Raw genomic sequence first — 72,089 nt, 5'->3', positions numbered from 1 at the left:
TTTCCTGGCACGTATCTCATCCAGGTCATGCCATGGCTGCTGAAGGTGAACCCAGAGGCTCAACAGGAGAGGTGGAGGGACTCTCCAGGCCTTTTGATGTCCTCTCCAGACTCTGGAAGTTGGATCACTGTTTGCGCACCTAGCAATAAAGAAATTTTAATGAGACCTGCTGTGTACCATTAACTGTCAGAGCACCACAGCCTTCTTTATTTGAAAGGATGGATTTACCTCAAAAAACAGCTGAGAAGAAAACAAGTTGAAGTAAAACAATCATTTCCCCCATCTGTTGGAGAGGGTTGAGCAAAATGTGGCCCTCAAAATTCAGGGTGGTGTAGCTGAGGTAGTTAGAGTGTCTGAGTGATTAAAAGAGGAAATGAATTCTGAAAATTTGCATACTGATCAAGATAAAAAAACACCCCTAAAGCTGCTGGGCAAACTATGAATCTGAAGGCAAGACTGGTCTATATAATGAGCTCCTTATTTTTTCTCTCTCTCACACACACCCCTTATTTCTTTCTCTATTTCTCATTTTATTAAAACATTTCATGATACAATTAGATAAAAGGAACTAATGTAAACAAGAAAGAAAGAAAGAAAGAAAGAAAGAAAGAAAGAAAGAAAGAAAGAAAGAAAGAAAGACCATATTCTGTCTGGCAATAGAAATGAGGAGGGTCAGCTGCAGTGATAGGCAATTGTTTCCCCTAATATAAAGATATACGTATGCAATGAACTTATGGGATTGCATATAATGTTAGAAATACTCAGAGTAGACCCACTGGATTGTGAAAGACAATGATTCTCCTGAGTCTCAACAGTAGCTTCCTTTACATCTCCTCTTAAATGAACATTTCACTTGACATGAGGAATGAGGATGAAAAGTTATGCTGGATCACTTGTGAGGGATCACCTTGGAACCTCATATCAAATTGAAGCAAACATTAAAATGGGGGCATTCACAAGGTAGAGGAAAAAGCAAAAAGAAAACAGGGAACAGAACTTAATCAGGACAGTAGACTATCAAGCATGTTCTTGGAAAGAGAGCTATAGTAACAGGAAATTGCTTCCCCCTTTCACTGGAGATCCTGCAGAATGAGGAGGGTACATTCTGCATCCAAAATATGTGTTGTATGGTTAACCCTCATCACCATCATAAGCCCAAATTAATGCCCAAACATATATAACATTTGAGAATTCCTGTGATATGTCTATCTTCATATATATCACCAAGGTTGCCAATAAGACTGATTAATCAGGAGGTTAGGCTGAATGGAACTCAATGTTCAGGAGATCAGCTTCCTCTCTTTGCAATATAACATCTTTCTGTATTTGGAGTAGAGTCAGAAATGTGTGTTCAAAATCAGTTTCCTCTTTTTGTACACATCCCCAATCGGCCTTGTCTCACTGTGCTTCTCGGGCACAGAAATAGACTGCGATGTCGGCAGTTGTTAGGGAGTTTAGCTGGAGAGAAAACTCATTCTTGGAGCCATCTGAGGAAATGGTTGCTCGGCTTTTCAGAGAAGGGGCATACCATTTGCCCCCTGAGTTGTGATTTGTTGATCCAATCCATTCTAGACCTTTTGCAGGATGCTGGCGGATCCAGTTCCAAGTGTAAGAAGCAGAAGTAGAAATAGAGAAACCTGTCACTTTACAGACTAAGCTCAGATTTTCTCCAGGTCTCACTGTTCCTGGCCCAGAAGATGCAAGCTGAATGTCCGACAAGGCCCCTTGGGAAAGAGAGAAGATTGGAATTAGCACCAGACACCATCTGAGTCAGGCAATAAGTACACAGAGAGGTCTTAATCTTCCCTAGAAGGCATGCTTACATCTTTGAACAGCTGCAAAAGAAAACAAGAACAGAGTGAACTTCATAATTTGTATGGTGTGTGTGAGTGGCCTATTGGGGAAAGAAAGACGATCTTTTGAAAGGAAGAGAAGGTCAGGGTCTTTAATGTGGTGAGTTTCCTTTTGAAGAGGAATTCTGTCCACCCCTATATTTGCCTGAGCCCCTCCTCCAATGACTCATAGAATATAAAATGGGGTCTTACAAGCAGAATGGTTCAGGCTTTTCCAGGTCTTCCTTATTTGTCATTCAGAATGCATGGACAGAGAGATAGTTTCCCCTCACCAGCACTTGCTCTTTAGTACATTGCTGCTCGAGGCATTTGTTCAGGCATGTCTGCAAAGGTTCTGTCCCACAAAATTGACTCAGCAGAAAGAGGGGTGGCTCTAAATCCCTCCTCTTTATCCTGCCTGCTGGGACCGCATAAATAGAGAAAGGGTGAAGCTCCCACCAGCCCAGCGTATATGATTGAATGACCTCCAAAATTCCTTAGATGAAAATACGGACATTCATCACTCCCCACCCCCACAACTGACCCTTCTTGGTCCCCTTTCCCCTATCCAGTGCATTTCCTGTCAGAAGAACAGTGAGTGCCACCACATAGAAGACCCATTATCCACTATCCTAAGAAAGCCCCTTAATCCCATTTTTATTTTATTGTATTCTTTGATAGATTTACAAAAAAAAACCCGCAACCAATAAATAAATTTTAGAAAGTGGCAAGATTAGATGTGGACACACAAAACATTTTTTTAAAAAAAATAATAATGAAGACTTTTTAATTTTTAAAATTAGAAAATATCAACTCTTCCCCTCCCCAGCGCAGTTCAAATTTAAACCTAGGAAAAGGTGTCAATCACCTATTCAGATTTTTGGCTTGAACTATCCAGTTCATTCCCCACATAGGACTTTAGATGAAAGTTTTTGTCTGAGCCTACATTCAATTCCTCTCACTATGTCTCTCTTGCACAGTAATACACGGCTATGTCCTCATGTTTAAAGTTGAGCATAGTATTTCCAGATTACTTTATTCCCAGTCCAAGAGGACCACAACATGGTGGTGACAGAAGCTGCTCCTGAATATCTTCTACTGTAATCAGAATTTTTGAAAGAACAGAAATATTGAGGGAAGTATGTAGCACTGTGAGAGAAAGAAATGAATGGGCAGGATGAATTTGCTTTGAACGAGCCTACTGGGTTGGAACAAGATGATTATGGGACAACTCTCAACAGGCTAGAGATTGGCCAAAGAAGAACAGGTGTTTCCTGTAGTAAAAGCTATTGTTGTTCCCTTGTTTTGTCTGCTCTGCTCTGAGAGTTTTTGGTTTGTGGTGCTTTGGTGCCCCCTCTGGAATCCCCACTAAAAAAAATGCAATGATGGGTTTTTGTCTAAGGTCTAATGGGAAGTCTCTCACTGTGTCTCTTGCACAGTAATACACGGCTGTGTCTTCTGCTGCCAGGCTGTTCATTTGCAGATAGAGCAGGCTGTTTGAATTGTCCCTAGAAATCGTGAAGCGCCCCTTCACTTTATTCAAGTAGTTAATGTCAGTTGAACTACCAGATATATATGCCACCCATTCCAAGCCTTTTCCTGGTGCTTGTCTCACCCAGTGCATATAATAGCTGCTGAAGGTGAACCCAGAGGCTCTGCAGGAGAGGCGGAGAGACTCTCCAGGCCTTTTAATGTCTCCTCCTGATTCCGTGAGCTGGATTTCGGACTGGCCACCTGAAAAGATAGACTTATGGTTAGACTGCAGGCTCATTTACAACTACAATGTAGCAGCCGTCTTTTTCTGAAAGAAGAATTACCTTCAAATACTACTAAAAGGAAAACATATTGAAGCCAAGAAGTCATTTCCCCTTATTTTTAATTGGATAGTGAGCAAGTAAAAAATAGCAACCCAGGCCGTGACACACAGAGGTTCTGTACTTGGGTTTGAGTTTGCGCAGGAATAATATATGCCAGATTTTAACAGGAAGTTGTTTAAGTATTTGCATATCTGTGAGGATAAAAAAGCAGCACGACCCTTTATCAACCCCATCTCATTAGGCATACATGTGACTATGGACTGTCAAAACTTTCTGGCAACACCCATGGTGAGGAACAGAGCAGTTGTCTCAAGATATTGAAGTTAAAATAGAACCTAATCAAGTTCGGAAGGAAATTGGTAGCAGAATATCCACTCTTGGTGCTTTGAACCAAAGAATGGATTGAACATCAATGCCCATTATGGATAATTAAAATACCAACCTTGGGCATAATGTTGCAAAATGTAGACTTAGATCAACATTCATCAACCTGGTGCCCACTGGTCATTGGTGTGGGATGTAATGCTGCAGTCAAGTACAAAATTCCTACAGTGGACATGCTAGGGGATGTTTTTTATCACTCAGGAGAAGACTTCCTATTTCCTCCTTACCTGGGACAGTCTTCCACTACATGTGACTTGAAGAGGGTGTGGTCTGTAGTACTACCATGGAGGAGCACATGCCCTCCAAATTCTTGGAGAATTCTCTTGGAGAATTTGGAGAAGTGACTGCTTAGTCGCAGTCACTTGGGACTAACTTATTTATGGAATAGTTCTAGTTGTTATGTAACCTAAGCCTGTCTTCAGGGATATGTCCGTGAACCTGAATGAATCTGTGAGTAAACTACTTTTATATTAATGTTAATCAGATTCTTGTGTTTGCGTGTTCAGACCCAGAGACCTCCCCCCTAAATAAAGACACATTTGACTCAAATTTTAGTTTTGGTTTTTGGCAGAATTTTGGCCACAACTTTATTGATAACAGCAAAGTGAGTGGTTGCACAGGCTCTGGTTCGACTAGCTCTCTACACCATTGCAGGTAGCGCTGACCCAGAGCTCTATCATAGGTCAGCCAAGGGTGAATACCTGAGGTAGGTGAAAAGCCCGAGAACAGACTCTGTTTCCTCCCCCAGATGTCCCCCTGAACTCAGACATGGACACAACCCCCTCTCAGGGATTGACCAAACCAAGTTGAGTCCCTGGATTCCTTTATCGGAATACCCTTCACATAGGGATGGCGAGACCGTTCTCCCACCCCTATCATATGAACCAGTGCCTATCCACAACTTTACAAGTTGTGATGATTTGCTACGTGGCAGACAAAACCCAAATGGCAACAGCCAATCAGGCAAGTGGGGAAAATTCCTACTGTTCCGTCCTCACTACATTGCCTTGTGGCCTATGAGGAGCTCGATGTGCAGGTAAACCTTCCTGTTCCCCATTAAGCAGACTATTTAGAAATTTTGACTTTCTTGTAGAAACAAGGATGAGGTAAAACTAGAAGGCAATAGAAATACATACAATAAGTATATCTAACAAACAATGATCCAAACAATTAACATAGCAATAACAACATACAATCTATATACGTCTTTATATGTGCTGAAGGCACAACACCTACCGTGCCCCTGTCCCAACAAGAGACGACACACGATGGCATAGCAAGGTCAATTGCAAAAATACACTAAATATAGGGAGAGGTGGGTGGGTATTCCATTTGCATGAGCAATACCATTTGCACGAGCAATACCAGGAAAGAATCTTTAAAAGTAGGACTCTGATGATTCAGCAACAAGCTGATCGCTGTGTAAGTTAAAAAGGGGAATGTTTGGAACTCTGCTAAAATATGGAACTTGCTAGCACAAGTTAGGGAGGCTATCATTAAATAATACATCCCCTCCTGCCTCCTTAATCATCCCCACAATTGGGAATGATACTGCGCATCAGCCCCAGCCTTTCAATGGTGCCAGCTAAGAAGCAGAAAGAAGAAAGTTTTATGAAGAGAAAAACTATTGCTAGCATTTTGGAGGTGTTGATGGTTCTTCAATTGTTGACTGGTCTTGCTAGTCAAGCCCAAAGTCTTCATCCCAAGGCCCATGCCCTTGGGACTCTGCCTTTGTGGAAGCCGCACTCACTAACACCAGCTTTTATTGCAGGTGAGGCAGGCAGGGAGGCTGCTGATTTGGGTGCTCAGTTGCACGTCACCACACTTCACCAGGAAGAACCTTGTCTGTACGGTGAAAGTAGCTGGGCTGTGAGGAGGTTTACCTGCCTAATTTATGTGGGTCAGGGTGGAAGGAACAATGTCCAGGCCATTGTGCTGTGATGGGGGAAGAACTGTAAATTGTTGTTGTTTTACTTATCTAGGCCAGAAGATCAGATTCTTAGAGTCTGAAGAAATGAGCATAGTACAGGGGTCCCCAGACTACGGCCCGGGGGCCGGATGCGGCCCAATTGGCCTGCCAATCCGGCCCACAACGACCCCCGCCGCCTGCTCTTACGGCGCGCAGCGCGGCAGCGCTCTTCCGGGTCAGGAAAAAAGTGCCGAAAATCCTTTGTGCGCATGCGTATGGGCCTCTCCCGACCCGGAAGAGGTCATTTCTGGTGCACTTCCGGGTCGGGGGAGGCCCATACGCATGCACACAATGGATTTTCGGCGCTTTTTCCACCCTGGAAGCGCGCCGCCGCACTCCCCCGCCCGCCGGCCCGCACAGGCGCACGCTCCCCCGTCCTCCGGCCCGCCGCGCGATCGGCGCGGTGGGAACCGGCCCAAACGCCGGTAAGTCTGGGGACCCCTGGCATAGTATTTCCTGATTACTTTATTCCCAGTCCAGGAAGACCACAACACGGTGGTGGCTAGAGATGTAAAATTTCCAAAAATTTTGAAGCTCGGAAAAAACCTGTGGTTTCCCCCCGGTTTCCCCCTGGAAAAAAACGTTTTTGGAAAAGTTGAAAAACATGCTACATTAGCACTTCTTTTTTCAGATTGAAATTCATTCTATTACATTAGAAACATAAAATATAACTATGGATAATTTTAATGGGCATAAAATTATCACAATTAGCATATCAAAAATATAGTGTATCCAAACAGGAACTGAAATTTAACTTGTCATTCATCACTGTTTGCTATGCAACATGCTTACTCCACCTTCCATGTTTTGCCCATGAGACCTTATGTATTTCTACCACTGATGTGTGTGGTCTGTTAACCACTTTAGCTACTACTATATGCTTAAATTAGTTTATTTCACCTTTTAAAGACTGTTTTACAGCATTTCATGTTTAAAATATTTTCATTTCTTTTTTTCTTTCATAATACTTCTCAGACTGCCACAACAACACATATACTTTAAGGCCCTTTTTGTTGCTCTATATTTTCTTCCAGTGCTTTGAGGCCTAGTGAAGAGGAACAAAACCAATGCATACCACATGTATGCAAAAACAAAAATGAAACCTTTTTTTTTCCTGGTGACAACAGCACCTCCTAAAGGAAGAAATGTATCTTGTTCCTGCATTGGAGAGTTCAGTTTTTAACCTAGGACTTGCTTCTCCTCACAGAAATTAAAATAATCTGATACCATACATATTTTTTAAAAAATGATTTATAAAATATTTGATCCCTTTATCTTAAAATATTTTATTCATCATGTTAAAATAAAACATTCCATAATCTATTTTTCAATTTTTTTAAAAAAAAATAAATTCAAATTTTCGGGGAAAAAACCAAAAAAGGCTTCAGGAAAACCCCAGGAAAAAAAAAAACATTTCCCCCCTATTTTTTCCCGGGGGTTTTCTGGGCCTTCACATCTCTAGGGTGGGAGAAGCTGCTCCTGAATATCTTCCACTGTAAACAGAATTCATGAAAGAACATAAATCTTGAGGGAAGTATGAAGCCCTTTGAGAGAAAGAAAGGAACGGGCAGGATGAATTTGCTTTGCCTACTGAGTTGGAACAAGATGATCACGGGACAACTCCCAACAGCCTAGAAATGTGCCAAAGAAGAACAGATGTTCCCTGTTGTAACAGCTATTGTTGTTCCCTGGTTTTGTCTGCTCTGCTTTGAGAGTTTCTGGTTTGTGGGGCATTGGTAACTTCACAAAAGGAATGCAATGAAGGGTTTTTGTCTAAGGTCTATTGGGAAGCCTCTCACTGTGTGTCTTGCACAGTAATACACGGCTGTGTCCTCAGCTTTAAGGTTGTTCATTTGCAAAGACAGCTGGCTGCTTGAATCATCCCTGGAAATGGTGAATCTTCCTTTGAAGGGATCCAGGTAGTAAATGTGAGATGAAGATGTGTGTATAAAGGCCACCCATTCCAGGCCCTTTCCCGGAGCTTGTCTCACCCAGTTCATGGGATAGCTGCTGAAAGTGAACCCGGAGGCTTGACAGGAGAGGCGAAGGGACTCTCCTGGCTTTTTTACATCCCCTCCAGACTCTACCAGTTGGATCTCCGATTGGACGCCTAGAAAGAAAGTGATATCAATTAGCTCTTCTGCATATAATTAGCAGCTAGGCTGCCCAATTCTTGTTTTTATGAAATGATAGATTTACCTCCAAAACCAGCTGAAAAGAAAACAAGCTGAAGCAAAAAGATCATTTTTGCCATCTAATGCAACAGGGTTGCATTAAACAGGGTTGAGCAAATTGTGGCCCCAGGTATTCAGGGTCCTGTGGCTGAGGAAGGGAGGGTGTCTAACAGATTTAAAGAGGAAATGATCTCTAATAATTTGCATATGTATCAAGGTAAAAGCACCACTACAGCCATTGGGCAAACTATGGCTCTGAAGGCAAGCCTTGTCTATATAACGAGCTATTATTTTCCAATGTCCAGTTTAGCATTTGTTACCACAGTAGGTTTGTATATCTCTCTCAGGATAAAAGAGCCAAAAGGGGCTGGGGGAAATAGATAGCCATCTTCCTTTCTTTCTTTTTTCAGTCTTTCTAAAAGATGGGGAAATAATGTTACATGCCTCTGGGAATAATAGAATGAATAAAAACTGACACCATTCGGCATAAAAATTGTCTCGACCAAAAATTGTTGGTTTCAAATCTTTACTAACAGAACTTTACAAACAGAATTTTGGAACAGCTTGTTCCAATTTTTTTTCCTTTTTTTTTTTTTGGAAAACAATTTTTGTTTTCCAAATTTTGTCAGATGGTGTTGATATCTGAAAACAGGGGCAAAATTACAGCAAGTGTAAAAATCTGGGATGGTGGAAATGAAATTGGATGTTTTTTTCTGGAATACATTATCATGGAAATGAGCACTAAGATTCCACAGAATTACACTAGATTTACAGAAGTAGCTTTTGTGTCATTTCAAAGAGAGATCTTCATGAGGTAAGGAAACATTGGGAGAATGAAATGAAAGGCTGTTTGAACGCAGCCTTGTAGTGGCCCTGTCATGTATTGTGCATTTCACATGGGAGATGCCTCACGGGGTCCCTGCTTGCTTTCCTTCCTGTCTTGTTGACAATGCATGCTCCTTTAGCACCTGCATTCCAGCTGCAAATGCTGCAAAGCAGGGCTTTTTGTACAAGCAGGAAAGCAGAAGTTGTCACTGTGTGTCTTGCACAGTAATACACGGCAGAGTCCTCAGGCTTCAAGCTGCTCATTTGCAAATAGGCTGAGGTTTGAGAATTGTCTCTGGAGATGGTGAAGCGTCCTTGAACCTTGGAATCATACCATTGTTCCTAAAGGATAAGTTATTTGGGCCACCCACTCTAGTCCTTGCCCGGGAGCCTGACGAAGCCAGTGGATTTCATAATCAGTAAAGGTGAATCCTGAAGCCTTGCAGGAGAGGCGGAGGGAGCCTCCAGGAGCTACAGCGCCTCCTCCAGTCTCCACCAACTGAACCTCTGAGTGACAGCCTAAAAAATGGAAGGAAGAGAGTCAGGGGAAACCTGTGTAGAAAAGTGTGCAAGTCCTCAGGGTTTCCAGTGAGAGAAATATTACCTGGGAGAGCTCTCAAGAAGAGAAGGAGGTTTAACCAAAGAATCATGTTTGTTTGGATCGCCTTCTTGACTGGCTCAGTCTAAGCTAGCTGGAGGTGGCAGGACTGAATTGGAAAGGGCAGCTTTTAAGGCAGTGAAGTGGTTCTCCTGATTTGCATGTGCTTCATATAATAACCTCCTATCCTCTGAACTCATAATTCACGATTGTTTTCCAGCTAGAGGGTCACAGAGAAGAAGAGGAGCAGTTTGCATGTAGAGGTGCTGTGTCCCCATAGCCCTGCAGGTCACTGCTGACCAAAAGACCTCTCAGGATTACATTGTATGGTTCAATTTAGGTGACAACCTTATTGAATGCAACTGTAAGAGGTTTGGCAGATGCAGTGGGTTTCAACCAATATGATCCAGCCTGACTGCTGGATGATCGACCCAGGGGCCAAACCAATGCTCAAGAGGCCCCATCACATTCATCAAATAGGTGCCACCTCACAAGGACCACCAACTCAAGTAGTGCTATTGCCCTAGACTCCCATCCCCTGATATATGCAGAAATGCATTTATCTGGGGACAGCTTGCATCATAATGGTAAAAACATACATTATTTTTAGGGGGAACACTTTCTACATAGGTTAAATTGCATACAGTACATAAATGCATATACTGGAGAAAAAATGCACTAAGATGCTGACAAATCTGATAGTGAATCTTCCGTTAATGGAATCCAAGTAGTAAACAGGAGATAAAGATGTGATTATTCTTGACACCCATTTATGGCTCTGTCCAGAAGGCTTTCAAACCCAATCCCAAGGCAGAGAGACTCCACAGGGCTTTTAATGTCCCCTCTAGATTGCTTGATCTGGATTTCTGGGAGAGAACCTGGGTGGCATCATTGCATGGTGGGGGGCATCCCAGATGTGGGTTGGGAAATGTTGGACGGTATGATATTGATGATGGTGGAGTGAACTTTGCTGTGTTCTGGCTTAGTGAGTTGGAACAGGCTGGTTCAGCATTATTAATAGTTATTGTGAAACATCTTTCCTTCGGGTGTCTGCCCTGCTCTGTAAATTTCTGCTTTGTGGTTCTGTGATGCCCCCTCTGGGAACTCTTCACTAAAGTGAATGCAACAAAGGGTTTTTGTCCAAGGTCTAATGGGTTTTGTGTGTCTTCCCAGTAATACACAGCAATGTCTTCTGCTTTCAGGCTTCTCATGTTGCAGATAGATGGAAACTGGAGCTACCATCTGAAAACAGGAATCACATTTGTATTGCAGAACAATAACAATTGACCTCAGAGCTATAATACCTAAAGGTATTATGGCTTGGAGGATAATATTAATACAGGTTCATAATAAGGAGATAGTGGAAGCACTTAGAAAGTGCTTCTCTGGCACATTGGGTCAACAAAGTACTGTATGGCAAATAGCACTTGTGGAAAATTAAATTTAAAAACCTGGCACAAGGACGGTTTTGTAACTGATTGGTTCACTTTTGTTATGCAAAAATGAAAAGAGATGACTCCCCTTACATTATAAAAGGTTTTTGTTTAACATAAACCATTTATCTCCTTCTATACAAATGGTAGTCTGAGATAAGAAATTTTGTTATTTGGAAATTATTTTCATGTACTGCCTAAGCAACCGACTTCTGGGTTACGGTACGATATTTCTCGTGTATGATGTTGCTATATGTTATATGCCCTGAACATAAAACAGAAGTACTGTTCTCTGAAAGAGTGTCCCCTTTCGCACACAGCCCCAAGACACCTTGTCTCACTTTGCGTTGATTTCACATTGTTTTGACAAACTTATTCATTTATTGTCATTTATTAGAACCATATTTCTGCATTCAGAATCAGTTTCCCCTTTTTGATACACAGCACCAATTGCTGTGTTTCACTGTGTTCCTGGCACAAAAATACACCGCAGAGTCGGCAGCTGCCAGGGTGTTCAGCTGGAGAGAAAACTCATTCTTGGAAGAATCTGAAGAAATGGTTATTCGGCTCTTCAGAGAAGGGCTATACCACTTACTCCCATCATAGGGGTGTACTGCGGCAATCCATTCTAGACCTTTTCCAGCAGCTTGACGGATCCAGTGCCAGACATAATGCTGGGTGGAGATGGAGAAACCTGTGACTTTACAGAGAAGGCTGAGGTCCTCTCCTGGTCTCACCATTCCTGGCCCAGATGATACAAGCTGAACCTCTGAGAAGACCCCTTGGAAATAGAGAAGATTTCACTGAATGTTTGAACCTCACATAAACTAATATTTTGAACTTCTCACAGAATATGCACTTACATTTTGTCATGGCCACCAAAGACAACAAGAACCACAAGAACTTCATGGTATTAAGAAAATACTGTGCTAGGGTGGTAGGAAAGAGGAGGCTTTGGGTCGGGGAGAAAAGGAACAATTTATATTGAAGGAGATAACACCTGCCCCAATAAACCCACAGTCTCCATGAGGGATTTGCATGAGCCCTTCCTCCAGCAACGAGCCATATATAAAAGAGCTGGTAAAATCTGGGTTAGTGTCAGCATGAATTCCTTCCTGCCTTCCATTAGTATCATCTCCTAATAGCCAAGCTCCTTTCAGGGGCCCCATACAATATTTGAGGGGGCTGCCCCCCAAATGGATGAATACCCTGCAAGTTAAGTGCCTCTCTGTCAAGTGTGAGATGTGTGCAAGAATGTGCTGATGTCATGCACACACATCGTATGCCATGCCCATGCTGTGCTCACATGTGGTGCACCATACTTACCTCAGTCATGCACGCTGAATGCTGTGTGCCATGCTGATGTGTTGTGCACACTCTGCATGGGCTGCAGGATTAAAGTGAGCATGCTGTACAGGATGCATGCGTGGCTGATGCATATGGGAAAAGTTGGGGGCCCTCAGCCCCTCGCTCTCCCCCTCCTAGATGAAGCAGCCAAGAGTTTCCTGCTGTTTGGCTCCACAAGGGTTAACAGCAGCAGCAGAGTGGAAGGGGAGACTGAAGAGAGAGGAAGTTCTGTTTTCTCCGCTTCCTAGCTCTGCCCCTGTTACTGGCAAACCTGCGCCACCCAAGAGCCACATTCCATTATTCTGCCACCTTTGGTGTGCCACATGCCCCTGGTGTATTGAGACACAGGCAGAAGTAATAGAGCATCAAATGTAAAATTTCCCTTTATTTGGTAGACCAGTTTCTACCCACACCTCTTTCTCTCTCTGTGTGGTCTTTCCCCAATTGTATTTCACAATACAACTTTCATAATTTGTGTTATAGAAGGAACCACTCTTTTATGTTCATAGAATCCATATAAGGTGAAGGGCTGTGAGGGAAGGACAGTTTTTGCCTGCCTTCAGATTCACTTCCTCTCACTGTGTCTCCTCTTGCACAGTAATACACCGCTGTGTCGTCTGCTGTCAGGCTGTTCATTTGCAGATAGAGCAGGCTGTTGGAATTGTCCCTGGAGGTGGTGAAGCGCCCCTTCACTTTATCCAAGTAGTAAATTTTAGATGACCTTTCAGATATAGATGCCACCCATTCCAAGCCTTTTCCTGGTGCTTGTCTCACCCAGTACATGACATAGCTGCTGAAGGTGAACCCAGAGGTTCGACAGGAGAGGCGGAGGGACTCTCCTGGCCTTTTGATGTCCCCTCCAGATTCTTCTAGTTGGACCTCTGATTGGACACCTAGAAAGGAAGATATTTTAATGTGACATTTTGCACACCATCAATTGCCAGAATATCCAATCCTTCTTCATTTGAAATGATGGATTTACCTCCAAAAATTGCTGAAACGAAAACAAGAGGAAGTAAAACTATCATTTTCCCTGTCTAGTGCTTGGAGAGGGCTGAGCAAAACGTGGCCCTAGCAATTCAGGGACCTGTAGCTGAGGAATATAGGATGTCTGACTGATTTAAAGAGCAAATGTTCACTGAAAATTTGCATACCTATCAATATAAAAGCATTACTACAACCCTTTTTGCTCTGAAACATTACTACAACCCTTTTTGCCTGGGCTTTGAAAAGAGCTCATTATTTCCTAATGTACAAGTTTAGCAGTTGCTACCACACATATTTCCATATCCCTCTCAGAATAAAAGAGCAACACGGGCCTTTGCAACTTAAATATTCTGCCTTCTGACCATAGCTGCCAAGTTTTCCCTTTTCTCACGAGGAAGCCTATTCAGCATAATGGAATTTCCCTTAAAAAAAGGGATAACTTGGCAGCTATGCTTCTGACAGAATATTGGAGTAGGTCAGAATCTCTGCTGTTTGTTGCTGCCTTTCTCGGAGATTGGGAAAACTTGTCACCTGTAATGTGTGAATTGGCGTGGAGTGAGAAATGTCCCTATTTTCATTTAAGGAATGTTGCAGAGTATGGCTCTAGCAATGGGGTTGCGCCTTTGGTACAAGGCACTGGCATATTCCTGGGGATGCACTGATACAAAGTCCCTGTTGCTGGCCTCTCTTCCAGATTCACATGTGCGAGGAATTCAGCCCCACTCAAGGATTCAAAGGAATTGGGGGGGGGGTTTAAAGTATGTAGAGGGAGTACAGATGTCTGTGATGCCCACACCCATGCCCTTGGTCTCCACCACCCGCATGCTTCGGAAAGGGGAATTTAAGCAGGTTTGGCTGAACATGTTTATAGCCATTCCTGTGATCAGGAATGCTACGATATCAGCCAAATGCAGTTGCAAACCTACTTCAGACCTTCCTACTCAACATGGAAAGATAGCAGAACAGGGGGGGGGAGGGCTGGAGCATATTCCATCCTCATTCCATGGATAGCGTTTAAGAACACCTGAAGAGAGTCACTGTGTCTCTCACACCTGATCCACTCTACTCCAAGAGCACAGTTCAAATCCAAAGATAAGCAATGGGGCCAATTTCCAATTAAGGTTTTTGCTTGAACTAACCACTTCATTCACTGCAACCAGGAACCTTTCTTTCCTAATAAGTTTGTAAAGGAAGGTTTTTGTCTGAGCGTAGATTTACTTCCTCTCATTGTGTGTCTTGCACAGTAATAAACAGCAGTGTCCTCTGGTTTCAAGTTGTTCATTTGCAAAGACAGCTGGCTGCTTGAATCATCCCGGGAAATGGTGAATCTTCCTTTGACAGAATCCGAGTAGTAAATGGGAGTTGAAGAGGTACCTATAAGGGCCACCCATTCCAGGCCCTTTCCAGGAGCTTGTCTCACCCAGTGCATTTCATAGCCTCTGAAGGTGAACCCAGAGGCTTGGCAGGAGAGGCGGAGGGAATCTCCAGGCCTTTTGACGCCCCCTCCTGATTCTTTGAGCTGGATTTCTGACCGGACACCTGAAAGAAAGACCTACAATTAAACTCTGGGTTCATTACTCACTATAATATAACAGTTCTCCTATATGAAAGAAGTACAAATACCTTCAAATATTACTAAAAGGAAAACACCTGGAAACCAAGGTGTCATTTTTCCTTCTTTTACTAGGAGAGCGGTTAAGAAGAAAGGGAGTAACCCAGGCAGGGACACACAGTGGTTGTTTGAGTGGGTTTCACAGGGGCAGGGAACGTATATGGCAGGTTTGAACAGGAAGCTGCCTATGAATTTGCATATCTGTTGGAATAAAAGAGCAGCACAGGCCTTCAGCAACCCAATTTCAATAGTCATATGTGTGATTTTGGGCTGTCAAAGAATTGCTGCTGATATGCATGGTGAGGAACAGAGTGGGGAAGTTGGCTCAAGGTATTTAAGTAAAATTGAATGGAATCCAGCTAGGAATTAAACTGCTTGCAGAATCTCTGCTCCTGGTGCTTTCAACCAAATGGTGGAGTGGACACTCATTAAAGGTAGTTTAATATCCAGCCTTGGGACATAATATTTGAAGAGACTAAGATAAACATCCCTCAACCTGGTCTCCACTGATCATTGTGGTCTATAATTCCCATCAGCCCCAGCCAACTCAACCCCCCCCCTCAAAACAGAGGGAAGTTGGGCTCATGTTACATTGAATAAGCTTCTGCTGGAGAACATCTGGGAGATGACAAGGAAGTGCCTTGGCTGAATTTTTATCAGCCCCCCCCCCCATTTTGGTGATTGAATTATCATTTCAAATTGTTTCTACAAACATATTCATTTATTGCCCTTTGAAACACCTTACATTAGAACTATTATTCAGTATTGTCAGTGCTTTTTTCTAAACATACGTAATGTTTAGGGATACTCTCATTTTCCTACTGGTATTGAAATATGGCCCTCAAGGGTGGCAGGATCCAGGCGAAGGACAAATAACATGGGGGTGACAGAAGGGCTGCTGGAAAGAAGGGAGCAGGCTGGAATGGTCGAGAGACGGAGTAGGTTGATTGTCAGAGGACATTACAATTAAGGGACGGATAAAATGGTTTAGAAATGGTCTGTTTTAAGATGCTGGTCGGGACATCCAGAAAAGTGTCGCCCAGGTGAAGGAGGGTGGTTCTAGTATCGAATCAGGTTAGAATTGTTATATAAAAATTGTTAGAATAGAGGACATTTTTAGTGAAAAATAAGAGGAATATTTTAGGGATTAAAGTGTGTAATATGATTTAAGGGATTTTATTTAAATTAGTATACGATTTAAATTGATATTTTTGAAATTATATATAGAAATATGAAAATTGCCAACATGAAAGTTGATGGGAAGATATAATGATTTGTAATCCAAAGATTATATATATATATATATATATATATATATATATATATATATATATGTGTGTGTGTGTGTGTGTGTGTGTGTGTGTGTGTGTGTGTGTGAGAGAGAGAGAGAGAGAGAGAGAGAGAGAGAGAAATATGGCCCTCAATGAGGCCAAACTTAGATTCACAAAATGTTTAGGGGTATGCATCCCCCCCCCCCCGAAAAATAACACTGAGTATTGTAAATAGTTATTGCATAATGTCTTCCTTGGTTATGTCTGCTTTGTGGGTTTCTGATTCATGATTCTCTGCTGCCCCCTCTGGGATCTCTTTACTAAAGTGAATGCAGAGAAGAGGTTTTTTTCCCCCCTGAGGTCTGCTTGGGATCTCTCATAATGTTGCCTCTTCCACACTTCCACTTGTTTCACCACTTTTCCCCAGGAAAACCTGCAGTTTACTGTTGAATAGGAGCAAATGTCAATGGGGTTTTCTTCTGTGGAATGATATTTGTGATAAAGAATGGACTTCCTTTGGGAAAACGGTGCAGCAAACCAGAAACCCCTTAGTCCAGGCATCCCCAGACTGCGGCCCTCCAGATGTTTTGGCCTACAACTCCCATGATCCCTAGCTAAGAGGGCCAGTGGTCAGGGATGATGGGAATTGTAGTCCCAAACATCTGGAGGGCCGAAGTTTGGGGATGCCTGCCTTAGTCCTATACCTAGAAAGCATGGGACCACTTAGACCCATCCTTTCCAAGTGCTGGACAAACAGAAGTGTGGACAAGCCCCGTGTCAGAGTTCTACAAGGCTGTGTCTTCTGCTCTCAGGCTGTTCATTTGCAGATGGAAGTTGGAGACACCCTTAGAGGCCCATAATCACCCTTGCATTGAAGAAGAATAAAAACTGTACCCAGAAGTGGGATCATAATACCAAATGAGCCATTCCAATCCTTTGCCAGGTTATTTCCAGCATCTGCTCTGAAGGGGCTTCTGCGGTTTTTGTACAAGCAGGAAAGCAGAAGTTGTCACTGTGCGTCTTGCACAGTAATACATGGCAGAGTCCTCAGGCTTCAAGCTGCTCATTTGCAAATAGGCTGAAGTTTGAGAATTGTCTCTGGAGATAGTGAAGCGTCCCTGAACCTTGGAATTATACCATTGTTTGCTTCCTGAAGGAGAACTTATTTCAGCCACCCACTCTAGTCCTTTCCCTGGGGACTGACGAATCCAGTGGATATTATAACTAGTAAAGTTGAATCCTGAAGCCTTGCAGGAGAGGCGGAGGGAGCCTCCAGGAGCTACAGCGCCTCCTCCAGTCTCCACCAACTGAACCTCTGAGTGACAGCCTAAAAAAAATGGTAGAAAGAGAGTCAGGGGAAACCCGTGTAGAAAAGTGTGCAAGTTTCCAGAGTTTCCAGTGAGATAAATATTACCTGGGAGAGCTCTCAAGAAGAGAAGGAGGTTTAACCAAAGAATCATGTTTGTTTGGATCACCTTCTTGACTGGCTCAGTCTTAGCTGGCTGGAGGTGGCAAGATTGAATTGGAAAGGGCAGCTTTTAAGGCAGTGAAGTGGTTCACCTGATTTGCATGTACTTCATATAATAACCTCATATCCTCTGAACTCTTAATTCACGATTGTTTCACAGCTAAAGGGCCACAGAGAAGAAGAGGAACAATTTGCATGTAGAGGTGCCGTGTCCCCATAGCCCTGCAGGTCACTGCTGACCAAAAGACCACACAGGGCTACATTGTATTGTTCAAATTAGGCGACAACCTTATAGAATGCAACTGTAAGAGGTTTGGCAAAGACACTGGGTTTCAGCCAATATGATCCGGCCTGACTGCTGGATGATCGACCCAGGGGTCAAACCAATGTTGAGGAGACCCTATCACATACATCAAATACGTGTCACCTCACAAGGACCACCAACTCAAGAAGTCCTATGGCCGTAAGCCCCCCATCCCCTGATATATCCAGAAATGCATTTATCTATGGATAGCTTGTATCATAATGGTAAAAAACATATAGAAACAAATTATTTTAAGGGGGGAAAACTTTGTATATAGGTTAGATTGCATACATAAATGTATGTATTGGAGAAAATCTGCACCAAGATGCTGAAATTTTTTCATGAGGACAGAAAAATATTGCAGACAAAGCTTTAGTGCAGCTGGGACAAACAGATTCCCTCTGTTAAAGAAGAAACGGGTGGTAGCCAGAGCTAGAGCATCTGCTCCATTAAGTGCGAGCTTACAATGGTATTTCCAGGATGCGTTGTATTGGAAGTGGATGCCTAGGTATTCAACATTTTTAACCTATTCCAACTGGTTTTCACTGATCTCACATCTATTCAGGGCGAAGACGCAATCCTGTTTTGCCCCTTTGTTGGCAATGATTTTGGGGGTGAGCCTCCCTGACTGGAAGCTTCTCACCTGGCAGGACGTGGAGGTGTGTAGTTTTTGGATGAGAAAGAGTAACCTTTCATTGATGTTCAGTATGGACAGTTTGTTCCAGAGCAGCTCCCTCAGGATTAAGTCAAAGGATCCTTTTAGGTCCAGAAACGCTGTATAAAGTTTTTGATTAGTAACACTAGAGTATTTATTCACTAGGTGTGAAAGTATGACACAATGATCCAAGGCGGTTTTGCCTGGGCAAAAGCCCACCTGCTCAGGGCCTTGTAATACAAATTGGGACATAAACAGCTTTCCCAGAAGTTGTTTAGCATATAGCTTCCCCACTATGGAGAGGAGGCTGATTGGTCTGTAGTTGGATGGTAATGTGTGCTTTCCCTTTTTGTATATTGGAACGGTGATTGCACTTGTTCATGCCTCTGGCATAAGTCCAGACGTATCTACCTTTGTGAATAGGTTGGCCAGCAAGAGAGCCCAGCAATCAGGCTCTAGTTTAAGAACATTGGCACTTATGTCATCTGGGCCAGCAGCTTTCACTTGCTTACACTGGCCTATTAACATTTTCATTTCATCTGATGAAACTGGAGGCCACTCGGGGGCATCAATTTGCATAGAATGATGACAAGGTGTCCCACTGGAAAGATTTTCATCAAGGCACGTGAAAAGCAGGGGTACCAATCACTAGGCGAAATAGGTGGAGAGGAGAGGTCATTGATGTTAAATGCTACACAAACTAAGGACCAGATTTTTCCCCCATTAAGGTTATGGCTTAGTGCAGCTGTTCCCATTGTTTGTTGGTATGTTCGGATCTCCTCTCTCTTTTTTATAAGATGACGCAGTAAGTTTTTAGACCTGAAATATTCTAGGGGTAGGGCAGTAGCCTCTTCCTTACAGTGTTGTCAGGATATATTCCGGATGTGTGCTTTGAAATCTCTTCATTCCTTATTAACCACATTGAAACAAAGAGGGCCCTGGATTGTTTTCACACTTTGAATTGTTGTTTTGTAAAGTCATTCAGAGATGTTATTAGGATTTCAAATGATGCTGCTAAGCATCTGGCACTTCTTTGCTTAATTTGCATGTTCAAAAGCATGGGCGTAGGCAAGGGGGGCAGGAGGGGGCAGTTGCCCCCCCCCCTAGAAGCAAAAAATTAATGTATTTTACAGACCATAACCAGCACTTTTCCCCTCCAAAAACTGAAGTGGAAAGGGCTTTGCTTTAGCAAGAGCAGCTAAGTCTCCGCTTGCTGGGGGGGGGGACACACAGCTGTAACAAAAACACATCAAATAAATAAAGCAAAGTGGCTACCAGTAGTTAAGCAGTTAAGACAATGGAGCATATATCCCCAGGCAAGATTCGATAGCTGACCATTTCACCCTATTGTTCTTAAGTGGGAGTTGTTAATGAGCATTCAGGAGCATTAAGAGTTCAATTGGCGATTTAATGAGGGTGCAGACTCAGAGGATTCAATTTGACTAAGGTGGCTCTGCAAGGCTAAAAGGAAGTGAATAAGAAAGGGGGGAGGCTGTAGCTTTGACAGACACAGTGATGTTTATAAAAAGCATTGGTGTTCCAGTCTGCCCCTCCTCCTGCATCTACTGTAAATCAGGGGTGGCCACCTCCCAAGAGACTCTGATCTACTCACAGAGTTTAAAACTGGGGGTGATCTACCCCCTTTTGGGGGGTTCAGGTCAAAGCTGTTGAGTTTTTTTTTAAGGAAGGGAAGCCCTGTTTTTGGGGGTTTAGGTCAAACTTGTTGAGCTTCTTTTAGGAGGGAGGGAGGCCCATTTTTGTTTAGGGCTTCAGGTCATAGTTCAACTTTTTTTAGGGAGGAGGAAAATTTTGGGTGAGCTTTTTTTAGGGGTGCCAGTGACCTACCAGTGATCTACCACAGACATCCAGTGATCTACTGGTAGATCACAATCTACCTGTTGGACGTGCCTGCTGTAAATCAAGCAGAGAGAAAGCTGCTTACAAGGCTCCTGTACATGCAGAGTTCCAGCATCACAGTGTCACCCAGAGGCACCCACAAATATGAGTTATCCCTCTCTCTATTTCTTCCTTCCTTCCCTCCCTCTTCCATCCTTAATAAAATCGGGGGGGGGGGCAGATAAGCCCCACATAGAAAGCCCATCAACATGGGGGGATGACTCTTTCAAATACGGTATTTACCAGTAATTGGGGGGGGGAGAGGCACCTAGGCCTCTAGGAGTTGGCTGCTATGTCTAGGAGTAGGACAATTCAAGAAAGCAGAATGATGCATATGCTATGGTAATATATCAATAGAATCATAGAATTGTAGTTGGAAGGGACCACAAAGGTCATCTAGTCCAACCCCCTGCAATGCAGGAATTTTTTCCTAAGGTGGGGCTTGAACCATGGTTGAAATATTATGCTGATATGCAGCAACGCCTCGGAGCTGTTGTGGCTGCGGCCATGCCTTGCCTCGCCCTCGCCCGCCCTGCCACCCCCTCTCCCCTGCCCGACCCTCCCGTCCTCTCCAGCCAAACAGGGTAGCCGCCAACGCTGCCAGCCCCAGAAGCACAAGGTGGCCGCTGCCGCCGCCACAATGTCATCGGGCCCGTTGGCCCTGTAGCCCCGCCCACATTCCCACTTTGTGGCCCCTCCCCTCCCGTGCCTTGGCCCCGCCCCTGAACGACCATGGCTTGCCCCCCCCCCCTAGTTTTGAACCTGGCTACGCCCCTGTTCAAAAGTGTTTTCCAGATTGTGGGGAAATCTCTTGAGGAGACAAATTCTCAGGGGACCAGTACAAATGAAGCAGAGGAGAAAACAATTGTCTTTGCGGAAGACGACACAAACCAACATACTGTTACACAGCAGCCCAATCTTGGAGCAGTGGAAGATTTCAAGGGTTCCAGGCACTCACGCAATTTGGGAATTGAGGCACTACAGCGACTATGTTGTTTTTATGATATATGGTTCATTTAAACATATATACAACCTGAGTTTGTGATGGAGGGGCTCACAGCATTGGCACCTGAGGAGGATATTACTTTTCCCATAACTGTACAGAATCTAATCCAGGCATCCCCAAACTGCGGCCCTCCAGATGTTTTGGCCTACAACTCCCATGATCCCTAGCTAACAGGACCAGTGGTCAGGGAAGATGGGAATTGTAGTCCAAAACATCTGGAGGGCCGAAGTTTGGGGATGCCTGATCTAATCCATCACCCCAGTTGATGTTTAGCTTCATACATACATAGGGGGGACATGAGAACCTTTTCCCAGGGAATGCTTTTGCTTAATTTTTCCAGTATCTCTTTATCATTCTGATTGAATTCTTATTTTCCATTGGGTTTGCAAACTTATTTATTTATTGTGATTGAATAGAACCAACTTTCGGCCTTCAGAATCTAAGCGCTAAAGTCATCTACCCCACTTCATGATATTGGGAATGGTAGTTTTCCCATCACAACTCCTTGCACTCTTAAGAAACTGCAGTTGGAGATAAATCTATACAATCATTGACCTGGTCCTTACTTGGTCTGCAAGTGCCACTGTAAAGAATTTTCACAGAAATTATAGGTTCCAGTATGGAAGCTTCTCATGCATTTTCATCCATGCTGAGGAAGCAAAACCATGATATTTGTTTGGATGCACAGAACCACAGAACTGGAATAGATTGTCACAGGAATTGAGTCCACCATTGTGGTTGATGATGAGCTGTACACATACATTCAAAAACATGATAATCTTTACTTAGAAAATGCCTCAGTACCTCTTTATTTTTCTCATTGAATTCTTTTTCATTGCGTTTGCAAAGTAATTTATGCATTGTGATTTAATACAGCCAACTTTCTGCATTCAGAATCACTTTCTTCTTTTTGTTCAGAGCCCAATTGCCGTGTCTCACTGTGTTATCTCGAGCACAGAAATACATGGCTGAGTCTGCAGCTGTCAGGGAGTTCAGCTGGAGGGAGAACTCGTTCTTGGAGTTGTCTGAAGAAATGGTCACACGGCTCTGAAGAGAAGCAGCAAACCATTTTCTCCCATCATGGGGGTATATTCTTGCAACCCACTCAAGACCTTTGCCAGCAGGCTGACGGACCCAGTTCCAAACAGAACTTGAATCAGTGATGGAGACACCAGTAACTTTACAGAGCAAACGGAGGTTCTCTCCAGGTCTCACTGTACTGGGCCCAGAAGATTCAAGCTGAACATCGGAAAGGACCCCTTGAACAGAGAGAAATATAATGAATTGAGCATCATCTAATGAACATCATCTAATCACTGCATGAAATAAACCTATATTTTTGAACTTCCCATAGAATATACACTTACATTTTTGAAAGGCCACCAAAGCAAACAAGAATAGCAGGAACTTCATGGTGTTAACAAAGAAGTGTCCTATTGAGGAAGAAAAGAGGAGGGCTTGGACCTGGAAGAAAGTCAGGAGTTTATATTGAGGGGGCAGAGGTTTCCTCAAGACCACCTCCAGCTTTCTTGAGTGATTTGCATGTGTTCTTCCAATGGTAAGTCAAGCTATGATATATAAAGAGAGTGTGGGAAACTGGGCTGAGGTCAAGGTTCGCCTGCTTTGCCTTCAAAGTGTGTTTTCAATATGAAAGCTGGGATGTTTACTGTAAAATCAGTATTATAGATTATGAAGAACATAATTTTCAAGTAATAATGAACTGGATATCTGCCTTGCTTTCTGAACCATTTTCTAAAGTACTTTTTTTTTTAAAAAAAGTGAACTGTATCCTTACTTCAAAAGAGTGGTCCAGCCAATTCAATATCAAGGTTTCACCCAAAAGGGGGCTTTATGAGATCATTTAAAAGGATCTCAGTCCAAGGTCCACTCTGAATGAATTGAAGGATAAGGTTCCTCTATCCAGCCTGTGTTTCAGCTGGTAAAGTTGAACCCAGTCACAACTTTCTCAAAAACATGAAATCCCTCTCAGGAACATAATCTCACCTCTACCTAGGTTTTATTGTCCACAGAGCCAGCCCACCAATGACTTGGTGTGAGGAATCTGCCTTGGGTGGCACCTAATGGAAAGCTTTATTCCCAGTCCTGGAGAAACACAACATGCTGGTGGCAGAAGCTGCTCCTGAATATCTTCCACTGTAATCAGAATTTTTGAAAGAACAGAATGTTTGAGGGAATAATGAAGCCCTGTGTGAGAAGGAAAGGATTGGGCAGGATGAATGTGATTTGAATGGGCCTACTGAGATGGAAATCAGGTCCTTCCTAACAAGAGGGCACCTGTTGCGGTGTGACCTTGCAACCAGACCCTGTGTTGTGGGTGGGAATGTTTGGATGGCCACAACACCCTATTGGAGGTCCTTCAATCCTGGGTGCAACCTGACCAATGGGATGCCAGTTAAAAAGATTGAGGGACCTCTATTTAAGCTCATGCAGGTGTGTGGCACTGTGGTCTAAACCACTGAGCCTAGGGCTTGCCAATGAGAAGCTCGACGGTTCGAATCCCCGCAACGGGGTGAGCTCCCATTGTTTGGTCCCTGCTCCTGCCCACCTAGCAGTTCGAAAGCACGTCATAGTGCAAGTAAATAAATAGGTACCGCTCCAGTGGGAAGGTGAACGACGTTTCCGTGCGCTGCTCTGGTTTGCCAGAAATGGCTTAGTCATGCTGGCCACATGACCGGGAAAAACTGTCTGTGCACAAACGCCGGCTCTCTCGGCCAATAAAGGGATATGAGCGTCACAACCTCAGAGTTGTCCACAACTGGACCTAACGGTCAGGGGTCCCTTTACGTGTCCCTGAGCTTCCTCTTTTGGGCTCAGTGCATCGGAGCACCTGCCCACCTCTCCCTATATTTAGGGCCTGTGCTTGACCTTGCTATGCCATCGTGTGTTGTCTGTCGTTGGGACAGGGGCACGGCAGGAATTTTCCCACCTTGGGTGATTGGCTGGTGCCATTTGGGTTTCACCTGCCGTGTAGCAAATCGTCACAACTTGTAAAGTTGCAGATAGGTTCTGGTTCAGATGATAGGGGTGGCAGGACGTCTAGCCACCCCTATGCATTGGATATTCCGCTAAAGGAATCCATGGACTCATGGTTGATCTTCCATGTGAGGGGTTGTGCTCGGAGCCTGAGTCCAGGGCAGCGCTGGAGCTTCATGCTCCGCCACCGGGGGCGTAGAACAGGCACGCTGTCCCCAGTGACGTGGCTCACGTTCTTGGGGCAGGGGGCGCAATGTGTGCAGTGATGTGGCACACGTTTTGGGGTGGGGCGCGCCATGCGCAGGGGCAGGCAGCAGCAATGGCGCCCCTGGGATCGTGTCGCTTGGTGCACACTGCCCCCACCACCCCTATATTCCTATGCCTTTGGTCCAGGGGACATCTGGGTGGAGGACTAGCAGGGCTCCTGCTTGCCATTGTCCCAGGTGTTCACCTGAGGCTGACTTATGGTTGGTGCCCAGAGTCAGCGCTACCTGCAAGGGTGCCAGGAGTTAGTGGAACCAGAGCCTATGCAACCACTCACTTGATTGTAATCAATAAAGTTGTGGCCTAAATTTTGCCAAAAACCAAACCAAAAATTTGAGTCTTGTCTTAAGTTCTTTCCGGGGGTGCTTAAAAAGTCTACACACACAAGATGATCATGGGACAACTCCCAACAGACTAGAGATGGGCCAAAGAAGAACAGATGTTCCCTGTAGTACAGCTATTGTTCCATAGTTTTGTTTTTTGTTTTGTTTTGTTTTGTCTTATCTGCTCTGCTTTGAGAGTTTCTGGTTTGTGGGGCTTTGGTGCCCCCTCTGGATACTTCACTAAAGGAATGCAATGAAGGGTTTTTGTCTAAGGTCTAATGGCAAACCTCTCACTGTGTGTCTTGCACAGTAATACACGGCTGTGTCCTCAGGTTTAAGGTTGTTCATTTGCAGATGCAGCTGGCTGTTTGAATCATCCCTGGAAATGGTGAATCTTCCTTTGATGGAATCCAGGTAGTAAATGGGATTTGAAGATGTATGTATAAAGGCCACCCATTCCAGGCCCTTTCCCGGAGCTTGTCTCACCCAGCTCATTGCATAGCTGCTGAAGGTGAACCCAGAGGTTTGGCAAGAGAGGCGGAGGGAATCTCCAGGCCTTTTGATGCCCCCTCCTGATTCTTTGAGCTGGATTTCTGACTGGACACCTAAAAAGAAAGACCTACAATTAAACTCTGGGTTCATTATCCACTATAATATAACAATTCTCCTATATGAAAGTAGAACAAATACCTTCAAATATTACTAAAAGGAAAACACCTGGAAACCAAGGTGTCATTTTCCTTCTTTTACTAGGAGAGCAGTTAAGAAGAAGGGAGCTAACCCAGGCAGGGACACACAGTGGCTGTTTGAGTGGGTATCACAGGGGCAGGGAATGTATATGGCAGGTTCGAACAGGAAGCTGCCTATGAATTTGCATACCTGTTGGAATAAAAGAGCAGCACAGGCCTTCAGCAACCCAATTTCAATAGTCATATGTGTGACTTTGGGCTGTTAAAGAATTACTGCTTATTTTGCATGGCGAGGAACAGAGTGGGGAAGTTGGTTCAAGGAATTTAAGTAAAATTGAGCGGAATCTAGCTATGAATTAAACTGCTTACAGAATCTCTGCTCCTGGTGCTTTTAACCAAATGGTGGAGTGGACACTCATTAAAGATAGTTTAATATCCATTCTTGGGACATAATATTCGAAGAGACTAAGATCAACAACCCTCAACCTGGTCTCCACTGATCATTGTGGACTATAATTCCCATCAGCTCCAGCCAACTCAACCTCCCCCCAAAAACAACAACAACAACAACACAGAGGGTAGTTTGGTTCATGTTACTAAATAATAATAATAATAATAATAATAATAATAATAATAATATCTTATTTGTACCCTGCCCATTCGGCTGGGTTTCCCCAGCCACTCTCGGCACCTTCCAACAGAATATTAAAATACAATAATCTATTAAACATTAACAGCTTCGCTAAACAGGGCTGCCTTCAGATGCCTTCTAAAAGTCTGGTAGCTGTTTTTCTCTTTGACATCTGGTGGGAGGGCGTTCCACAGGGCAGGTGCCACTACCAAGAAGGCCCTCTGCCTGGTTCCCTGTAACTTGGCTTCTCGCAACGAGGGAACCACCAGAAGGCCCTCGGTGCTGGACATTGAATAAGCTTCTGCTGGAGAACATCTGGGAGATTCCTTGACTGAATTTTTATCAGTTGTTTTTCATTTTGGTGATTGAATTATCATTTCAAATTGTTTTTACAAACTGATTCCTTTATTGCCATTAAGACCACCTTACATTAGAACTATTGTTCAGTATTGGCAGTGCTTTTTTCCCCTAAAAATAATGTTTAGTGGTACTTTCATTTTCTTACTTATATTGAAATTCTGCCCCTCAATGAGGCCAAACGTAGATTCACAAAATGTTTAGGGGTGTGCGTCCCTCCCCCAGAAAAAAAGCACTGTGTATTGTTAATATAATAATAATACCTTTATTGTCAATGTACAACCTGTGTACAATGAAATTAACCAAACCTAACCGAGCCTCCCTCCAAAAAAACCACTCAATCTCATTGCACTGTGTGTGCTTATCACACAACACACCACCTGTGCTATGTTATTCTCCTTTCAACAGCCTAACAGCCCATGGATAGAAGCAATTTTAGCCTGTTGGTATGACTGATTTTACTTCTATATATCCTTCCTGAGGGTAGAAGATTAAAGAGGTGCTGGCCGAGGTGTGAGTTTTCCCTGAGAATTTTTCTCACTCTCCTAAGGCAACAATCCCTTGCAATGTCATCTGGCGGGCAAAGGGGAGAGTCCATGATATCATGTGCTGTGATCACCACCCTCTGTAGAGACTTTCTGTCCGTGGCTGTGAAGTAATCACTGCATGAAATAAACCTATATTTTTGAACTTCCCATAGAATATACACTTACATTTTTGAAAGGCCACCAAAGCAAACAAGAATAGCAGGAACTTCATGGTGTTAACAAAGAAGTGTCCTATTGAGGAAGAAAAGAGGGGGGCTTGGACCTGAAAGAAAGTCAGGAGTTTATATTGAGGGGGCAGAGGTTTCCTCACGACCACCTCCAGCCTTCTTGAGTGATTTGCATGTGTTCTTCCAATGGTAAGTCAAGCTATGATATATAAAGAGAGTGTGGGAAACTGGGCTGAGGTCAGTGTTGGCCTGCTTTGCCTTCAAAGTGTGTTTTCAATATCTGCCTTGGGTGGCACCTAATGGAAGTGGCAGGAAAGCTGCCCCAGTGCTGCTTTACACCCCAAGGACCTTCATGGTGGATTTGAGCTCTGGTCTCCTAGACCCTAGTCCATCATTCTAACCACCACCACACACTTTCTCTGCAGTGTCATGTCATCCCTGATCATTGGCCATGCAGAGAAGAGAAACCAATTATTCACCAGGGGAGGAGAGGGAAGGGGACAGAGGAGCCTTCTTCTCCATGCCCTCTTGGAATCTGCATGCTAGCTTGAGGGGGAGGGCAGGGCTTCATCCATGCTTGCATAGCTCAGCTCAGCCTTTCCTTCCATGCATGGCATGAAGCAAGGTGGGCCATCAGCAGCTCCACTGGTATCACCCCAGGGAGTTCAGACAGGGGTCTCAGTCCTGTTGCTTGTGCTCTAGCCACCATGGTATGATCTGCAGGTATGACCTTCAAACATCTCAGCAGTGATTCTGCCAGTATGTCAATGACAGTGGATTTATCAAGTTGGATTTATTGCCTGTCTACAAAGATGGTTTGAAGCGGATGTCAAATATAGAAGCATTGGCCATATGAACCTTTCTCGCCATACATGCTTTTTGTTGTTGTTCATTTATACACCATCATTGTTATGGATGGAAGCTTCACAGAATCAAGAAAAATGCTTTCCCCTCCCCTAAGTAGTTTCTCTTAGGGATAAAGAGACCCCAAGTGGAAAGGGAATTTCCCTGTGAGCTGTTCAAGGAGGGAATGATCCATAATGAAGGCTTGTATTTTGTTCTGTCAAACAAATAACAAATATTCAATATTGCACAGAATATGTATTTGTGACCAAGCATGCTGCTCTACCCCCCCCCCCAATTGAGGGGGCTGGGACCACCTAATTAAAAGCATGCCCTGCACACATGCTATGGGGCATACTGATATCACTCATTGACACAGGGGCAGAGAGGTGGAGAGTAGGCAATAGCTTCCCCTCCCCTCTCTTTGGCTGCGCTGCAGCATGTGAGGGAGCTGCTGAGGCAGTTTCTTCATGCCTGGTTGCAGCCTCCACTCCCAAATCAGTCCTGACCTGGGGGCAGAGACGAGGAGGGTCAGCTGCAGTGATAGGCAATTGTTTCCCCTTACATAAAGATATAAGTACACAATAAACTTATGGCATTGCATATAATTTTAGAAATACTCAGAGTAGACCCACTGCGTTGTGACAGACAATGGTTCCCCTGAGTCTCAACAGGAGCTTCCTTTACATCTCTTCTTAAATGAACATTTTAGTGGACATGGAGAATGAGGACGGAAAGCTCTGCTGGATCAGTTCTGAGGGATCACCTTGGTACCAGGTATTAAATTGAAACAAATGTTAAAACGGGGGCATTCACTAGACAGAGGGACAAACAAAAACAAAACAGGAAACAAAACTTAATCAGGACAGTAGACTGTCAAGTATGTTCATGGAAAGAAAGCTGCAGTAACAGGAAATTGCTTCCCCCTTTCACTGGAGATCCTGCGGAATGAGGAGGGTACATTCTGCATGCAAAACATGTGTTCTATGGTTAATCCTCAACATCATAAGCCCAAATGAATGTCCAAACATATATAATGTTTGAGAATTCCTGTGATATGTCTATCTTCACATATTTCACCCAAGTTGCACTTAAGATGGATTAATCAGGAGGTTAGGCTGAATGGAACTCAATGTTCAAGAGATCAGCTTACTCTCTTTGCAATATAACATCTTTCTGTATACGGAGTAGAGTCAGAAATGTGTGTTCAAAATCAGTTTCCTCTTTTTGTACACATCCCCAATCGGCCTTGTCTCACTGTGTTCCTTGGGCACAAAAATAAAAAGCAGAGTCAGCAACAGTCAGGGAGTTCAGCTGGAGAGAGAACTCGTTCTTGGAGGCATCTGAAGAAATGGTTGCTCGGTTTTTCAGAGAAGGGGCATACCATTTGCCCCCTGAGTTGTGATTTGTTGATCCAATCCATTCTGGATCTTTCCCACGAGGCTGACGGAACCAGTCCCAAGCGTAAGCAGAAGTTGAAATAGAGAAACCTGTCACTTTACAGACTAAGCTCAGATTCTCTCCAGGTCTCACTGTTCCTGGCCCAGAAGATGCAAGCTGAATGTCCGAAAAGGCCCCTTGGGAAAGAGAGAAGATTGGAATGAGCATCAGACACTATCTAATTAATGCATTAATTAAAGAGAGCTGCCTTAATCTTCCCTAGAAGGCATGCTTACATCTTTGAACAGCCGCAAAAGAAAACAAGAACAGAGTGAACTTCATAATTTGTATGGTATGTGTGAGTGGCCTATTGAGGAAAGAAAGACAACCTTTTGAAATGGAGAGAAGGTGAGGATCTTTAATGTGGTGAGTTCCCTTTTGATGAGGATTTCTGCCCGCCCCTATATTTGCCTGAGCCCCTCCTCCAATGACTGGTATAAAATATAAAATGGGTCTTACAAGCAGAATGGTTCAGGCTTTTCCAGGTCTTCCTTATTTGTCATTGAGAATGCCTGGACAGAGAGATAGTTTCCCCTCACCAGCACTTGCTCTTTAGTACATTGCTGCTTTGGGCATTTGTTCACGCATGTCTGCAAAGGTTCTGTCCCACAAAATTGACTCAGCAGAAAGAGGGGTCACTCTAAATCCCTCCTCTTTTTCCTGCCTGATGGGACTGCATAAATAGAGAGAGGGTGAAGCTCCCACCAGCCCAGCGTATATGATTGCATACCCTCCAATATTCCTCAGATGAAAATAAAGACATCCATCACTCCCCACCCCCACAACTGACCCTTCTTGACCCCCTTTTTATTCTCCCCTATGCAGTGCATTTCCTATCAGAAGAACACCCAGTGCCCACCACACAGCATACCCACCCTCCACTGTCATGAGAATGCCCCTTAATCCCATTTTTATTTTATTCTTTGATAGATTTAAAAAAGAAAAACACAACCAATGATTATATTTTAGAAAGTGACAAGATCAGAAGCGGACACACATTATCATTTTTGGTCGCCTTCCTGTGCACACATTCTATCTTACCAATACCCCTCTTAAACTGTTTTGCCCAGAACTGGCGGAGGAGATAAAGATCTGCACTGGGAACAAGTAAGGAATAAAGATCTGCATCAGGAATAAGAGGGGAGGGAGTCAAGTTAACCTTATCCTATGGTTGACACGTATACTCTCTCTCTCTCTCTCTCTCTGTGTGTGTGTGTGTGTGTGTGTGTGTGTGTGCGCGCGCACGCTGAATTTCTTCTTTTTGTTCACAGTCCCAATTGTTACACGAGTTACACGTCTCTGAAAAGAAGCAGCAAACCATTTTCTCCCATCATGGGGGTATATTCTTGGTCCAATTCCTAATTTCCGAGTTCTTTCTGCTGACTTGCAGGCTCTCACAATGTGCATTCCTTCCACTATGGTAACTTGACCATATACAATGATGAGACTTTTACTTCATAGCTGTCAAGTTTTCCCTTTTCTCGCGAGGAAGCCTATTCAGCATAAGGGAATTTGTGTGGTGATCCCTTATGCTGAATACCCGATCCCTCCCGGAGTAAATAAAGGCACAGGACACATTGCATAAGGTTAATGGGCGTCAAAGGCCACAACTTTATTGGTTACGGATGTAGAGAGGTATTGGCTTAGGCATTGGATCTAACCGACTATATCCGACTCCAGCCTGCTCTGCTGGCCGTCTGTGAAGGGTTAACCACCGTTGGGTGAGCCCTGTGATGCACATCAACTAGGAACTCACCCTGGGGCCACCACCAGGGGGCGTGCCTTAGGCCCTCACCTACCACAGCTTCAGACATGGCCACGCCCCCGGACTCCTTAAGGGAGTACCCTTCAGCATTTTGGGGGAGGTGATGGCAGCAACCTCCCCCCACACACACACCTGTAACCTTTCAGAGATAATCCAATGCCTACCGCCAAAACCAAAGTTGTGACGAGTTGCTACGAGGTGGGCGAAAACCACCAGGCCAGAGCCAATTCGCCAAGTGGGAAAATTCCTACCAGGTCCCTCAACAGCGACCAACCAAGGTCCATAGCAATGTCAAAAGGAGAGCCCTGCCTAAAGGGAGGGTAGGTGGGGAAAATGAAGCGGCTTGGGGTCAGGAACAAGAGGCAGAGCCCCGGCCCCGGGCTCGCTTAAATCAGTGAGCCACGCCCCCTTGGGATGTCTGGATTGGACACGCTAAGGGAGCACTGCACCCGGGACCCACCCAATGGCTGGGGGAATGGCAGCCATCATCCCAGCATGTGAAGAGGGCTTGTGGTGCACACAACCTCCCCTCCTGTTATGGCGGAAGGGACTTTCCCTTTTAAAAAAGGAAAACTTGACAGCTATGCTCAGGTTCCATGTGCAGGTTCTGCTTGGTTCCCAACAGGGTTTCTCCACTGAACACAGGCTGGCTGTGTAATTAATAAAAGATCATGTACACCTAATTCAAGGCAAGCTGAGTATTTTTTTGTTCACTCCTCAGGCTGGAAAGTGAGGAGTCTGGCTGCGTCAGGTTTCAATAATAAATCGTAGGGCAATTTCTTGGGGAGTGAAACTCCTGAGAGATTACACAACACTGGTTTGGGGGTAAACAGTTGTAGAATTAGTCAGCTTTACATTTAAAACCAAAAGCTAATACTGTCAGATGTCAGTTTCATTTCCCTCCTGGCCAATGGACAAATGTATTCTCTTTATACTCTCCTGCCCTCCTTTGAGGAGAAGCAGTAACAGCAGGAGTTTCTGAGACCTGGCTTTACCAGACCTGGCTTTATGTGGTAACATGGGATGAACTGAGTTCTGGAAAAGAGCCAGGGCCATTTAAGCACATCGGGCGCCCTGGCACCATGGTGTGGAGATCACTCCAGTGCCCCCGCCCCGCCCCATTTCTTGCTGGTGGGTGGGCGCAGCGCGCGGTGCCCCCCTGGCGCCCCGGCGCCTCGGCGCCCTGTGACACCCAGCCTTCCCCTAGAGCCGGCCCTGAAAAGAGCTTTGTGATTGATGTTACATGGAATCCCTAGATCTTGCTAAGTGCTATGGTCATCTACTCTACTTCAAATCTAAGAAGAGACATGGTATTTAGAATGGTAGTTTTCCCATCAGAACTCCTTGCACACTTAAGAAACTGCAAATACATCTACACAAGCATCACAGTTGGGAGGGGCTGGATATGTGTGTCCTGGTCCTTGCCTGGTCTGCAAGTAGCACTGTAAAGAATTTCACAGAAAATATTGGTTCCAGCATGGAAGATCTCATGCATTTTCCTCCTTGCTGAGGAAGCAAAAACAAGATATTTGGTTGGATGTACAAAACCATAGAGCTGGAATAGATTGCCATGGGAATTGAGCCCACCATTGTGGTTAATGATTAGCTGCATACATACAGAAAAGAACATGAGAACCTTTACCTTAAAAAATGCCTCAGTACTTCGTTATTTTTCTCATTGAATTCTTTTGCATTGCGTTTGCAAAGTAATTTATGCATTGTGATTGAATACAGCCAACTTTCTGCTTTCAGAATCAGTTTCTTCTTTTTGTTCAGAGCCCCAATTGCCGTGTCTCACTGTGTATCTCGAGCACAGAAATACATGGCTGAGTCTGCAGCTGTCAGGGAGTTCAGCTGGAGGGAGAACTCGTTCTTGGAGTTGTCTGAAGAAATGGTCACACGGCTCTGAAGAGAAGCAGCAAACCATTTTCTCCCATCATAGGGGTATATTCCTGCAACCCACTCTACACCTTTCCCAGCAGGCTGACGGACCCAGTTCCAAGCATAACTTGAATCAGTGATGGAGACACCAGTAACTTTACAGAGCAGACGGAGGTTCTCTCCAGGTCTCACTGTTCTGGGCCCAGAAGATACAAGCTGAACATCGGAATGGACCCCTTGAAAAGAGAGAACAATAATGAATTGAGCACCATCTAATGAACATCATCTAATCACCGCATGAAATAAACCTATATTTTTTGAACTTCCTATAGAATATACACTTACATTTTTGAAAGGCCACCAAAGAAAACAAGAACAGCAGGAACTTCATGGCATTAACAAAGAACTGCCCCAGTGAGTCAGGAAAAAGAGGATTTGGACCTGGAAGAAAGTGAGGGGTTTATATTGAGGGGGCAGAGGGTTCCCCAAGACCTCCTCCAACCTTCTTGAGTGATTTGCATGTGTCCTTGCAATGGTAAGCTATGGTATATAAAGAGAGTGTGGGAAACTGCGCTGAGGTGAGGGTTGGCTGCTTTACCTTCAAAGTGTGTTTTCAATATATAAGCTAAGATGTTTACTGTTAATTATAGATTATGAGAAGCATAACCAGTGCTTTTTTTCTAAAAAAAATGTTTAGGGGTACTCTCATTTGGACTCAAGAAAATAACCATTTTCTACTTCAAATCGGGGAAAATAAATACAATAAATGGACAAAAGTACAAAGATTCACAAAATGATTAGGGGTATGCATCTTCTTACACCCCTCCCCCCAGAAAATAAGCACTGAGCATAACTTTCAAGAAATTGTGATTTGGGTATCTGCCTTACATTCTGAACCATTTTCTAAGCTACATTTTTAAATGTGAATTGTGTCTTTACTTCAAAAAGAAAAGTCCAGCCAATTAAGTTCCAGGGTTTCACATAAAACAGGCTTTATAATATCACTTTCCAGGATCTCGGTCCAACTTCCACTCTGAAGGAATTGAAGGATAAGACTCTTCTATCCAGCCTGTGTTTCACTCGGTAATGTTGAACACAGCCAGATCTTTCACAGGAACATGAAATCCCTTCTGAAATTTCCTAATACTTTCTTCAAACTCCTGATGCTGGTCTGCGACCGTATTAATAAATTCATTCATTCATTCATTCATTCAAACTCCATCACCTAAGCCTGCATCTGGGCTCCTGGAATTCAGAATAGACAAATCACTATATTTCCAGTATGTCTCACTGTCAGAAGATCATTCTGTCCTCTTTTCGGTGGTGGTGGTGATGATGATGATAGTAATCTGCACAAGAATACAATTGGCATTTCTGTATTCATTTCCCCTAAAACGAGTCTGCCAGAGAATTCATTATGATCAGAATGACCGTGTAGCCACACATCATGTTGGAATGGGCCCAAGAATAGCAGCTGTTATTAATAGCTCTTCTATAATATCCTTCCTTGTTGTATCTGCTTGTCTCATTTGTGATTCTCTTCTGCCCCCTCTGGTAGGTCTCTGCTAAAGTTCATTCAGTGGTGAGTTTTTTTTCCTGAGGTCTATTCGGATCTCTCTCACTGTGTCTCTTGCACAGTAACACACACATGGCTTTCCTTCTTCCAGTTTGTTTACCTGGAGAAAGAAGTTTGGGGCTGCTTTTTGAGGCTGTGAATCTCCCTCAGACTGCAGAAACATAATATTCACTCCCAACTTTATTATGCCAAATAATAAATTCCAGACCTTCACCAGTTTTCCATCAGACCCACCACATAGTGTTGCTGTAAATATCAAACCCGGAGGTGCTACAGGTTCGTTTATGGGATTCTCCAGGTGTTTTTTTTTTTCTTCAATAGTGGTTCCGATGACTGGGTCAGAACTATCTGGGAATGTACATCTGGAACTGGAAGTGGGGAAAGAAGAAATAATTTAAATAGAAACAGAAGCCACTGGCTATCATCTGGGATACAATTCTAGTGGCACAATAGAATATAAATCCCAACATACCAGAGGAGGAAGCAGCCAGTGCAATGAATACTGGCATAGTGGGAAGGCTATGTGTGGCGAAAGGTTTTGAGAGTTTTGAGAGGAAGTGGAAAAAAAGGATTGCCTTTGCATTAATCTGCTGATGTAGACAGTGGTGAAGCTGCATGCAACAACACCAGGGGTGGAAAGCAGGCGGGATGTGGTTTGCGTCCTGGGGGCGGTGGTGCGCCGCCTGCAAGGGCATGGCGCCCGGTGCAGGGGGGATGTGGCACATGTCTGGAGGGGCGGTCGTGATGGTACCCCCTCCCCCATGGTGCAGGGGGCGGTGCACTCCCCTGCCCCCCTTTCCTCCACCAGTGGATGTAGAGGAGGGCAGTATTAAAGTACCAAACTGATTGCAGGCCATATAAGGTTTCCCACATTCATGCTGAATAGGCCAGAATGTTAAAGGCATCTGCTTTCTCTCTTTGCAAAATGGGTATAAATTCCTGTGTGTTGGAGGTGGCACTGAGTCAAGCCAGAGATTTGTGTTCGGATTGAATTTCCTCCCCAATTGGCCTTGTCTCACAGTGTGGTTCTTGGGCACAGACATACACAGCAGTGTTGGTTTTGGAAGCGTCTGAAGAAATGGTTGCTCGGCTTTTCAGAGAAGGGGCATACCATTTATTCCCTGTACAGCACACCTATTAGTGGCACAGAATTGGAAAGGGTAGGGGAATATGTGTATCTCTGATTGGAAACAGCATGTATGGTCTATCAGGAAAAAAATAACAGAGATTACATGCATTTCATAATACAAATATCATGGACAATTTTGTTGAAATATGGCATCATTTTATAAAATACTCTACTGATAACCCTAAAGAATGTCAACCACTGAAATCACAGGATGGACTTCGGCAAACTCTATTTCTCCTTTATACAGTGATGCCTCGCAAGATGAAATTAATTCGTTCTGTGAGTCGTTTCGTATTGTGAAAATTTAGTCTTGCAAAGCGCGGTTTCCCATAGGAATGCATTTAAATTTAATAAACAAACATAAAATGCAAAAAGAAAAATCGTCTTGTGAAGCACAGCCATAGAAAAATTCATCTTCTGAGTCACCCCCCCAAAAAAAGCAAAACGCTTTTGTCTTGCGAGTTTTTCGTTGCGCGAGGCATTTGTCTTGCGAGGCATCACTGTATCTGCAGGTATAGCAGTGGATGTGCTGGACTGCTGTCTTGCCTCGGTAATGGACTGGATGAGAGCCTACAACCTGAAGCTCAATCCAGATAAGAAGGGGGGACTGCTAGTGGGCACTTCCCAAGATTAGATGGATGGGAGGTTGCCTGCTCTTGGCAGGGTTACATTCCCTCTGAAGGAGCAGGTGAACAGCTTGAGGGTATCGTACTTCTGGATCCTTTGCTGTTGCTTTAGTCTCAGGTGGCATTCCATCAGAGTGCCTACCAACTTCAACTGGTGGCCGAGCTGTGCCCCTATCTGGACAGGGACAGCCGAACTACTGTTGTCTCTGCTCTGGTATCCACTAGGTTAAATTACTGCAAGATGTTATACGTAGAGCTGCCACTGAAGACGGTTTAGAAACTTCAGCTGGTGCCGAATTTGGCTCAGGACTGCAAAACTTCGCGGATCATCTCTCCACATACAAACCATCCTGGACCTTGTGTTCATCATCTGAGGCCCTTCTTCATGTGCCTCCTCCTCATGAGGTCTGGAGAGTGGCAACACAAGAACGGTGCTTTTATGCAGTGGCTCTTCGCTTGCTGAATGCTCTCCCCAGGAACATTTTGCTGACACTTGCATTATGCACCTTACATGCCAGACACAAATGTTTCTCTTCAATTAGGCATTTGGCTGATTAACATCTGATACTCTTTTAATGTGTGTGTTTTTGGGAGGGTGAGATGGTGTGTTATTGGTTTGTATTTTGTGAGTTTTTTTATCTTGCATTGTTAGGTTGTGAACCACCCTGCGATCTGTGGATGAAGGGCAGTATACAAATTTCACAAATAATAAAAATAAAAATTCATGTAGTTTGGAATTTTATTGTACTTTATGCTTCATTTTAATTCTTCTCAGCCAAGCTGAGAGCTTCATAAGCACTGGAAGGATGTGATATGGATAAATATTTAAACTGTGAAACAGATACAATGCTGAAGATCTAATTAACAAGGGGTGCCAACTTGAATAAAATATTCGGGGAGAGATTACCACCATCCCACATAATCAATCACAAGAACTGACATGCACACACCATTAGAATGGCAATGCCCATTACCTTTGAGGGGCCCTGGCCCCCTCAAATATTTAATGGGGGGATTGAAGGGACCTCAACCCCTAGGACTTGTCTCCTATGTAATTTATGCTGCATTAGTCCGTTTGCTGATGGAACCTTTATATTGCAGAGGCAGCAATATATCAACAGAAAAGTCAGACAGATTCTTTACATCTTTCTCCTTACTATTTGCTCCCTGGTGTTCAATTCAGGCTTCAGCATAATAATGTAGCATTTAGGGGAGAAGATGCAACCCAGCAACCCAGCACTGGAGGCCAAGATAGAGAAGATCTCCACAGCCACCATGTTTTTCCCTTTTGTGCTCAGGTAAGTTGGAACAAAGGACACCCACACACTGCAAAAGGCCAACATGCTGAATGTAATGAACTTGGCTTCATTAAAACTATCTGGTAACTTGCGGGCTAGGAATGCCACAGTGAAGCTGGCAATGGCCAAGAGGCCCATGTAACCAAGGACACAGTAAAACATGGTGACTGACCCTTCATTACATTGCAGAATGATTTTGTCACTTGCTGAGTGAAGATCGAAATCAGGGAATGGGGGAGAGGTTGCTAACCACACAATACAAATACATGCTTGAATAAGAGCAAAACAAAGGACAATGAAATTGGATAGTTCTTTGCCCACCCATTTCCTCATGCTGGACCCAGGTTTGGTGGCCATGAAAGCTAGAACTACAATGATGGTTTTTGCCAGCACACATGAAACAGCCACCGAGAAGATGGTGCCAAAAGTGGGTTGTCGGAGGAGGCAGGATACCTTTCCTGGTTGGCCGAGGAACAGTAAAGAAGAGTGGAAGCAGAGCAGGAGGGAGACCAGGAGCACATAAGTGAGGTCCCGGTTATTGGCCTTGACAATGGGCGTGTCTTTGTGCCTAATAAAAATTCCTAACACCAGGGCTGTGATCAGGCAAAAAAAGAGAGCAACTGAGGTCAAAATGATCCCTAAGGGTTCATCAAAAGACAGAAAACTTATAACTTTAGTTATGCATTCATTTTTGTCCTTGTTTGGAAATTCATCTTCTGGGCACTGGAAGCAGTCGGCCACATCTGAAGAAGAGAAAGAAATCACCTTTCAATGCCAAGTCACATGTTAAACTACACACTGTTCTCTTCTCCGCCTCCCATATTGAGATTATATTGTTTCATTGGATCACAGAATTGTAGAGTTGGAAGGTGAAATCTAGCTCAACACCCCGCCCCTGCAATACAAGAATAATGTAATATGCATATGTAATATTTCCACTCTTCATTTCCCCAGTATGTTATAGGGGTAACTATGTTACATCACTTGGGAAGACAGGTGAACTAATATAATTGTACTGGAAGAAGCAAAGATCACCAGTGTTGAAGCAATGATTCTTCAACATCAGCTTCGTTGGACTGGTCATGTTGTGCGAATGCCTGATGATCGTCTTCCAAAGCAACTACTCTATTCCAAACTTAAAAATGGAAAGCATAATGCTGGTGGTCAACAAAAGAGGTTTAAAGACTGTCTCAAGGCAAATCTAAAAAAATGTAGTATAAACACTGACAACTGGGAAACACTGGCCTGTGAGCACTCCAATTGGAGAACAACCTTTACCATAGGTGTCATGGGCTTTGAAGAAACTCGATCTCAGGACACAAGGGAGAAACGTGCTAAGAGGAAGGCACGCTTGGCAAATCCACACCATGGTCGACTCCCACCTGGAAACCAATGTCCCCACTGTGGAAGGACGTTCGGATTCAGAATTGGCCTCCACAGTCACTTACAGACCCATTGTTAATACCGTGTTTATGGAAGACAATCTTACTCGGCTATGAGTCGTCGCCAAAGAGAAGAAGAAGAATATGTTATAGAGGCTTGGCGGGCCTCAACCAGATGTTGGGCATTCAGTGTGACTGGTCTCATTAAGCAGGACAATTTAGAATAAGCAATCACCTTAATAACTGGTTTTTTAAAAAAATGTTTTTATGTTGCTGTACACCACGCTGTGGGAATGCAAGAGGGTGGTACATACATATTTTTGCAATTAATTATGAAATAATGAAATAATTATTATTTCTTTTAAAATATTCAATTAAGATTACTATCACCATGATCTATATTTTTATGACCTGTTTTAGTTCTGCTGTATTTTTTCCAGTAGATTTCACCTTCTCATGCTCTATAGTCATGAAGGAATATTTTTATGCTACTGCAAGTAGGGGTACAAGATAGCAAGATTAGGTATTAAATGATTTGCTTATAACATTCATGCCTTCACATGGAATGTACCTGTTACAGTATCTGTAACGATGAAGGGAATTGACCATCGGAAGTTTATCTCTCATGTGGCTAACTTTCCCATTCATTTCAAATGGAGATCCAGCTGCAAATATCTTGTTTTTAACTTTTGTCTTATTAAGCTAGCTACTACAGTAACATTTGAAGTCTTTCTGCAACCCTGACACTGGGCATTAGACTGGACACATATTAGGCATATTGGATGTCTACTTAGGAGGCAATTTTATATTGTGTGCCTCATCTAAGGGTTTCTATTATTTTAAGTGGCATAGCAAGGCAATGGTCTGCTGCATGTGTTTGTGTTTATTGGAAACTAGAAATCGGGTCTTCCCGGCAAGAGAGGGCACGTGTTGTGGTGGGTCCCAGCAGACCAGGTCTAGGTGTTGGGGCAGGACATTTGGAGCAGCCACAATACCCTATTGGTGGTCCATCTGACGGTGAGCAATTGAGCTGAGGGCTTGCCAATCAAAGAGTCAGGTGGACCAGTATTTAAGCACTGCACTCACCATAGAGATCCTCCTTCTCCGGTTGAAATGCATCGGAACACCCGCCCACCGCTGCCTGAGTTTAGGGCTTTCGCTTGACCTTGCTATGCCGTTGTGTGATGTCTGCCATTGTTGCAGGGGCATGGCAGGAATTTTCCCTACTTGGCTGATTGCTGTTGCCATTTGGGTTTTGCCTGCCGTGTAGCAATTTGTCACAAGTTGTAAGGTTGGCAGATAGGCTCTGGTTCATGCTGATAGTGGGTATGATCCCTTATATATTCGGGTATTCCTCTTAAGGGAATCCATGGACCGATGGTTGGTATTCCCCCAGCAGGGTTGCCCTAATCCCGTGTTCTGGGCACATGTGGGGGAATCAGGGCCCGGCTGGCGTGTGCCATTCGGGTAACCCCGTCCCAGGTGTGTATCTGGCTGCTGACTCCAGGTGCGCCCTGAGTCGGTGCTACCCTAGGTAGCTAGTCAAACCAGAGCCTATGCAACCACTCATTTGATTTGTAATCAATAAAGTTGTGGCCTAAATTCTGCCAAAAACCAAACCAAAAATACAAGTCATGTCTGAATTTATTTCTAGGCCTGGAATAGAGGGTCTCCACACGCAAATGAAAGAATGGATTTGTATACAATATTTGTTATCCATTAACTCTCCGATTCGTTGATTCTTATAGGAATGCATGAATGAGTCTCATTCATTCATTTTACCTATTGCCAAAAAATAATTATTCATGTCTCCCCTCAATAACTACTACCCAGGTGATAATATGCAAATCATAGGAATATATATTTGCACAGTTGGGAAAAAAAGAGAGAAAGGGTATTACCTTTCTTGTTTGAAATCTTCCCTTCTGCACAAGGAATGCAATCGTAGCAGCAGAACTTTTCTGTTTCCCTCCTTTTCTTCTGACTACCAGGCTGGCAGTGGTCATTGCACACAGAAAGGGGGTGCGTCTATCCATAGACATGAAAGGAATTACAATTGGAAAACTAGAGTAGATTGGTGGATAGATTCATTTCAGTTCTCTGTGGAGAAGCTATATGGACTGCCAGTGTTTTAAGACCTTTTGGACTGTCTCCTGGGTGGCACAAGGGCTAGAGAAATCTTAGCATCAGGGGCAACAGTGGTGCAGACGGGCACCAACTACAATACCTAGAATACATGAAAATCCCAGCTAAACAAGGAAGGTGGCAACCCTCACTTAGAATGCTGCTGTGCCCACTGAGATAGTTTGTCCTTAATCTGGCCATAGCAGAATCCATACCTTGTTTAAATCTTCGTACCACACAATTTTATATTCATTAATGATTAATTCTCTTCCTTCAGGTGCATTGGGATCCATCCTACCAACTTTCACTTTCTGGTAGGACTGATTTGGAAATGTTATAATATTCATGATGTCAAATCCACCCTCTGATTCCTGCTTATCATTAAAGGACACAGTTTCACCAGCTGAATTGTTAAAGGAATTGCCTTGAAGAAAAGGATGGAGCTAATTGAAAGAGAGAAAGAAATGAAGGCACTTGAAAGGAGGGAAACAAATGGGGATTAAAACAAATGAGAGAATTCATTTTTACTGAATATTATGGAATTGATGCTTTTGAATTATGGTGCTGGAGGAGACTCTTGAGAGTCCTATGGACTGCAAGAAGATCAAACCTATCCATTCTGAAGGAAATCAGCCCTGAGTGCTCACTGGAAGGACAGATCGTGAAGCTGAGGCTCCAATACTTTGGCCACCTCATGAGAAGAGAAGACTCCCTGGAAAAGACCCTGATGTTGGGAAAGATGGAGGGCACAAGGAGAAAGGGACAACAGAGGACGAGATGTTTGGATAGTGTTCTCGAAGCCACCAACATGAGTTTGACCAAACTGTGGGAGGCAGTGGAAGACAGGAGTGCCTGGCGTGCTATGGTCCATGGGGTCATGAAGAGTCGGACACGACTAAATGACTAAACAACAACATGTTTTACATAGCAAATTTGTTGTCCTCCAGATTGTTGCTTACATTTCTCACCAGCCCCACTCTGAATGGGCAAGAGTGAGGTAACAGGGGGATATATTATGCATTGTATTTTCAGGCTACAGTTGTTGGTGTGTGTGTGTGTGGGGGGTGTAAGTCCATAAATCAGTTCAATGCATAATATATACAATCCCATCTCATTCATTTTTAACCAAGTAGAAATTGGAAGTATCTCAATTCATACTGATCTGCTCAGTGATAAAAAGAAATCTAATGTGGGAGACATTACCTGCCAAGGCTGCAGATCTTGAAGAACCAGTTGGCTGACCCTTGAAATGCCTCTTTGGCAGGATTGAGAAGAGACCATTGCATGCAATGCATGAGCCACGGCATAAACCCCATTGTAGATACTATAGCTTTGGCCAGTCATGGGCACCTCATAGTAGGGTGCAGGAAGATTCTCCATCTTTTCCTCCCCAGTGCACGCCCCACGAACCTCCATTGCGTCACTGGGATTTTGAAGTTGACAGTTAAATGCTTGCTCCCAAAAGTCATTGAGAAAAGCATCTTTCTGCCTCCCGTAGGGTCTTATATGCTGAAGAAATTCTTGGAATCCCGAAAGCTCTTTTGAGTGAATTGCAAAGGAAATGGCACCATGAAACTGCTGAAGTCCCCACCCCCTCTGAAGGCCTGTTAATATGAAATCAATCTGGGTTGTTGTGATCCACACCTTGCTAAATGATGCATTTTCTGTTTTCCCATAAACTTTAAAAAGAATAATAGTTTTGAGCCATGAAATCGTTAATGATTCTCCATAAATAAGAAGTGCAGTCACTTTATTATCTGCGAAACGTCGATGAAGATTTGAGACTATAGGAACAAGTTTATCTAAGTCATCAAAATGAGATATTTGTGGGATTCTTTGTGTGAAGGCTGAACAGATTTCATGCTGGGAAAGCAAGGGCTCCAGGGTCTGTAAGAAAAGTTCCCCACTGTTGTTATCCACCGGAAGAAGTCCTACCCAGGTCCATCCAAAATACTGAAGTAACTGAATTATCCCCATATATTGAAGTCTTTCATTTGGAACCATGCAATAAAGGGAGGGAAACTGACTGATAAGCATATCCTTGTGGGGAAATGAGCCATATGTAAGCTAAAAGAAAATTATTATCAAATATCACCATCATCATCAAGGACATTTATTCACCAGTTTTTACACTGAAGTGTTTCAAAATGATTTACAGGTTAAAAAAGAGCAACAGCAACAGCAAAACACACCATAGCTGCCAAGTTTTCCCTTTCTTGCGAGGAAGCCTATTCAGCATAATGGAAAATCCCTGAAAAAAAGGGATAACTTGGCAGCTATGAAACACACACACGTTAAAACCAAATATAAAAGCAGCAATAAAACTAGAACTAATTTACATGTGCACACCTGTAGTTGTTTCTGGAGAAAAGTTAGGAGGAATGGCTTTTTGCGCATTTTTCTGTTCACGCAACAAAGATTTATTGAAGCAATTTGTGGTTCTGCTGGAAGTTAAAGGGAACAGTGCTTCTGCTGGCATTTTCAGGGTATGATCCAATTTCTGGGGTTTATTAATTGTCATTCCTATTATTCCCTCTTTCTGAACCATGAAATTGCTCACCACATGACAAAAGGAGAGTGTTACTACAAGTTTACTACAATTTACTACAAGTGTGTTGAGTGTGCTCCAAAATCACCTAGTATCTGTAACTGTGCAAAGAAGAAGAAGAAGAAGAAGAAGAAGAATTTGGATTTGATACCCTGCTTTATCACTACCAGAGGAGACACGAACCCGCTCTTAACCACTACACCACACTGGCAAGAAAGAAAGAAAGAAAGAAAGAAAGAAAGAAAGAAAGAAAGAAAGAAAGAAAGAAAGAAAGAAAGAAGGAAGGAAGAACAATGTTTCTGAGTTTTTCAGTGCTCTCTCCATGTTGATCTGCCCCAATCCACTGTGCTTGAAGGGAAGGTCTGTGTGTGCCCCCCCCCTCCACTGTAATGTGGAATTGAAAACGGTTATTGTCAGTTATAAATCCCTCTCCCTGCTTTTAGCCAAATTGCATGAAATTTCCATCCATATACAGGAGACCCTGCACATTGGATTAGCATGCCACATTAAAAAAAAAAGATCACAGTGCTATTGGAGGAAATGGGATTCTCCCTATGGAGTAGTAGAAGCAGGGGGCTGTCTCCCCCTTACCTTAAAAAAGTTTAAGAGGTGAGCTGATTGATATGTTTTCTGGCTTGTATATTTTGTAACACTGGCTGGATAGTTGTGGTCTAGCTTTTACAGGCCTGCAGAGTTCTGAAGTGCTCTGGATGTTTTTGTTGAAGCAGAGCAGATTTATTTGTTTTTTTAAAAAAAACCCACTGTGTCTTGAACTGTTACAGATTATTTCCTTTAAGTGGTGGGCAGCATATCGTGGAAGATTGGGTACCTTCAGAGCCAAAATTCAACTCTCTTTTAGAGAAGATTCCTCACGAGTCCTTCAGAAAGCCCAAGACACTTCTCATTACTTGCCTCAAATAATATTCTTTTGCTTTCAAGCAGGGCCGGCCCTAAGGCAAGGCTGGGTGCTGCAATGCGCCAGGGTGCCGGGCCGCCAGACAGCCGCACTGGGAAACGGGGGGGGGGGCTGGAGGGATCTTCGTGCCACGGCGCCATAGCGCCAGATATGCTTAAGACAGCCCTGCTTTCAAGTCTAATTGCAACACCTTCATCCTCTTCATTCCCTCTCTCTATTCTTGAATTTGTACTTCTCATATTTCTTCCATCCCACTTTACTGAGTGCATATCTACATTTGGGGGGGGGAGGTGTTCTCATCCTGTGCTGCCATAAAGACTCCCAAATGTGTTGCTCAGTATGCTGCAGAGACTAGCAACAAAAATATTACTGCTGCTGCTAGCAGTGTTCACTTGTTAGCTTATTTACAGGAAATAACGGGGCCTATGTTTCCAGCTCTTTTTTTGCAACAGGGAATCTCTGTTCTTGGCTATCTTTATGGCTTAAATCTAGAGAAACCTAGAATTAAAAAAGGAATATAGTGCTGAAATATCGAATATAGTGCAGAGGGACAGCCCTGAAGAAACTTGGTTTGTTGTGTTTTGAAGGGGTGATGTCCCATAAATCACTTCAATTCATCTTGTTATACAGTCACCAAACAGAGCTTTAAAACACACATGTGAGAGAGAGAGAGAGACAGAGAGAGAGAGAGAGAGAGAGAATTCCTACCTGTGGAATCTTATAGAAACCTAAAATGTCTGCCATTAAGGAAGAAATATCAGAGCCAAGACCACCAATGACGGCTATGACATTTTCCCGCGTGTCACATATGTAATTGGGAACGAATTTATGTGACTTGAAGAGGAGATCTAAGGTGCTGCGATAAGTTGCCATTGCATCATAGTAGCTGTCATAGATGTGGAAGCCAAGTGTAACATTGGGCAAGAGCATGGGGTTCTTGTTGATCTCATCCACAGCAAATGCCAAGGAAAGGATGTGTTGGTAAAATTTCGTTATCATTCTGCAAAGAGAGGGCGTTTATTACAATGCCTGAAGTTGTTACCGTATATCACCATACCAGAAATTTCTGTGTGTTTCTTACTTCAATTACAATAAGGATATCCTTTTATTTCTGCTGCTCTGCATAGTACTTTGTTCTCCCAACGGTCAGAATAAATAAATAAAAATGTGGAAATCTAGGTGTTGAGTTTCACAGGAATTACAACCTAAATGCCCCATTTCTATTGGGAATTATAGGGACAGAACTGCCTACATTGTATAGAACATTGGCGTCCAACCAGTAGATCACGATCTACAGGTATATCCCTGGCTGATCCTGGTAGATCACTGGATCCTTATCATGTACAAAAAGATATCGGGGGGGGGGAGAGCTAAAAAAACCCCTGTGCAATCCTCCCCCCAAAAAGCTCAACAACTCTGGGCGATTCCCCCCCCCCATACGCCTCCTCCTTCCAATGGCAATGGGTAGAATACTGCCAGCTATATGTATACTGCTGGGATCACAGTTTCTTGGGAGTTAGACATGCCTGGTATAGAAATTTATTTATGTAGGCTACTACAGCAGCAAGTTATTACAACTTGTCCAAAAGGGGAAAGAAGAAGAAGTCCCAGCAAAGGAAAAACTTATGGAATATGCAGAAATGGTGAAACTTACCAGAAGATATATATATGAATGTAAATGGTTTATTGAATATTTGCAAATTATTGTAAACAGATAAAAACATTAGCAGAATAGTTGTAATAACTTGCAGTTTTATAAGAGTATATATTTACAGTAGATAATTAAATGTGCAAGTTAAATAAACCTGGATATGCAGAAGATATTTTTTTAAAAAAGTAAGGAACCGCAGGAAGAGGGGGAAGGAAGTCAAAGTTTGAAAGGTTAAATTGATTGTAAAACTAATAGCATGTATAAATTTGAAAAGTATAAATAAAAAACCAAAAAGAAAAAGAAAAAAGGAATTGCAACCTAAATGAATTGTCCTACGAGGAGAGGAATCACCTCCAGCCTCAAGAACATTGTGTGCTGATCGATAAAATGGGACTGGGCTTAATTTCCTCGCTATTATCAGGTACCCTGTTTCTCATATTTTAAGACATACCCATAAAATAAGCCATAGCAGGATTTTTAAGCATTCAAGGAATATAAGCCATACCCCAAAAATAAGACATAGTGATAGGCGCAGCAGCAATGCCGGCCGCGGCAGGAGGAGGAGGAAAAAAATAAGACACCCCCTGAAAATAAGCCATAGTGTGTTTTTTGAGGAAAAAATAAATATAAGACGTGTCTTATAATATGAGAAACACGGTATTTAAAATGAATTTGACACCCTCGAAATATACCTGACCACATTCATCACTGTTGTTTTTAAAAAATTATTTATGAAAAATAAGAAACAAAGAAAAACAAAACTATTCACAGATATATTTTTTTAGTTGCTTGCGCAGATTCCTCCAAGTCTTCATTTAAATTGTTTTGCTTTCCCCCAAAACTTATCAACATGAGGAATTTTGTTGTAATTGTATGTGTGTGTGGTGTGTCCCCCACTTAAACATTTCTTTGTGATTTTGCCAATGACAAAATGTGTAGAGGAGTGGGAGAAAATTGCAATTCCCTACTCTGGAACTTGAAACCGTGTCTGAGAAGGCGGTTCTTTGAAGTCAGTTTCCAGAGAATGGTATATGATCTGAGAAGCAATTCCACCAATGATGAGGCCTCCTGGCTGGTGCCACTCATGGGGAACAGGGACGGGTTCATTTGTGGGGCACCCCATGCTATCCACTTTGTACACGCTGTGAGGCGTCAGAAGCAGGAACATACACAGAAGCATCCGGTCAGCAAAGCCTTGCCCTTAAAACAGACTCTCCTCTGCTTATTTTCAGTAACAGCTTGACTCAAGCAAACCACATCGGTTGGTACCTCCCTCAGCCTTCAGTATCCCTGGGAAACAAATGCTTTGAGCTATAGCAGACATTGTCAACATCATAATTTCAAGTTGAGGCAGACCCTAGCTGTCTCTTGCCCTTTTTCCCAGTGGTCTATGGCACGGGGAGTTATTTATTACCACTTCTAACTTGCTTGGTTAGAAAAAATTTATTGTCTTTTGGAAAAACTGTTCGAGCTTTGGGCAGATGAACAAATTATAGTGATTTCAATATTTCCCGAGAGATAATTATTCTTCATTATGTGCCTTCGAAGTGACTCCCCCCCCCCCATAGCAAATCTTAGTTCTTTGCACATCTTATTTTTTATTATAATATTTTATTAAAATTTCCCACAAGATAATGAGATTTAAAACTACAGCAAAATACAGGGTAGGGAGTTTTCTCCTAAACACAATTATCAGCCCCCACATCCCACAGAATGCAGAAGCCCCTCCCAGCTTTCACCTAGAATTCTGCTTTTTTCCCCTCCCAATCTCTCACCCTGGGAGACTGACATTTCCCTGTCTCGCACCCAGGGCGCTCCTTCAACCATCTACCACCCCCATGAGTACACAATCCCTGGACCTACCAATTCACTTCACTTGACTCTAACCATGTCTATTCAGAAGCAAATCCTATTGCTTTCAATGGAGCATACTCCCAGGTCAATTGCAATAGAATTGCACTCATAGGAACCACTCCTACACCCAAGAAGCTGACATAAAGCAAGACAGTGTAAATTAAGGCAGCTTAAAGTTTCACAAAATCCAAAGCTTGTTGATGTTCTGCATTGGCCTGGCAGAGGGGATACAAGCCTTTGGAAAACTGGCTTAGGCTACAGTGAAGGTCTCCCCACCCTGGTTCTGCCCTTGCCATACCCCCAGAATGCCCCCTTTTGGAGAATTACACCAAATACCTGTCATACTAGGGATGTGGGTGGTGCGGCATGAGCTCTCGTTGCTCGGTCCCAGCTCCTGCCCACCTAGCAGTTCGAAAGTACGTCAAAGTACAAGTAGATAAATAGGTACCGCTACAGCGGGAAGGTAAACGGCGTTTCCGTGTGCTTCTCTGGTTCGCCAGAAGCGGCTTTGTCATGCTGGCCACATGACCCAAAAGCTGTATGGCGGCTCCCTCGGCCAATAATACGAGATGAGCGCCGCAACCCCAGAATCGGTCATGACTGGACCTAATGGTCAGGGTCCCTTTACCTTTTTTACCTGTCATACTGCTTAAAGAAAAATCGGACATTCTTCAACCCAGCTTAGAATAATTTTATGCTACCTTCCTGTGCATAGGACTGGCCTCCCTATGTAATAACCTCACCTCACAAATACTAAGTGGAAGGGAGCAAATATGTACACAAGAAACTGTCATAAATCAAACCTGTGCAAAGTAAGATGCCATAAATTACACCAGATCTAATAATTAGATCTAATAATTAGCAGCCGGCTTTGAAGTGAGCCGGGGAGAAGGGAGACACGACCGTCCCTGCGAGAGGTGGCGAGAGGATCAGCGCCCCGAAAGTGCTCCTCATCCCACCACCGCCTCTCGCAAGAGCAGGCTTCCTCCCCCCCCTCTCTCTCTCTCACACACACACACCTTGCTTCCTTCCTTCCTTCCTTCCCTCCCTCCCTCCCTCCCTCCCTTTCTCTCCCTCCCTCTCCCTCTCTCTCTCTCCCTCTCACCCCTCCTCCCTCCCTTCTCTGTCTCTTCCCTCTCCCTCCCCCTCTCTCTTTCATCCTTTCCTTTCCTTTCCCTTTCCCTTTCCCTTTCCCCTTCCTTCCTTCCTTCCTTCCTTCCTTCCTTCCTTCCTTCCTTCCTTCCTTCCTTCCTTCCTTCCTTCCTTCTCTCTTCCCCCTCCCTCCCCACCCTGCACTACGGTATTATTCTGTGGTAGCAGGACTGCCACTGCTTTGGAACATGTAGCAGAGATCATGGTTACAAGGAACAGGTTGGATGTGAAATACATCTGTGTTTGAAATATGATTGGCTGGGGGGGGGGAAGCTGATCTCGCCTAGGGTGCAAAAAACCCTAGCACCGGCCCTGGGTACATGATACCCCAAAATTGAAAGCCACACTGTCAGAGTCAATTCATCAAAAATATAGAAGGGACCAGGGCTTTTTTTCCCCAGCTGGCTTGTGTGGAGGGCAGCTCCAGCACTTTTCAGGTGGGGACAACACAGGAAGTCCCTGGGCTGAGCTTCCCGCCTGAACAGCTGAAGAGCAGAGAAGCATGGCAACAGAGAAAGGCTCTGTGCCCCATTCTGACCAAGCATCGGGATGTGTAAGTTTAGTTTAGTTTAGTTTATTGTTACGGTTCTCGACCAGCATACACATGTATACATAAAACAATCCACAATACAATCTAAAATATAATCAATAAATATGAACCACTTTAACCATTATAAAAATTAATAGATAAAGAAGGTATTACTACTTGGGAGGGTGCAACTAATGGTAGCAATGGGTCATCTTTGGCTCTTTCCTGAAATTTTTGGGCACTACTAACTACGACGGCTCGGATTTTTATGGCTCTAGCACAGAACTTGGCTACCTTTGCTGTCACATTAGAGTTAGTATCTGAAAGAAGCCACTCTATATAGAAACTGCCTGAGCGTCGACGAAGCTCAGCCAGCGTTGTGTGGATGAGCTCGCCTTGCACCTCCTCATAGTAGCTACATCGCAGGAGTATGTGGCCAATAGTTTCCACTTCCCCACATCCACACGGGCAGCATCTCTCGCACATTGAGATCCATTTGAACTTCCCTTGAAGAACTGCTGAGGGCATTATGCGATTTCGGGCTAAAGTGAAAGCTCTTCAAAGAGAGGGTATTTCCAGATGGGATAAGTACATAGCTGGGCGAGATATGTATCTCCTTTCTTCCTGAATAAGAAAGTGAGGTACTTTACTCAGATCTTTCTGCCTTTCTATATCTGTTATCCTCTGTTTAACAATGATCTTTGCTGAGTCAGGGTCATGTGACATCAGGCTGGCTGGATGAAGGCCTATATACTTAGCATCTTATTTACTATGGCCTTACTCCAAAGGGAATGATACTTATCTTTTGATAACAGGTGGCCTTTTGATAACAGGTTAAGCCCTGTGGGTTCAGGTTGAGTTTCATCCACAGGTTGCAAGCCTGCATCCATACTCTGGCCTCCACGCAGATAATGCCTGTTTCTAACCATATCGCAGCGTTTGACACACACGGAGGCATTTGTAAAGCTGCTCTGAGGAATTTTGACTGGAATCTTTCAGCTATATTCAGATTAGGTGGCGGAATGTTAAGGTTAGCCCCAAAGAGCAGCTGAGCCATCACTTTAGCCTCAAACAATTTTAGAGCCGCTGGAATGTATTGACCACCCTTTGATCTCAGAAAACTTAGAATGGCATCTATGTACCATAAAAAAATTCCTTCAGTAGCACCTTAAAGACCAACTAAGTTTTTATTTTGGTATGAGCTTTCGTGTGCATGCACACTTCTTCAGATATCTGAAGAATATCTGAAGAAGTGAATATCTGAATATCTGAAGAAGTGTGCCTGCACACGAAAGCTCATACCAAAATAAAAACTTAGTTGGTCTTTAAGGTGCTACTGAAGGTATTTTTTTATTTTACTTCGACCCAGACCAACACGGCTACCTACCTGTAACCAGATCTATGTACCATGTATAACTCTTGGGGCATTTAGCGAAAGACATTATTTTTTGTCTTTTGATAATTTATAGTGAGGTGGGCTTCTTTGCAGAATTCCGCTAATGACCGTAGTGCCCTCCGTAGCCCAATTGGGGTCCTTGATAAAATCAAAGTGTCATCCGCATATAAAAGAATAGATTTTTGCCTATCTGCCAATTTAGGTGAGTGAAACTGTGGGCCTTTTACTTTAAGTACCATGCCGTTTATATAATAGTTAAACAGGAGGCGAGCTAAAACACAGTCCTGTTTAACTCCCCGCTGAGTGGGGATCCGTCGTGTTAGTTGTAAGCATTTTAAAGGCTCTTATTACTTTTTGCCTTAACTGTTGAGTATCTACAAGAGGCAAAAGGAGCTTCCGCTTCTCTGGGAGCCTAGCACAGCACCAAAAAGGGCTCTCTCATGCCTCGCTGGAGCCAGCTCCACAGTCCTACACTTGAAGAATAACAGCTCAAGCTTTTTTGCTATATCACTGTCGAACACTGTTCCTTCCTGATGTTCAATTCCTACGGGGATCTCCATGCCACCTGCTCCTCTTTGAGCCACAAGGAATAGTGGATACTTCTTATTAGCAGACCTGGAAAAGGAACCAACATATTGACTATGGGGTGGATGAGGGGAGGAATGTCACTCAGGAGCCAAATGCTAAAGCACCAATTATGGACCACTGGGATCATGGAAACCCTTATTATCCGTTCACCTGCCCCAAGTCCCAAAGGCTTTTGAAAATATCTACTAGTAGTCAGGGCATGTGTTTGTATCTCAAAGGCATGACTGATTTCTTTCTCTTAAGAGAGGTATTGCGAGAATTAGCAGTGTCTGCTGATGAACAGAGCAGAGCCCCAATCTAGAGGGAAGCTTCGCTGATCGGATGCTTTGCCTTCTGATGCTCCTACCTTTGCTGACAGCTATGGTGTTCCAAGTAGATACTCTGGAGTGTGCTGCATATGACCCCCACACTGTTCCACACAAGTGGTTGCAGCCAGGAGCTCTTTTCATTGGTGGAATTGTTTCTCAGATCGTTTACCATCCTCATGAATTGTCCTTCGAGGAGCATCCTTCTCAGAACCTGTTTGATGTCCCAGAGTAAGGAATTGCTTCTTCTGTTCTGCATGTTCTGAAGCTGGTCACACACGTACAAATCTCTAAGAGTGACCGAATGCCCAACCCCTCCCCAAAAAGTGAAGGTGTTGCCAACCCATATAAGTCAGTCTAATACAAAATATAACCAAATATAATCAAAGACGAAGCTACAGAAAGTTGGACAATGTCCCCTCCCCGCAGTTCTTGCAGCTGCCTTCCTGATGGAACCAAAAAGTTTTTGTTACAATCCATGTCACTCTCACAGTGTATGGATAATGTGGAAGATTATTGTGATTTTGAGATTAGTGATCTGACATAGTCAGCTCTTCCTGTCTCTGGTTATCTCTTCAAGGATCTGGCTATGTTTTATTACTTTCTCAATCCCTTGTAGAAAGTCTTTTGACGTGAGGTCTGTTGGCAAATGACACTAGTCGGTAAAAGTCTTTGATTTATGGCTTGCCTTCTTGTCTTTGATGTAGCCTGTACTTGCTATAACAGGGCACATTATCTATAAAACATCTAGTTTTGGGGCATTCCAGTCAGAAGTTTGTGCACAGGCTGTTGACCGCAGAGCTGTACATCGAAGGCTACCTGGGGCTCACTTCAGGGCTTCTCAGTGGCAGATTGAAGTGCTTGCATGGTAATGTATATATTGCTTGCTGTGGGGAATACATTCTGTAATCTTCTCACCCACTTGTGTTTGTATTTATTCTGAATCTAATTTTAAAAGAACCATCTTGCATTTGGCAAAACAAACACAAAATTCAATATTTTACAATAGTTAGAGATTAATAATATTGTGATTTGACAGCAGTAATCATCCTCAATATACAAAAGGATTAACATAATCTACCTCTATATGCAGAATGGTGACAAAATTCTACCAGCACATCCTTATCTTGGCATTTGCTGTGAACGAAATCAACAAGAACCCTAAGTTCCTACCCAATGTCACACTTGGATTCCATATCTATGATAGCTACTATGATGCAAGGATGACTTATCGTACCACTTTGGATGTGCTCTTCAAATCACATAGATTTGTCCTCAACTACCAGTGTGACAGACAGAAAAACCTCATGGCTATCATTGGCGGACTTGGCTCTGATACCTCTAACCTTATGGCAGATATTATAGGTTCCTATAAGGTTCCGCAGGACCCAGGTGGCGCTGTGGTTAAACCACTGAGCCTAGGGCTTGCTGATCAGAAGGTCGGCGGTTCGAATCCCTGTGACGGGGTGAGCTACCGTTGCTTGGTCCCAGCTCCTGCCAACCTAGCAGTTCGAAAGCACGTCAAAATGCAAGTAGATAAATAGGAACCGCTACAGCGGGAAGGTAAACGGCGTTTCCATGTGCTGCTCTGGTTTGCCAGAAGCGGCTTTGTCATGCTGGCCACATGACCTGGAAGCTATACGCCGGCTCCCTCGGCCAATAATGCGAGATGAGCGCGCAACCCCAGAGTCGGACACGACTGGACCTAATGGTTAGGGGTCCCTTTACCCTTTACCTTATAAGGTTCCGCAGGTAGGAATTTTCTCTGTATATTTGAGGTTGTGTGAGAGAGTGATTTAGGCTCTTCCTTCTTATGCTAAGCTTTATTTTGTAGTTCAAAAGGAGAGAGTTGACAAAAGTAGGGGTTGACCCAAAAGGGGGGGGGATCCTTCCAAACAAACCCATTGCATTGCATTCATTCTTCAATTATTATCTAACATTTATTCATGCAAGGCCTTTGGCTCTTAATTATGTTTGGCTTTTGTGAGTGGGTGGGATGTTTTAATCCTCCTTTCTTCTTCTTTTTTGAACCCCCCCCCCACTACCACCACCACCAATGTTGCCTTTTATATTTATATTTATCTTTGTTTTTTCTATTATGGTGGTTTTAATGAACGTGTTTGTTTATATAATGGAACACATTTTGAGTTACCTTCGTAACAAAGCAACCTATAAATCAAATAAATAAATAAATCTGTAAACAACAGATTCTATATCCTTGAGAAATTCTACTTCAAGTGTTATCTGTAACTCTAGGTTTCCAGACTGTTTCAAGATATAAAAGCTGTATAATCAGGAACATAGTCAATCCTAACTTTTCCGTGCAGTATCTGTCCATTTTCTTTCAGCTCACATATGGCTCATTTGCCCCACAAGAGAATCATATCACTCAAGGGCCATCCTTTTTTCGCCTCGTCCCAAATGAAACCCAGCAGTATATGGGGATTATCCGGTTACTCAAACATTTCAAATGGACATGGGTTGGGCTTCTTTCAGTTGATAATAGCAGTGGCGAACATTTCTTGCAGACGCTGGAGCCATTATTTTCCCAGTATGCGATCTGTTCAGCATTCACAGAAAGAATACCACAAATAAGCCACTGGGATAGCTTGGAGGAACTTGGTAATATAGCCACAAAAGTTTATGTACAATACACAAATAACAAAGTGACTACCTTTATCATATATGGAGAATCATTGACTATATCATGGCTGAGGACTATCATATTTATACGAGACACTGGAAACAAGGAGAACACATCACTCAGAAAGGTGTGGATTACGACAACCCAGATAGATTTCATACTAACTGGCATTCAAAAAGGCTGGGGGCTTCAGATGTTCCAAGGTGCCATTTCCTTTACAATCCACTCCAAAGAGATTGCAGGCTTTAGGGAATTTATTCAGACCATAAAACCTTATGGGCCCCAAACAGACGGTTTTCTGAAGGACTTTTGGGAGCAAGCCTTTGACTGTGTACTTCCTAACCCCAATGCCACAATGGATGTTGATGAAATATGTACTGGGGAGGAGAGGCTGGAGAGTCTTTCTGGGCCACACTTTGAACTGCTCATGGCAGGACACAGCTATAGTATCTATAATGGTGTTTATGCTGTAGCATATGCTTTGTATGTTATGGGCTCTTCCTGGTCCAAACAGAGAGCCAGTGGGAAAGGTTTCAGTATTGAACTTCAAGATGTTCAGCCTTGGCAGGTAATGTCCCTACAAAGAAGTATTTTTATTTCAGTAACCAAATTCGTACAAGGTGAAGCTATATTCAGCTTTCTCCTGCATTAACTACTGATGATATGGAGTTGGACACGGTATTGGTTGAATGTATTTGATAGGCTGTTGTTGTTGTTTAAGTCACTGGAGTTTGAATATGCAAAGCAGGATGAATTCCCATAATCCCTGACATTTAGTCATGATGAATGCTTGATGAGAATTGTAGTCCAACAACTTTAGAAGTCACTATCTGACATAAGACGAACTCTCCAATTTATTTACATGCCGAATTCTTTTATTTATTCCTTCTCTCTTAGCTCCATCACTTTCTTCACAAGATTTCATTTAACAACTCAGCTGGGGAAACCATTTCCTTTAATGACAAATGGGAAATGGGAGGCGGCTTTGACATCATAAATATGGTCATATTTCCAAACAACTCTTCCCAGAGAGTGAAAATTGGTTGGATTGACCCAGATGTTCTGGAAGGAGAAGAACTCATAATTCATGAAGATATAATTGTTTGGCACAATGGTTTCAACCAGGTATGGGATGTGGTGCGGATGAGCTGGAAGGAGTTGCAGTCAATGTCCCCTTATAGCCTAGGATTGCCTTGCTGCTTTTCCAGGCAGTATTCTGGCCAATCATGTCATGAGAATAATAATGCTGATAGAACACTTTATGTTTTTGGACAAAGATTGATGTGACAACTATGTCTGAAATTTTTGAAATAGCTCTAGTCACAGAGATAACTTTACACCAGCACAAACATTACTTGGAGAAGGGATTTCTTGGTTCATTTTCACTTTCTTTCTTTCTTTTCTTTTGATTTGTTTTTCTCTGGTGATTAGTCTACTTAGGTGGGGAAAGCTTAGATTTTAGTATAGCTGTGATTGGTAATAGTATATTCACATCCAAATACAATGTAGCAACTATCATAAGGGTTTATACCCTTTATAGTTCATTCGTGTGTGTGTGTGTTTGTGTCACACACAGATATAGTGGTACCTTCGTTGAAGAACAATCTGGTTTAAGAATGATTTGGTTTACAAACTCCGCAAAACCAGAAATTGTATCTTGGTTTGAGAACTTTACCTTGGTCTAAGAATGGACTCCCAACAGTGGAAGAGCACCGGTAGCAGGAGGCCTCATTAGGGAAAGCACGCCTTGGTTTAACACTAATTTTGGTTTAAGAACAGACTTCCGGAATGGATTAAGTTCGTAAAGCAAAGTACCACTCTCTCTCTCTCTCTCTCTCTGTGTGTGTGTGTGTGTGTGTGTGTGAGAGAGAGAGAGAGAGAGAGAGAGAGAGAGAGAGAGAGAGAGAGAGAGAGAGAGGAAGAGGAAGAGAGAGAGAGAGGGAGGGAGGGAGGGAGGGAGGGAGGGAGGGAGAGAGAGAGAGAGAGAGAGAGAGAGAGAGAGAGAGAGAGAGAGAGAGAACTAGATATATATGAACTACACAAACATATATATAATAGTATGGGTTTCATATTAGCTCATCGTCTTTGCCATCTCTTCTGTACGCACATAAGGAAATTGAAACAATAGTGACTAACTCATCATATTCAAATACCTTTGTGGCTCAGTCTTTGTGAGTTCTCTGCTGGCTCAACTATTGGTGTTCACTTGCCTGCCCAGTTAAGTACTGCTAGGTGCTTAAAAGATCTGAGGTATCAGCCAAGATAAACAACAGGTGTATATCTCTGTCTATCTAACTGAATTCCCCTTTCTAATGCCTTTCATGGTTATGGATAGGTGATGCCCATTTCTTTGTGTAACGACTACTGCTATCCTGGCAACCAGAAGAAAATGAAGGGGGGGGAAAATAAATTTTGCTGCTATGATTGTATTCCATGTCCAGAAGGGAAGATTTCCAATAAGATGGGTAGGTCATGTAGTACCCCAATGTTTCCACTACAGAAGGCAAACTGAAAAAGTTAAATCAGATTTTTATTCACAAGAGGAAATTTATATATCAATCGATTAGCTACATCAACATCAGTTTATGCAGAAGGTAGAAGGGAATGTATCTCCCTATTCTTTCCAAAGCCAACAAACCCTTGGTTCCATGTTACATAACAGAACATGAATCAATCCATGACAGAACATGTTTAACTTGAGAGGCTCATCCAGAGGTGTGCTCATTTGTTTACCGCACCCCTCCTCTGCTGTCCAGTGGTATTGTTGGAGGACCCTAAAATGATAATATTGGTTGACTTCAACATCCATGTGGAGACTGCTGTCAAGCCGTCTTGAGACTTCATGTCCTCTATGACAACCATGGGTCTGTCAAAAATGGTCTTTGGTCTAACAGACCAGGAGGGAAACACACTATGGCCAAACAGTGAAGTTATATTGGAGGATCTAGAGATTACTGACTCCCAGTAAAGGAGAGGGACCTCTGGGGCATTTGAAGACCCATTGTGACCAACTAGCTATGCATTTTGAGGATAAAGTCACTTGACTTCAAAGTGATCTTCATTGTGCACTTGTTGCTGCCCTGGTTGATATACTCAGTGACACAACTGGGAATGTTTTTGTGAGACCAGTTTCATGTTATGCAATCAGCTGATGTGGACAAGGTTCTGGTGGCAATGCACCCATCTTTATGAGCCCTCTAGACCCAGGTCCCTCCTGCCTTACTAAATCTAGCTGATGGGATGGGTGCAGATTGTGGTTAATGCTTCACAGCATGAGGGGCTTCTCCCTGCAGCATTCAAATCACTCCAAAAGAAGCCAGCTTTGGGCATTTTGGATTAGAACAACTATTGACCATTTTCAAATACCCCCTTTCTAGGGAATGTAGTGGAGGGCTATGCTGCTGCAGTTGCATGCATTGTTGGTGGACACAGCTTATCTATAGCCATTCCATTCTGGGTTCAGGCTTGGTAATGGAACTGAGCCTTGTTTGTGTCAGTAATTCGGCCGTCTGGGGGCCAGTTGTCAGACTGGTCCCACAGGCCAGATATGCGATTGCTCTCACAAACGTGATGAACAACACAGAAGTCAGTAAATAAGGCTAAACTGCTTTATTTACATATACACAAACTGGGAGCTCTACATCATGGCTCCCTCTCTCTGGCATCACAGCCAGTAAAGAGAAAGAACAAAGGAACAACAGTCCCACGTAAACATCCTGTCTACGTCACTTCCACTCTGTGGGAATGAAAACACATACAGTCATATGATACACAATAACCCTATGACTGCAGACGGGGAATGAATCCTAACAGTTTGCCCTGATGGATCACCTCTGCTGAGAGCAGGGAAGGGGAATGTGACCTTACTCTTGTTTCTTGATCTTTCATCTGCTTTTGAGACCATCAACCACGGTATCCTCCTGCATCAGCTCTCTGGGGAGTGGGAATTATGGGCACTTTATTACAGTGGCGCCGTTCTTATCTTCAGGATTGAGTCCAGAGAGTAGCGTTGGAACATTTTATTATTCTTATTAATTCTTGCCCTACATAGGTAAAAGATACTGAAATGAGAAATTTCCAATTTTTAGATATGGCTGGAACCTTCAACCAAAAGTTATATGAGTTATAACTGATGTATGAGAGGTAGAGTGGAGAACTGTCCATATGTAACAGATAATTAATACTGAATGATAAATTTACTTTCTTTTAGATATGACTGACTGTTTCACATGCCCAGAAGAGAAATTTCCAACTAAGGACAAAGATGAATGTATGCCTAAAGTTATAAGCTTTCTTTCTTATGAAGAACCTTTAGGAATCACTTTAGCCTTTGCTGCTGTTTCTCTTTCCATTATTGCAGTCTTGGTGCTAGCAATTTTCATTAAGCACAGGGATACACCCATTGTCAAAGCCAACAACTGAGGCCTCACCTATACCCTCCTCATCTCCCTCCTGCTCTGCTTCGTCTCTTCATTGTTTTTCCTCGGCAAACCTGGAAAAGTGACCTGCCTTCTCAGACAAACAGTGTTTGGCATCATCTTCTCAGTGGCTGTTTCTTGTGTATTGGCCAAAACCATCACTGTAGTGATAGCTTTCATGGCCACAAAGCCAGGATCCAGCATGAGGAAGTGGATGGGGAAAAGACAGGGACATTCTGTTGTCCTTTCCTCCTCACTTATTCAAGCAAGTATTTGTACCTTGTGGTTGGCAACCTCTCCCCCGTTCCCTGATTTAGACATGCATTCAGTAACAGGAGAAATCATTGTGCAATGTAATGAAGGGTCAGTCGCCATGTTTTACTGTGTCTTGGGTTACACGGGCTTCTTGGCCATTTCCAGCTTCACTGTGGCATTCCTAGCCCGCAAGTTACCAGATAGTTTTAATGAAGCCAAGTTCATTACATTCAGCATGTTGGTCTTTTGCAGTGTGTGGTTGTCCTTTGTTCCAACCTACCTGAGCACAAGAGGGAAACACATGGTGGCTGTGGAGATCTTCTCCATCTTAGCCTCCAGTGCTGGGTTACTGGGCTGCATCTTCGCCCCTAAATGCTACATCATTGTGTTTAGGCCCCAACAGAACAAGAGAGAACAACTAATTAGGAGAAAGTTCTAAAGAATCTGCCTTGTTGTTTTTGTCTAATCTATGACTGTGTTGGTAAGGTACAAGGATTCCTAAAGTATTGATTTTTATTATTTTTTTATATTTTTTATGAATAGGTGAAGGGCTTGCCTCATAAAGCACCCAAGAAAATAAACATTATGTATTTTCAGCAGCTGACTTTTGCGCAATGGATGGGATCTTTGGATAAAGGGTAGTGTATACATTGAATAATTAAAATAATAGTAGCAGCAGTAATTTCTTAATTTGCATTGGCTGCGGCCTGGATTCCTGTCAAATAGGTTTCACAGATAGCTCTCAGTTGTTCATCGCTACACTCTGATTATTATTATTATTATTATTATTATTATTATTATTATTAAATTGCTATAGTTCCTGTTTATCCTCGATTCTGGTTCCTGGTTCTTATTTACTGTCTATTTTATTCATGATATTTTCAATACATGTATTAGCAAGCATGATTTGTTGATTAGTATGTCTTCTACAAACATGTGTAAATGATTTTGGCCATACGTAGGTATGGTGTATTTTGAAGAGGACACTATGACAACTCTAATTTTAAACACCCCTTCTATATGTAGGCTATAGGAGCTGTAATATATCGCTGAGGCGGGCAGGAGAAGAGAAGAGGAAAGAAAGTCTTCAACCACCAGTTATGCCTATGTCTCATCCAGTAGGTATATCAAGATACATTTTGGCAAATATAAAAAATACACCCTGAAAGAAACAGGCCAAACCCTACGCCAAAGGATAAATGGACATAAATCTGACACCAGGAATCACAAGACAGAGAAACCAGTAGGAGAACACTTCAAACTCCCAGGACATTCTATACAAGATCTCAAAGTAGCTGTCTTATTACAAAAGAATTTCAGAAATAGACTGGAAAGCAACTGAAAATAGACTGGAATGAGATATGAACCCAATGTCTCTATTCAGACCAGGTCTCTCCATGGTTTTTAAGTTTGGTAATAAGTTGCAATTCAACAGGTTTACCACACCTATCAGCCAATCACCCATTCCCACCACCCTTCTGAGTAATACCCCTCCCCACCCTCTCACTATATACAGTCGTACCTCGGGTTACGACCACCTCGGGTTGTGAACAATTCAGGTTACAAACTGCGCAAACCCAGAAGTATTTTCGCCGCGTGTGCGTGCGCAGAAGACCTCAATCATCCTGTATCAACTTAGTGCCCTTATTGTTGTTTGAACAGTAGCAGGTCCAGGATTAACAGTCAGGGACCCAGGTGGCACTGTGGTTAAACCATTGAGCCTAGGACTTGCTGATCAGAAGGTCGGCGGTTCGAATCCCTGTGATGGGGTGAGCTCCCGTTGCTTGGTCCCAGCTCCTGCCAACCTAGCAGTTCGAAAGCACGTCAAAATGCAAGTAGATAAATAGGAACTGCTACAGCGGGAAGGTAAACGACGTTTCCATGTGCTGCTCTGGTTTGCGAGAAGCGGCTTTGTCATGCTGGCCACATGACCTGGAAGCTATACGCTGGCTCCCTCGGCCAATAATGCGGGATGAGCGCGCAACCCCAGAGTCGGTCACGACTGGACCTAATGGTCAGGGGTCCCTTTACCTTTACCTTTAAATCAAGAATGGGACACGGGTGGTGCTGTGGGTTAAACCACAGAGCCTAGGACTTGCTGATCAGAAGGTTGGTGGTTCAAATCCCTGCAACGGGGTGAGCTCTCGTTGCTCGGTCCCAACTCCTGCCAACCTAGCAGTTCGAAAGCACGTCAAATTGCAAGTAGATACATAGGTACCGCTACAGCGGGAAGGTAAACAGCGTTGCTGTGTGCTGCTCTGGTTCGCCAGAAATGGCTTTGTCATTCTGGCCACATGACCTGGAAGCTGTACACAGCCAATAACGTGAGATGATCGCTGTGAGAGAGTCCCCGTTTCCCACCCCTCACTGCTTTAACAACAGAGGCTCTCCCTGTGCTTCTATACAAACGGGAGTAAACCCCCAGTGTCCAAATTGGACTTGTCTCCAGGGTACCTCAGGGTTCTGCGTTCGAAACCTATTGCCACCAGTGGGGCCTCCCTCCCTTGGATCCCTACTGCTATAATTTGCCTCTACCTTAGGCAACTATGTGGCTCCCTTGGCTTCACTAACTAGCCCTGGTTTCTGGTTTGTGGTTCTCTTCTGTCCCCTCCAGGAAATCTGTGCTAAAGTTAATGCAGTGAAGGGTTTTTGTCTTGGGTCTCCTGGGATGTCTCTCACTGTGTCTCTTGCACAGTAATAAACGGCTGTGTCTTCTGTTTTCAGGCTGTTCATTTGCAGATAGAAATTGTAGCCACCCTTAGAGGCTGTAAATCGCCCTTGGATTACAGGGGAATAATCACTGCTCCCAGAACGACTATCATAATACCTAAGGAGCCATTCCAATCCTTTGCCAGGTTTCTGTCTGATCCAGGCCATATAGTAGCTGTTAATATCAAAACCAGTGGTGGCACAGCTCAGTCTATGGGATTCCCCAGGTTTTTTCAAAACAGGATCCAACAACTGGGTCAGAACCACCTGTGAGAGCACACCTGGTTGAGGGGAGAAAAAGCAGAAATTGGTAAGGCAATTATCAAATCGAACCTGAAGCTAAAATGAGCAAGAATCAAAATATAAAACTCCACACACATGGGGAGGAGAGAACCAATGCTATGATTATTTGCCAGAAGGATGGCATAGTGGCAATATGGGATGGATCTCTGAGGGACTTTGTGTGTCGTGCCAGGAAGTCTCTGTGAGGTGAAATGTTTTAAGGATGTAAGTAGGAAGTGGGAGTGCTTAATAATTTGCATGAATAAATCAGCTTATGAAGGGGGAGGTATTAATAACACATGGCAACTCTGGGGAATTGAAAGGGTATGACATATGAGAGGAAGCTTATACATCAAGTTATACAATAAAGGTAAAGGGACCCCTGACCATTAGGTCCAGTCGTGACAGACTCTGGGGTTGCGGCACTCATCTCGCGTTATTGGGTGAGGGAGCCGGCGTACAGCTTCCAGGTCATGTGGCCAGCATGACAAAGCCACTTTTGGCGAACCAGGGCAGCACACGGAAATGCCGTTTACCTTCCCGGTATAGCGGTACCTATTTATCTACTTGCACTTTGACATGCTTTCCAACTGCTAGGTTGGCAGGAGCAGGGACCAAGCAACGGTAGCTCACCCCGTTGCGGGGATTTGACCTTCTGATCGGCAAGCCCTAAGCTCTGTGGTTTAACCCACAGTGCCACCCGCGTCCCTTAGTTACACAGTGCATCTCACCATTAACTGATTATTATCCCACACTTTTGAGTGCATTTCCTCAGCAACATCTGAACCATAAAACATTTGTTCAGAATCAGTTTCCTCTTTTTCTATGTCTCAGTATGATTGCAGGACAGTGGAACAGGATGTTGGAGAGAGAAGATATATCAATAAATTTGCAGGGAACTACAATTCCATATAATCTTGTCTAGTATATAGGTATATTTGGACCGTTCATAAAATGCAGGGAAAGTAGTACAGCGCAGGAGCCGGCTTGATCTCAACCAATGGTATTTGGAGAACCATTTTGTATCAGTCAAGGGTGGTGTCATCTTGTGTTCTTCAGACCATGCCTGTCCTCTTGTGAGACATGAGCTGACTCAGAGCTTACCTTTGGTTTCGCCTACCTGAAACAAGGGAATGGTGGGAAGAAAAGTGCAGTACTATTCCTTACATGGCTGAGGATTATTTCCCGTACATGCAATTTGTCTGCAGAGTTGGGTGCTGTAATGAGTGTTCTATAGAAATGTATGTGAAAAACGGGGATTTGGAAGCTTGCCAACAGGCAGAGAGAGATGAAAGTTTAGTGTTTCCTATATGGAACACCCTTCCCTTCTCGGGTCCATGGTGGAGGAAGAGCAGCACCATGGAAAGCGAAATTGCTCCTGACCTTGGTGTGATCGTTTTAGCTCGCACAGAAAAAAATACCTCAAATATGTCGGTCTATGGTAGTGTAGCTTTCGCTGTGTGAATGGGAAAGCTGGAAATGTAGTGGTCAGACTTTTTGTTCCAGTTATCTGAACACTTTTCTCCAGTCTCTTGCAGCTTGCAGAGAACATCTGTGAGCAAAGGGAGGTTTTTGCCTGGCTTCAGATTCACTTCCTCTCACTGTGTCTCTAGCACAGTAATACACAGCCGTGTCGCCAGGCTTCAGGTTGTTCATTTGCAGATAGGTGAGGCTATTGGAATTGTCCCTGGAGATGGTGAACCTTCCCTTGACTTGATCTGAGTAGCGTTTGGCAGATGCATCTGTATTTATGTCTCCCACCCATTCCAGACCCTTTCCAGGAGCCTGCTTCACCCATGACATGTAGTAGCTGCTGAAGGTGAACCCAGAGGCTTGACAGGAAAGGTGGAGGGACTCCCCAGGCCTCTTGACATCCCCTCCAGACTCAACCAGCAGAACTCCAGATTGGGCACCTAAAAAGAAAGGCATTTTAGCATAACTGCTGCATGTTATTAACACTCAGAGTGTCCCAAGAGTCTTGATTTGAGAACGGATGAACTTACCTCCAAAAGCTGCAGAAAATAAAACAAGTTGTAGCAAAACTATCATCTTCCTTATCTAATGCTAGAGAGCTGAGCGAAAAGTGGGCTCAGGTATTCAATGTCCATAGTGCCAGGAGGGCGTCTGACTGTCTTAAATAGGTGTCTCTCTCTGAAAATTTGCATACCCAGCAGGAGAAAAGCAGCAACAGAGACTTCAGGCGGTCTCTGACTGTAGGCATATCTAGTCTATATAAAAGTCTGCTTCCTCATTAACGTACAACTTCAGTGCTTCTGAATAAGGGTGAAAATATATATCTTTCTAAGGATAAAATGAATACACAAACATTTGAAAACAGGGACCAATTGAGCATGCCATCTACTCCTAGTGAACAATTTCTTGACATTCTTGCGGGGAGGAATTGTGCCGGAATGGTACGTTCAAGTGAAGCAGGAGAAGGGAAAGTTTAGATTAACCATTAAGCAAAAATAAAAAAGAGACAAAGTTGAGCCAATTCCACCCACCCCTCCCCCTTTGGCTTGGTGAGGTTTGACTGACCAGAAGTTGTAAGCACAGAAGGGGTGTGGCTAAGGAAGTAGCAGGACCACGGAGGTTGCCTGGGTGAATTAAGAAGGAGTCCACGCCAGCATTTGACTTTGCACAGGGATGGGGAAACTCATTGGCATTACAGTCACTGCTGATGGCATTTTCTGTTCTTCACACCATGACTGCCCCCTTGTGGGGAACAGGAAGAGGTGGAATGTGGATCTTGGTTTCTGACTAGATCAGGCACCCCCAAACTTCGGCCCTCCAGATGTTTTGGGCTACAATTCCCATCTTCGTCCTGTTAGCTAGGGATCGTGGGAGTTGTAGGCCAAACATCTGGAGGGCTGCAGTTTGGGAATGCCTGGACTAGATGATTAATTAGCAAAATGACATTTGACAAAGGTTTGTGGCTGTGCTTTAATGACATTGGGAAGAGAAAATAGCACTGAACATGTACTTGCACCAAAAACACATTTCAAGTATCAGATCTTGATGTTTTAAAGTTTTAATTACAGTATTTCAGTTAATTCACCAGTTAACATACCACAGAACACACCATTGTTGAACAGGCCTTCCCAATCATATGTTTTCCAACTATGATGCAGCAAAGTCATTTTGTACAGTGTTGTACTGATCCACATTGGTTTAGGTCCATTTAGTGTCACTTCTGTAGGTTTTTCCACCAGTATAATCATTTCTGCATTAAGTTACAGATTGAAGAGGCAGGCAGTTTGGATGTTGTTCTGCATCATCTGTGGAATGTAGAATTGCTCTGTCAAAACTTTCACAGTGTATGTGTTTATAGAAGCAGGACTTCTACTTTTTGAACAGGGCCCAATAGGCTTTGTCTCACTGTGTCTTCTCGGGCACAGAAATACACAGCGGAGTCTGCAGCTGTCAGGGAGTTCAGCTGGAGGGAGAACTCATTCTTTGAGGCATCTGAAGAAATGCTTGCTCGGTTCTTCAGAGAAGGGGCATATATTGTGACTCCATCATAGGGATGTATCCATGCAATCCATTCCAGACCTTTCCCAGGAGCTTGACGGATCCAGTGCCACACATAGTACTGAGTAGAGATGGAGAAACCTGTGACTTTACAAAGCAGGTTGAGATTCTCTCCTGGTCTCGCTATTCCTGGTCCAGATGATACAAGCTGAATGTCTGAGAAGACCCCTTGGAAATAGAAAATATGGCAATGAATGATTGGACGTCATCTAATGGCCCATGAAGTAAATTATTATTGTAGAACTTCCCTTACCTTTAGATAAAGCCAAAAAGGAAAACAAGAGCAGCAAGAGCGCCATAATATTGAGGAATTAATGTCCTAAAGATGCAGGAAAGAGGAGACTCTGGGCTGGGAAACGAGTGAAGATTTTATATTCAGGGCTTTTCATTGGAAACCACTCCCAACTTCCTGGTGGCATTTACATGAGACCTCCCCAGTGAGGCACCTGAGGTAGATAAAAGCCATTTGGGGGACCAGGGTTTGTTGCTCGCTTCCTCTTTGTCCCCTGCACACACACAAACACAAAAAGAAAAATGCACACAGAGTGGAGTTCTAATGGAGGGGCATAAATGGAATGTAAAATTCAATCAAAGGCATTTATATTGGAGGAAGGTTTGGAAGAGATTAATGTACTGGGGATGGATTTTTCTTTCTCTTATACTTTAAAACTGCTGGCTTATTATTATTATTATTATTATTATTATTATTATTATTATTATTATTATTATTATTTCAGCCTCACTTCCCCATGCACCTAGAGAGATGCTGCTGGTATGATACAATTATAATTTCAGGTGCAGCTTGAGAAAAAATTGGACTGGGATGGAGCTCTGCGGTGGCAACCTTGAGAAGAGGAATTTTAATTAAATAAAAGAAAATGTAAGATATCGGTTCCGTCTTTATATTCACAGCCCAGTCCACCCTTCCTCCCACCCCTTGAATTCCCACCACACTCCCAAATGGAACACCATTATAAATTTTTCTCCCCTCATGAAATCACAACAGGAGTCTTTTTTTTTAAAAAAAATCTTCCTCTGCAAGGAGGGAGATATTGGAGAGTTTCCTTTGCATAAATAGTTAGAATAGTTCTCTCCATTAGAAAGGTGGCAATTTACCTTCATAGGCAAAGGAAAGAAAGTTGAGCCAATTCCACCCACCCCTCTCCCTTTTGCTTTGGGAAGGTTTGACTGATAAGACGTCGTAAGCACATAAGGGCTGTTGCTAAGGATGTCGCAGGAGCGCTGAGGTCGTCTGGGTGAATTAAGAAGGAGTCCTCCTCACCAGCATTTGCCATTGGACAGGGGTGGGGAAACTCATCCAAATGTTTTGGGAGACCCACACCTTTCATCCTAGGGGTAGCCATTGTGAAGTTGGGGGAGAGATAATGATGATGATTATTAATATTAATATTATTTTATTACAGTTATATATCACTCTTCAGTATAAAATCTCGGGACATTTCACAAAATTAAAATACCATGTAAAAGCACAAATAAATAGTTAAAATGTTAAGTTCGTCAGCAGTCATGACTTGTCACAGCGGCTGTGGAGGAGACTTTGGCCTCACTGTGGCAGTGGCTGAGGAAGTGGGACATTTAAACAGAAGCCAGGACGGTTTCTTTAGATCTGGGATTTTCTGCTCAAAGTGGGACAGTTGGAAGGTCTGCTGTACTACAAATATTTTGTTTACACATGCCCTCAATCTACAGGGCATCCATATTTGTAGAGAATAAGATTGTGCCATGGATTCCTTCCCCATAAACTGTTGCCCCTGGGCTGAGAGCAGAAAAATAATTGCTTGAAAGTTCCTCAGGGAGTCAAAGTCTCAGGGGCCTCATAGAAAGTTGTTTGGCCAGGAAACATCTGAGAAAGTTATTGCCTTCACAGATGAAATCACCAACTGCACTTCGAGCAGCATTTATTTCAGTCATGACAGATGGGGCATTTTCTCATCTTTGCACCATGACTGCCCCCTTGTGAGAAACAAGAGAGGGGGGAGGTCTGCTTTTGTGACAAGAAGCTTAATGTGCATCTCTACATTTGGTAGAGATTAATGGGTTTTCCTTCCAGTGAAGTAGGGCAGAGAGCAGTAGTGTCAAGCCTGTAGCTATTCCCAAAATCAAATGAAAAGATTCCAAGAGCTCTGGCCAGGTAAAGGAATAATTTTTAGAAAGTATCAACTCTTAGAAAAACATGAATGGTACGCTTTGACCTTGAAACTATGAAACTAGAGCTGATGAAGAATAAACCGAAACTGGGCCTTGTCCTGCATTTCTAAAAACTGGATTGCTACTGGCATTTGTCTTATTATTCTCAACTTAAAACTTTCTAAAAATTATTCCTTTACCTGGCCAGAGCTCTTGGAATCTTTTCATTTGATTTTCTCAACTCTCCAAGGACTCCAAATTATTTGTATTGTAGCTATTCCCCAAACAAGATTTGACCTTCATTTGGTGATTCATTCAATTAATTTTGTGCTCCCCATTAGCTTTTTCTCCTCAACAGCATTTGCCATTAGACAGCCGTGAGGAAACTCATTGCCTTTCGAGTCATTGCCGATGGCGTTTCTGTTCTTCACACTGTGACTGCTCCCCTTTAGCTTTTTTTTCTTCGGACCCATGCAGAGCGATGCAGCGGTTTAACCCTAGTGGTTCCCTAGTAATGAAGTAGACTCCACACACAAGACTTTGAAAACGACTCTTTACGTGCAGGATCACAACTATTATACATATATCAAGTCCAATGAACTGTGCTTCTCTCCCTTCTTGCTTCCAAAACTTCATTGAAGGAGGCCATAAATTATAGCTTCCCTGTCCTTACAAACGCCTCCAGACACAGCGTTTCCACACTCAGCAATAGATGAGTCTCTTCCAGCTGAATCAACTCAGAGAGCATCTGTGGGCAAAGGTGGGTTTTTGCTTGGCTTCAGATTCACTTCCTCTCACTGTGTCTCTTGCACAGTAATACACAGCCGTGTCCTCAGGTTTAAGGCTGTTCATTTGCAGATAGAGGAGGCTGTTGGAATTGTCCCTGGAGACAGTGAATCTTCCCTTCACTTTATCCAAGTAGTAAATGTGATTAGATTGAGGATATATGTAGGCCACCCATTCCAGGCCTTTCCCAGGAGCCTGTCTCACCCAGATCATGTAAGCACTCCCAAAGTTGAAGCCAGAGGCTTGGCAGGAGAGGCGGAGGGACTCCCCAGGCCTTTTCACATCTCCCCCAGACTCCACCAGCTGGACCTCAGATTGGACACCTGGAAAGAAAGGCATATTGAGAGACCGGATCCATGTTATTAACACCCAGAATGTACCAGCTTTCTTCAACTGGAAGAATGAATTTACCTCCCAAAGCTGCTGAAAAGAAAACCAGTTGAAGGAAAACTAGCATTTTCCTTGTCTGATTCTTTGTGAGAGTTAAGCAAGAAGTGGTCCCAGATATGCTGAGGGAGGGAGGCTGTCTGGCTGCTTTAAAGAGGAAGCTCTCTCTGAAGATTTACATACACATCAGTATAAAAGCACCAAGAGAGACTTTGGGCAGTGAAGGACTAGAGCAGGCATCCCCAAACTGCGGCCCTCCAGATTTTTTGGCCTACAACTCCCATGATCCCTAGCTAAGAGGACCAGTGGTCAGGGATGATGGGAATTGTAGTCCCAAACATCTGGAGGGCTGAAGTTTGGGGATGCCTGGACTAGAGTCATGTCTGCACTTTATCAGAAATCTCATTCTTTGCTGCTGCACAGTTTGTACAGGTCTTTACAGGGATGGTTTTATGTAGAACTCTCAGGATAAAAAAGCAACACGGGTTTTCAGAAACTCCATCACTTTCAGCATGCCCAGCGTTTGCACTCTCGAAGGTGGGGAACAATTTCTTTGCATAACCGTAGAGAGGAATTGGGCTGCAATGGTATGGTCAAATGAAGTGGAAGAAAAATTAGGCTAAATATGATATAACACTGTAGATTACAGCTCAGCAAAGAAATGAAATGGCTGTGGAACGCTCTCTCCTAAACGCTTTAACTAAAAAGATACAAGAGAAGCATATGTATAAGAATCCTGTCTTAATTTAGAACAGTAGAGCACATGACAAAACCTTCTCATAGTTCCTTGTCCTTGCTCTTCGCAAAGCATGGGGAATCCTGTATTCGCATTATGCAAATGAGAAATATCAAAGCTGTGTTTACATGGGGTGGGGAGGTGTCACTAACATGGAGCTCATGAATTCTTATATATGCATGTTCATAAACATTGCCTATTTGCATGTCAAGGCATCCTTTTTGGTCCTCCCCAATACCAAGAATAAGAAACACAACAACCAATACTTGGGTGAAATCAGGCCACAACTTTATTGACAACAAAAGTTTGGCATAGGTATTTTATATACCCCATCCCTTCCTGCAAAAAGAACTTGTGTTTTGGGGACAGCAAGGAAGGAGGGGGTCCCTGACCTACCTCAAGGGGTAACTCCCCACTGGATTGCACCTAGGGGAGTGCTGTGGCCCCTCACCCATGCCTGGGCGTCTGGACAGAAGCATCTCCCCTAGATCCCTTTAATGGGATACTCCATTTCAAAGGCAGAGGCTACAACCTGCCCTCAGAACAAGATTTCGCCTATGCAATCCCTAAACTGTCAAAGTTGTGACATTTGCAATGAGGATGGGGAAAACCACTGGGCTGAGTTGGGAAATTTCAACCTGGCCCCCAATACGGTGATCGGCTATGACACAGCAAGGTGGAACAGAACCACATGCAATAGCAATATGGAAAGTAGGTGGGTGGGGATACAACAAAAAGTGGCCGCAGAACGAGCCACGGGCCTGTATTATCTATCAGAGGAACAAGCTTTAACTTGGCCGCCCACGCTTGCTCCTGATTCGCTGATTAGGCAAGTGGACAGGAAAATTACTCAGGCAGCAAGTTTGGCCGAGAGCCTTCCTGTGCTGCCTGGGAATCCCAAGTCAGATTGTGGCACTCAGGGGAATGCCAGCCCTCAATGGTGTCCACCAGAAAGGGAGAGCACACTTCTCACAGTATCCTCTCTCCCCAATGGAAATTTCAAAGAAGTTATTCACAGTAGTCAATAGAAGAGCTATGGTGTGTAGCTTGTTGTGGTGCTTGTGTGTAGTGCCCATTGCAGAATGTTTGATGGCCCTTGGTGTAAATGAAGAAGAGAACTGACTTACATTAAAAAAATAAATATTTGTAGATCTGATCAGGACCATGAGATCATCATTTGAGGCCGTTTTTTCATGTTATTCCTCCACACGATGTCTGGAGGATGGCAAAATGAGAAGGAGCCTTTTCTGCAATGGCTCCCTGTTTGTGGAATGCTCTCCTCAGTGAGACTCGCCTAGAACCATCATTATACATCTGTAGGAAACAGGCAAAAACTTTCCTCTATAACCAGTCCTTTGCCCTTTAACTATTTGTGGTCTCCTAGAAGGGGACGAGGTGTTTTAAATGTATTTCTCTTTCCTCTTGGTTTTAAAGTATCTATGAGGGGTACTTTGTCTCTTTGGTTGTAAGTCTCATTGGATTGCTGTGTGCGAGATAAAGGAACTGACAAATTCATAATAATTACACTAATAATTGATTATAGTTTGCCTAAGGAGAGCCCCAGGTGTGCAGCTGCATGACTACCAGGCTGTCTCTGTGTGAATGGGGACCTGGGAAACGGAGGTGACAGACTATTGGT

The 72,089-nt window shown here is 43.5% G+C and overlaps 1 protein-coding gene and 2 pseudogenes across 1 annotated transcript; 2 read left to right on the top strand and 1 right to left on the bottom strand.

Moving 5' to 3' along the window:
- The first annotated feature begins 25,544 nt into the window (after positions 1–25,544).
- LOC148684105 (small ribosomal subunit protein uS14 pseudogene) lies at positions 25,545–28,407 on the top strand (annotated as a pseudogene).
- A 1,241-nt stretch (positions 28,408–29,648) lies between these two features.
- On the bottom strand, positions 29,649–46,114 carry LOC118095739 (extracellular calcium-sensing receptor-like). Its single transcript, XM_035136976.3, has 10 exons — positions 45,788–46,114; positions 41,831–42,058; positions 41,393–41,519; positions 37,955–38,852; positions 36,855–37,032; positions 36,076–36,190; positions 33,826–33,921; positions 33,398–33,716; positions 30,876–30,931; positions 29,649–29,971 (listed from the first exon to the last, which is right to left on the bottom strand). The coding sequence occupies exons 1-10, from the start codon at positions 46,076–46,078 to the stop codon at positions 29,649–29,651; spliced, it is 2,631 nt and encodes an 876-aa protein (XP_034992867.3). The 5' UTR covers positions 46,079–46,114.
- A 7,534-nt stretch (positions 46,115–53,648) lies between these two features.
- On the top strand, positions 53,649–60,310 carry LOC118077517 (vomeronasal type-2 receptor 26-like; annotated as a pseudogene).
- Positions 60,311–72,089: the final 11,779 nt, after the last annotated feature.

Source organism: Zootoca vivipara, chromosome 12, assembly GCF_965207765.1.
Source record: "Zootoca vivipara chromosome 12, rZooViv2.hap1.1, whole genome shotgun sequence".
Classification (NCBI taxonomy): Eukaryota; Metazoa; Chordata; class Lepidosauria; order Squamata; family Lacertidae; genus Zootoca; species Zootoca vivipara.
The sequence above is the reverse complement of the archived record's forward strand: the minus strand, read 5'-3'. Positions and strand labels throughout refer to the sequence as shown.

What these genes read in the sequence shown, in the direction of transcription:
- LOC118095739 (XM_035136976.3), bottom strand. Translation starts at nt 46,078, where the DNA reads ATGATAACGAAATTTTACCAACACATCCTTTCCTTGGCATTTGCTGTG. An exon ending in CCTGCTCCTTCAGAGGGAAT is followed by an intron (nt 36,191 to 36,854) that starts GTAACCCTGCCA and finishes TGCCACTAATAG; the next exon opens with GTGTGCTGTACAGGGAATAA. An exon ending in TTTGGTGGCCTTTCAAAAAT is followed by an intron (nt 33,717 to 33,825) that starts GTAAGTGTATAT and finishes TCTCTTTTCAAG; the next exon opens with GGGTCCATTCCGATGTTCAG.